General features: G+C 45.7%; 6 long non-coding RNA genes across 6 annotated transcripts; all 6 read left to right on the top strand.

The window, feature by feature from the left end:
• The first annotated feature begins 9,108 nt into the window (after window positions 1-9,108).
• LOC140693403 (uncharacterized) lies at window positions 9,109-14,036 on the top strand. Its single transcript, XR_012069139.1, has 3 exons — window positions 9,109-9,219; window positions 12,409-12,481; window positions 13,854-14,036. It is a non-coding gene; the product is annotated as an uncharacterized lncRNA (long non-coding RNA).
• A 352-nt stretch (window positions 14,037-14,388) lies between these two features.
• LOC140693402 (uncharacterized) lies at window positions 14,389-19,315 on the top strand. Its single transcript, XR_012069138.1, has 3 exons — window positions 14,389-14,499; window positions 17,688-17,760; window positions 19,133-19,315. It is a non-coding gene; the product is annotated as an uncharacterized lncRNA (long non-coding RNA).
• A 352-nt stretch (window positions 19,316-19,667) lies between these two features.
• LOC140693401 (uncharacterized) lies at window positions 19,668-24,595 on the top strand. The gene is made up of 3 exons (XR_012069137.1): window positions 19,668-19,778; window positions 22,968-23,040; window positions 24,413-24,595. It is a non-coding gene; the product is annotated as an uncharacterized lncRNA (long non-coding RNA).
• A 352-nt stretch (window positions 24,596-24,947) lies between these two features.
• Window positions 24,948-29,872, top strand: LOC140693404 (uncharacterized). The gene is made up of 3 exons (XR_012069140.1): window positions 24,948-25,058; window positions 28,246-28,318; window positions 29,690-29,872. It is a non-coding gene; the product is annotated as an uncharacterized lncRNA (long non-coding RNA).
• Window positions 29,873-30,212: 340 nt separating this feature from the next.
• LOC140693395 (uncharacterized) lies at window positions 30,213-35,223 on the top strand. The gene is made up of 3 exons (XR_012069131.1): window positions 30,213-30,335; window positions 33,525-33,597; window positions 34,970-35,223. It is a non-coding gene; the product is annotated as an uncharacterized lncRNA (long non-coding RNA).
• A 252-nt stretch (window positions 35,224-35,475) lies between these two features.
• Window positions 35,476-40,503, top strand: LOC140693394 (uncharacterized). The gene is made up of 3 exons (XR_012069130.1): window positions 35,476-35,615; window positions 38,805-38,877; window positions 40,250-40,503. It is a non-coding gene; the product is annotated as an uncharacterized lncRNA (long non-coding RNA).
• The last annotated feature ends 10,877 nt before the right edge of the window (window positions 40,504-51,380 follow it).

Here is a 51,380-nt window from a genome sequence, read left to right as displayed (position 1 = left end):
TATCTTGGCTTTCAGCAAGTTTCAGTCTGATTTTTGTAAACATAACTTTTCAAACATTGTTTGTTTCTTTATCTCTTGCTTTTCCATCTGGGACTCTTTCGAATTTTAGTCTTTCATGCCTTGTCTTCAACCAGGATTCAACAGCAATGTTTTCATTGGTTTGCACTTGCTTTCCTATGTGTGCTTCTGACCGAGGGATTTCTGTTTCCCTGTCTTTAAAGTGTTTCACGCGTCCCTCTGCAATATCTCGTCTGCTTAGGACGGAATGTTAGCCCTGATATTTTCTCATCCACTGAGTTTTCTGAGATTATTTGGCTCATCTTTAGGCTTTCTCTACCCCTTTTCTGGTATTCTGCCTTTTGTGATTCTGAGACACTGTTGTTCTTCAGTGTTTCCCTCACCTCCATTTTCAATACTTGCTCTGGAGAGCGTTTTGCAGTCTAGTTGTCTGAAAGCTTATCTTTAGGGCCTTCAATCTCTTTGGAACTGAAAATGGTACTTCCTTTTCCTTTTACTGTATTTCTTCATCTCTACTGGTCAGGTAATTTCAGGTATCTAATGTAGACTTCTAGGGCTTGGTTAAGTGAAAACTTTAGACTCTTGGCTCTACACAATTGCATGGGATTTCTGTGAGGACAAATTTTCCTAGACTTTGATGCCATGTCCTGTTCCTGTGTGTGCTGTCTGGTCTATCTCCAATTGCTGGTGTTGCCTTTGTTGTGATGAACACCCCATACTATTTCGATTTAGATAACCTCACTTTGATTACGCTTATCTCACAAATCTGAAAGAGCACAGGACACTTCCTCTGGTGGAAATGGAGCTTCTAAAGGTTCTCAGCTCTGCATTCTACTCTATGTTATTTTGGAGTGTTTCCAGAAGAGCAGAGTGTGAGTGCGCTTGTGCTTTGTAGTGCCACGGGAATGTCCCACTGAAACCAGTTCTTCCAAGAGCTTCTCTGTCTACAGAAACACCAGTGGAAGCATATCTATGGATGTCACACATCAGGGCCTGCTGGAATGATCCCGCAGCCCGAACTTGGTGTCCTCGCTGCCGAACAGTGCCGGTGCCATCCAAAATGTAGCATCCGCTTTTGAGAGATAAACTGAAGGAAATCCTTCCTCTTCTCACGCTGTGGTCTTGGACCACACTTCCTTGTCCTCTCATCCTTGTGGCACGGGTGCACGAAGCCAACCACAGAGCTGTTGCACATCCTGTGCCTCAAACCAAACCATAATCACAGCCCAGGTTATGAATGTAGCAGATCCTAAGGCTTTTCATTCTGAATTCAAACCCAAGGCCCCCTGGATCCCTCAGACCCGATGCACAATATCTCTGATTCAGCCCCACACATGCTCTATTGGCAAAATGCCAAAATGGTCTATGGTCTTGCAGATGCACTGGGTGTGGCCATGGGACATATCGATAATTTCAACTGCGCGCACCAGGGTGGTTGCTTGTTCATTGGGGTCCCAGGTCGGTTTGCTCTCTTGATAGGACCCACCACATCCCACAACGCACTTCAGATCCCTGAGACTCAGCGTCTGCCACCATCCGTAGCCCTATCCCTCCCTGAACGCTGCCTCTGCTACCTCAAATTTGGCAGCTCGGATCTTGGTCTCAGAATCAACTCTGGGGATATTTTGCACTGGATTCTTTGAGTTCTGTCAGCCAAGCATCTGCTGTGCACTCTTCTAACACACAGCGCATCACCTTCAATCCCATGTCTCCTGTCCGCTTGAGAGTGTGCGTCCAAGTTAAAGAGAGTTTCACCTTTACTGCTCCATCAACAGGGCTCAGACCATGCACTGGTATCCATTCCCTGCTTTTCCTTCTCCTGCTTCCAGGTGTTCTGAGGCCTCATCCTGTCTTTGGAAGTAACAGACCTCTCTTCGGAAAGTGTCCTGTGCCAAGGGCTGGGTGAGTGGATGTTTCCATTGCTGTGTTCATGGGAGCGAGTGAGCACAGGTTGCACTGCTTCTCTGTCAACTGGGCATCGATGAATCAACACTTTCCAGATACATTTCACAGAAATGTGATTTTTTTTTATCTCTTTGTTTCTATACAGCCGTGGTGGGAGGGATTGTCCGAAGACTCCAGTTTTGACATTGTGTTGATATCTCATTTGCAGTCTTTAAAAATTTAATAGAATTTATAGAAATGTTTTGGGAGTTATACCAAAATGAAGTTAGTTTCTGAAACATACTAAATCGACCTAGAAGCCAGACTTGTCAATTTCGGTAACATTTTGTCAGCTCTAAGGGAAACATAGACAGATAGAATGCAAACTAGCAGTCCGAACTGTTAAAGGGGTCCTGTCAGCTCTTTACTGTTGAAGCCTCCGAAACCAAGAGGAACCATGAAATAACTAATGGAAACATGAAATAACCCCCAAGCTTGGATTCACTTGTGCATGTGGTGCCCTTTACTCCCGATGACACCTACTGGTCAATGTTGGCATTTCAAGGTGTAACATCCCTCTCAAGGAAAATACAAGAGAAAACGAACTAAATATATACATTTAGCTTTGAATCCAAAGAACCTAGAGGCATTATAGCTATGAGAATCCTGCTGCAGCTATGCTAGGCTACTGAGAACCAGGTGTTCTTCTATCAGTGATGAGAACGCTTAATCATCCGATCATGTTGGGTAAAGCACTTGAATGCAACCAAGTCTGCACCCCCATGATAGATTGCCCCCGGGGGATTGACTCAATTGAAAGACGGTCCACATAAGCTGTGTCTTTCATGTCATTGGCGACTTTTACAGTTCCGTTCACTATCTGACTTCGAATATTTACCTAGACTGTTTTGAAAAACGGAGGCCTAATACAGATTCAAGTTCAGTCAAAGATTCCCCTCACTTACCACACTCCCTTCACCCCAGAGAAGACATAAACCCAGCATTTGCTGAATCTAGCGGAAGGCCATCGTTTCTTTGTGGGAGCTAAGTATTCAATGCCTATCTATTTCATACGAGAGTATTTGACCTTTATGGGGTTCCCTGTTGTTCACAGAGAATGAAGCTAGAGGAACTCTGATTCTAGGAGAGGCTTGCTCTTCTCTTACTGGCTTCATTGCAGCTCAGGTACTGATCCCTCAAAATGGATGCCTGAGTGGAGGGGAGGGAAGAGCAAGTGCTTGATAGCTAGGCCCAAACCTGGGAAAAGGCTTACCTGGGCTTGGTGCACTTTGATCTGAATGGCTTGGAATTGCCCCTTGGGTCGTGTGGATTATCTGACCTCTTTCAAGAACATGAGCGTTTTTATCATCTCTGCCATCTCTTCTCTTTAGACGTCAGGGATCTTGGACCCGTTCTTGGATCAGAGAATTGAGGAACTTCCTCCAGTCCACGGTGGCCCTCCGTAGGTTTCTGCTAGTATGAGCGAGGTTCAATATGTCTCATGAATGCCTTTCGAGCCTGCTATCCTCTACAGCTGTCTCGAGGCCAGTATTCTCTATTGTAGCAGAACATCTCTCATCAATGTGTTCGCATCTCTCCTCAATCCGTGCAGCCATGTTTTCGGCCAGCTTCTCTTCGTGTCTCCCATAAAGTCGACTTCAACAGGACTGGGCAAGTCTGAAAGGACCTCGGAGCCTCTCCAGTAAGCTGAAGACAGGCAGATCTTCCACTGTCTGCCCTTTCAGGTTCTGGAAACTGACCCGTGAACTCAGGTCTTTGGGCAGCAGCAGTATCTCGAACTGACACAGCTTCCCGGACCAAAGACCTAAGCCAAGCTCCACAGAGGGCGGCAGCCCCTCCATCGCACTGATCCACCCACAGAACTCTGCCCGGTTACCTAGGATCCACCAGCCACAACAAGCCTCGCGGTACACACCAACATTCCACCTGGAATCCAACCGCTAACTGCCATCCCCAATGGCTGCTGCATCTTGTCAGTGTTGGGGGAGGGGCTGCATCCGGCGAGAGGTTCCTAAGGTAAATGTGATTCTACCCACTAGCGTCCCATGGGCCTTTGTTCTTCCCTCTTTCCTTTTGTTCAGATCTGTATGCACTGTAGCAACGGAGGGAAGTGTGTCCATTTTCAGTTGAATGTTTCACACGTCTTTAAACTTTCTAACAGTTCACAGTACACAGAGACCCACTAAGGGAAACTATTGTTCCTGTAATATGGGCACACCCGCAATACATAGCCGTCGGTTGATTTCTGCTGAAACACCCGCATTCACGGGACAACTATCCATTTGATTCAAGGGGGCTGAAATTCCTAGGACTGATACAATCCCCAATGTGCACTTTACTGCCTGTCTCTTTTGATCTTAGTACACTTTTGCGGAGCTACTTTTCCTTGTTATAGGCTTGTGCCATTTCTTCTCGACGTAGTGTAGAAGATGGCATTCATTCATTCTGTTGGAAGACTTGCAAGGCTATATCACGGACTAGGAATCCATTGGATTCCAAATCGGCATTTGGGTTAGGTCACGATATGCTCATATGAATCAATATTTACGAATATAAATGCACGCCTCTGATTTCCGAATACAGGTGTGCTGAGTACATTCAAGCCGCGATACTGGGTCGATGCGTACTGAATGATCCTTGACATCACCTTGAGTAATTTCTTTTGAATATTCATGTAACCCTACCCTTTTTGTGTTGTTTGTTTGTTTGATTCTTTCTTGGTCTGCTTCTCGTTTGCTTTGCAAACACGTCAGGCCATGCATCTCTCCGTTTGCTTCCAACAGAGAGTCATATAAGCTGACTCCCTTAAGATAGTGCTTCCAATCCCCTATGATTTCCTGCTTCCCTCTCCCATCTTTAGGGTTTTGATGTCCTCCTTGCTTTCTTCTTGTTTCTTCTTTTCCACTCATGCTCTTCTTGCATTTCCAATAAGGGTTTTCTTCTTTCCATTTCATCTTGCTGCTTATCCCTTCAGGGGAGAATTCTCAACCTTTCTCTTAGGATAAGTTTCGAACTGCTGAATTCTTTTAAGATTTGCAGGTCTGTGGCATTCTCTAGCTCTGCTGTTATTAGAAATGGTGGTCATGTGGCATAGGCTACCCTAGATGGCAGCATTTTGCCATTCAAGCTATGGTCTATGTCCTGGCACTCCTCCCTGTCCTGCAATATTGCTGCTGAGATAGCAGCTGAAACCCCTCTGGAGGTTCTCTTGTGACTATGTTGCTTTCCCCCAGGCGCATTTTAAATCACTGGGATGCTCATGAACTCTGTTGATTTGGATCATACAGCTGCTGCTAAGTCTATTGGGATTCCACCTCTTTTGGACGCTGTGTACTTCCTGAATTCGCCTAGATGATTCTATCTTGGCTTTCAGCAAGTTTCAGTCTGATTTTTCTACACATAACTTTTCAAACATTGTTTGTTTCTTTATCTCTTGCTTTTCCATCTGGGACTCTTTCGAATTTTAGTCTTTCATGCCTTGTCTTCAACCAGGATTCAACAGCAATGTTTTCATTGGTTTGCACTTGCTTTGCTATGTGTGCTTCTGACCGAGGGATTTGTGTTCCCCTGTCTTCAAAGTCATTCACGCGTCCCTCTGCAATATCTCGTCTGCTTAGGACGGAATGTTAGCCCTGATATTTTCTCATCCACTGAGTTTTCTGAGATTATTTGGCTCGTCTTTAGGCTTTCTCTTCCCCTTTTCTGGTATTCTGCCTTTTGTGATTCTGAGACACTGTTGTTTTTCAGTGTTTCCCTCACCTCCATTTTCAATACTTGCTCTGGAGAGCGTTTTGCAGTCTAGTTGTCTGAAAGCTTATCTTTAGGGCCTTCAATCTCTTTGGAACTGAAAATGGTACTTCCTTTTCTTTTTACTGTATTTCTTCATCTCTACTGGTCAGGTAATTTCAGGTATCTAATGTAGACTTCTAGGGCTTGGTTAAGTGAAAACTTTAGACTCTTGGCTCTACACAATTGCATGGGATTTCTGTGAGGACAAATTTTCCTAGACTTTGATGCCATGTCCTGTTCCTGTGTGTGCTGTCTGGTCTATCTCCAATTGCTGGTGTTGCCTTTGTTGTGATGAACACCCCATACTATTTCGATTTAGATAACCTCACATTGATTACGCTTATCTCACAAATCTGAAAGAGCACAGGACACTTCCTCTGGTGGAAATGGAGCTTCTAAAGGTTCTCAGCTCTGCATTCTACTCTATGTTATTTTGGAGTGTTTCCAGAAGAGCAGAGTGTGAGTGCGCTTGTGCTTTGTAGTGCCACGGGAATGTCCCACTGAAACCAGTTCTTCCAAGAGCTTCTCTGTCTACAGAAACACCAGTGGAAGCATATCTATGGATGTCACACATCAGGGCCTGCTGGAATGATCCCGCAGCCCGAACTTGGTGTCCTCGCTGCCGAACAGTGCTGGTGCCATCCAAAATGTAGCATCCGCTTTTGAGAGATAAACTGAAGGAAATCCTTCCTCTTCTCATGCTGTGGTCTTGGACCACACTTCCTTGTCCTCTCATCCTTGTGGCACGGGTGCACGAAGACAACCACAGAGCTGTTGAACATCCTGTGCCTCAAACCAAACCATAATCACAGCCCAGGTTATGAATGTAGTAGATCCTAAGGCTTTTCATTCTGAATTCAAACCCAAGGCCCCCTGGATCCCTCAGACCCGATGCACAATATCTCTGATTCAGCCCCACACATGCTCTATTGGCAAAATGCCAAATTGGTCTCTGGTCCTGCAGATGCACTGGCTGTGGCCATGGGACATATCGATAATTTCAACTGCGCGCGCCAGGGTGGTTGCTTGCTCATTGGGGTCCCAGGTCGGTTTGCTCTCTTGATAGGACCCACCACATCCCACAACGCACTCCAGATCCCTGAGACTCAGCGTGTGCCATCATCCGTATCCCTATCCCCACCTGAACGCTGCCTCTGCTACCTCAAATTTGGCAGCTCGGATCTTGGTCTCAGAATCAACTCTGGGGATATTTTGCACTGGATTCTTTGAGTTCTGTCAGCCAAGCATCTGCTGTGCACTCTTCTAACACTCAGCGCATCACCTTCAATCCCATGTCTCCTGTCCGCTTGAGAGTGTGCGTCCAAGTTAAAGAGAGTTTCACCTTTACTGCTCCATCAACAGGGCTCAGACCATGCACTGGTATCCATTCCCTGCTTTTCCTTCTCCTGCTTCCAGGTGTTCTGAGGCCTCATCCTGTCTTTGGAAGTAACAGACCTCTCTTCGGCAAGTGTCCTGTGCCAAGGGCTGGGTGAGTGGATGTTTCCATTGCTGTGTTCATGGGAGCGAGTGAGCACAGGTTGCACTGCTTCTCTGTCAACTGGGCATCGATGAATCAACACTTTCCAGATACATTTCACAGAAATGTGATTTTTTTTTATCTCTTTGTTTCTATACAGCCGTGGTGGGAGGGATTGTCCAAAGACTCCAGTTTTGACATTGTGTTAATGTCTCATTTGCAGTCTTTAAAAATTTAATAGAATTTATATAAATGTTTTGGGAGTTATACGAAAATGAAGTTAGTTTCTGAAACATACTAAATCAACCTAGAAGCCAGACTTGTAATTTCGGTAACATTTTGTCAGCTCTAAGGAAAACATAGACAGATAAAATGCAAAGTAGCAGTCCGAACTGTTAAAGGGGTCATGTCAACTCTTTACTGTTGAAGCCTCCGAAACCAACAGGAACCATGAAATAACTAATGGAAACATGAAATAACCCCCAAGCTTGGATTCACTTGTGCATGTGGTGCCCTTTACTCCCGATGACACCTACTGGTCAATGTTGGCATTTCAAGGTGTAACATCCCTCTCAAGGAAAATACAAGAGAAAACGAACTAAATATATACATTTAGATTTGAATCCAAAGAACCTAGAGGCATTATAGCTATGAGAACCCTGCTGCAGCTATGCTAGGCTACTGAGAACCAGGTGTTCTTCTATCAGTGATGAGAACGCTTAATCATCCGATCATGTTGGGTAAAGCACTTGAATGCAACCAAGTCTGCACCCCCATGATAGATTGCCCCCGGGGGCTTGACTCAATTGAAAGACGGTCCACATAAGCTGTGTCTTTCATGTCATTGGCGACCTTTACCGTTCAGCTCACTATCTGACTTCTAATATTTACCTAGACTGTCTTGAAAAAGGGAGGCCTAATACAGATTCAAGTTCAGTCAAAGATTCCCCTCACTTACCACACTCCCTTCACCCCAGAGAAGACATAAACCCAGCATTTGCTGAATCTAGCGGAAGGCCATCGTTTCTTTGTGGGAGCTAAGTATTCAATTCCTATCTATTTCATACGAGAGTATTTGACCTTTATGGGGTTCCCTGTTGTTCACAGAGGATGAAGCTAGAGGAACTCTGATTCTAGGAGGGGCTTGCTCTTCTCTTACTGGCTTCATTGCAGCTCAGGTACTGATCCCTCAAAATGGATGCCTGAGTGGAGGGGAGGGAAGAGCAAGTGCTTGATAGCTAGGCCCAAACCTGGGAAAAGGCTTACCTGGGCTTGGTGCACTTTGATCTGAATGGCTTGGAATTGCCCCTTGGGTCGTGTGGATTATCTGACCTCTTTCAAGAACATGAGCGTTTTTATCATCTCTGCCATCTCTTCTCTTTAGACGTCAGGGATCTTGGACCCGTTCTTGGAGCAGAGAATTGAGGAACTTCCTCCAGTCCACGGTGGCCCTCCGTAGGTTTCTGCTAGTATGAGCGAGGTTCAATATGTCTCATGAATGCCTTTCGAGCCTGCTATCCTCTACAGCTGTCTCCAGGCCAGTATTCTCTATTGTAGCAGAACATCTCTCATCAATGTGTTCGCATCTCTCCTCAATCCGTGCAGCCATGTTTTCGGCCAGCTTCTCTTCGTGTCTCCCATAAAGTCGACTTCAACAGGACTGGGCAAGTCTGAAAGGACCTCGGAGCCTCTCCAGTAAGCTGAAGACAGGCAGATCTTCCACTGTCTGCCCTTTCAGGTTCTGGAAACTGACCCGTGAACTCAGGTCTTTGGGCAGCAGCAGTATCTCGAACTGACACAGCTTCCCGGACCAAAGACCTAAGCCAAGCTCCACAGAGGGCGGCAGCCCCTCCATCGCACTGATCCACCCACAGAACTCTGCCCGGTTACCTAGGATCCACCAGCCACAACAAGCCTCGCGGTACACACCAACATTCCACCTGGAATCCAACCGCTAACTGCCATCCCCAATGGCTGCTGCATCTTGTCAGTGTTGGGGGAGGGGCTGCATCCGGCGAGAGGTTCCTAAGGTAAATGTGATTCTACCCACTAGCGTCCCATGGGCCTTTGTTCTTCCCTCTTTCCTTTTGTTCAGATCTGTATGCACTGTAGCAACGGAGGGAAGTGTGTCCATTTTCAGTTGAATGTTTCACACGTCTTTAAACTTTCTAACAGTTCACAGTACACAGAGACCCACTAAGGGAAACTATTGTTCCTGTAATATGGGCACACCCGCAATACATAGCCGTCGGTTGATTTCTGCTGAAACACCCGCATTCACGGGACATCTATCCATTTGTTTCAAGGGGGCTGAAATTCCTAGGACTGATACAATCCCCAATGTGCACTTTACTGCCTGTCTCTTCTGATCTTAGTACACTTTTGCGGAGCTACTTTTCCTTGTTATAGGCTTGTGCCATTTCGTCTCGACGTAGTGTAGAAGATGGCATTCATTCATCCTGTTGGAAGACTTGCAAGGCTATATCACGGACTAGGAATCCATTGGATTCCAAATCGGCATTTGGGTTAGGTCACGATATGCTCATATGAATCAATATTTACGAATATAAATGCACGCCTCTGATTTCCGAATACAGGTGTGCTGAGTACATTCAAGCCGCGATACTGGGTCGATGCGTACTGAATGATCTTTGACATCACCTTGAGTAATTTCTTTTGAATATTCTTGTTACCCTACACTTTTTGTGTTGTTTGTTTGTTTGATTCTTTCTTGGTCTGCTTCTCGTTTGCTTTGCAAACACGTCAGGCCATGCATCTCTCCGTTTGCTTCCAACAGAGAGTCATATAAGCTGACTCCCTTAAGATAGTGCTTCCAATCCCCTATGATTTCCTGCTTCCCTCTCCCATCTTTAGGGTTTTGATGTCCTCCTTGCCTTCTTCTTGTTTCTTCTTTTCCACTCATGCTCTTCTTGCATTTCCAATAAGGGTTTTCTTCTTTCCATATCATCTTGCTGCTTATCCCTTCAGGGGAGAATTCTCAACCTTTCTTTTAGGATAAGTTTCGAACTGCTGAATTCTTTTAAGATTTGCAGGTCTGTGGCATTCTCTAGCTCTGCTGTTATTAGAAATGGTGGTCATGTGGCATAGGCTACCCTAGATGGCAGCATTTTGCCATTCAACCTATGGTCTATGTCCTGGCACTCCTCCCTGTCCTGCAATATTGCTGCTGAGATAGCAGCTGAAACCCCTCTGGAGGTTCTCTTGTGACTATGTTGCTTTCCTCCGGGCGCATTTTAAATCACTGGGATGCTCATGAACTTTGTTGATTTGGATCATACAGCTGCTGCTAAGTCTATTGGGATTCCACCTCTTTTGGACGCTGTGTACTTCCTGAATTCGCCTAGATGATTCTATCTTGGCTTTCAGCAAGTTTCAGTCCGATTTTTCTACACATAACTTTTCAAACATTGTTTGTTTCTTTATCTCTTGCTTTTCCATCTTGGACTCTTTCGAATTTTAGTCTTTCATGCCTTGTCTTCAACCAGGATTCAACAGCAATGTTTTCATTGGTTTGCACTTGCTTTCCTATGTGTGCTTCTGACCGAGGGATTTCTGTTCCCTTGTCTTTAAAGTGTTTCACGCATCCCTCTGCAATATCTCGTCTGCTTAGGACGGAATGTTAGCCCTGATATTTTCTCATCCACTGAGTTTTCTGAGATTATTTGGCTCATCTTTAGGCTTTCTCTACCCCTTTTCTGGTATTCTGCCTTTTGTGATTCTGAGACACTGTTGTTCTTCAGTGTTTCCCTCACCTCCATTTTCAATACTTGCTCTGGAGAGCGTTTTGCAGTCTAGTTGTCTGAAAGCTTATCTTTAGGGCCTTCAATCTCTTTGGAACTGAAAATGGTACTTCCTTTTCCTTTTACTGTATTTCTTCATCTCTACTGGTCAGGTAATTTCAGGTATCTAATGTAGACTTCTAGGGCTTGGTTAAGTGAAAACTTTAGACTCTTGGCTCTACACAATTGCATGGGATTTCTGTGAGGACAAATTTTCCTAGACTTTGATGCCATGTCCTGTTCCTGTGTGTGCTGTCTGGTCTATCTCCAGTTGCTGGTGTTGCCTTTGTTGTGATGAACACCCCATACTATTTCGATTTAGATAACCTCACTTTGATTACGCTTATCTCACAAATCTGAAAGAGCACAGGACACTTCCTCTGGTGGAAATGGAGCTTCTAAAGGTTCTCAGCTCTGCATTCTACTCTATGTTATTTTGGAGTGTTTCCAGAAGAGCAGAGTGTGAGTGCGCTTGTGCTTTGCAGTGCCACAGGAATGTCCCACTGAAACCAGTTCTTCCAAGAGCTTCTCTGTCTACAGAAACACCAGTGGAAGCATATCTATGGATGTCACACATCAGGGCCTGCTGGAATGATCCCGCAGCCCGAACTTGGTGTCCTCGCTGCCGAACAGTGCCGGTGCCATCCAAAATGTAGCATCCGCTTTTGAGAGATAAACTGAAGGAAATCCTTCCTCTTCTCACGCTGTGGTCTTGGACCACACTTCCTTGTCCTCTCATCCTTGTGGCACGGGTGCACGAAGGCAACCACAGAGCTGTTGCACATCCTGTGCCTCAAACCAAACCATAATCACAGCCCAGGTTATGAATGTAGCAGATCCTAAGGCTTTTCATTCTGAATTCAAACCCAAGGCCCCCTGGATCCCTCAGACCCGATGCACAATAACTCTGAATCAGCCCCACACATGCTCTATTGGCAAAATGCCAAATTGGTCTCTGGTCCTGCAGATGCACTGGCTGTGGCCATGGGACATATCGATAATTTCAACTGCGCGCGCCAGGGTGGTTGCTTGCTCATTGGGGTCCCAGGTCGGTTTGCTCTCTTGATAGGACCCACCACATCCCACAACGCACTCCAGATCCCTGAGACTCAGCGTGTGCCATCATCCGTATCCCTATCCCCACCTGAACGCTGCCTCTGCTACCTCAAATTTGGCAGCTCGGATCTTGGTCTCAGAATCAACTCTGGGGATATTTTGCACTGGATTCTTTGAGTTCTGTCAGCCAAGCATCTGCTGTGCACTCTTCTAACACTCAGCGCATCACCTTCAATCCCATGTCTCCTGTCCGCTTGAGAGTGTGCGTCCAAGTTAAAGAGAGTTTCACCTTTACTGCTCCATCAACAGGGCTCAGACCATGCACTGGTATCCATTCCCTGCTTTTCCTTCTCCTGCTTCCAGGTGTTCTGAGGCCTCATCCTGTCTTTGGAAGTAACAGACCTCTCTTCGGCAAGTGTCCTGTGCCAAGGGCTGGGTGAGTGGATGTTTCCATTGCTGTGTTCATGGGAGCGAGTGAGCGCAGGTTGCACTGCTTCTCTGTCAACTGGGCATCGATGAATCAACACTTTCCAGATACATTTCACAGAAATGTGATTTTTTTTTATCTCTTTGTTTCTATACAGCCGTGGTGGGAGGGATTGTCCAAAGACTCCAGTTTTGACATTGTGTTAATGTCTCATTTGCAGTCTTTAAAAATTTAATAGAATTTATATAAATGTTTTGGGAGTTATACGAAAATGAAGTTAGTTTCTGAAACATACTAAATCGACCTAGAAGCCAGACTTGTAATTTCGGTAACATTTTGTCAGCTCTAAGGAAAACATAGACAGATAAAATGCAAAGTAGCAGTCCGAACTGTTAAAGGGGTCATGTCAACTCTTTACTGTTGAAGCCTCCGAAACCAACAGGAACCATGAAATAACTAATGGAAACATGAAATAACCCCCAAGCTTGGATTCACTTGTGCATGTGGTGCCCTTTACTCCCGATGACACCTACTGGTCAATGTTGGCATTTCAAGGTGTAACATCCCTCTCAAGGAAAATACAAGAGAAAACGAACAAAATATATACATTTAGCTTTGAATCCAAAGAACCTAGAGGCATTATAGCTATGAGAATCCTGCTGCAGCTATGCTACGCTACTGAGAACCAGGTGTTCTTCTATCAGTGATGAGAACGCTTAATCATCCGATCATGTTGGGTAAAGCACTTGAATGCAACCAAGTCTGCACCCCCATGATAGATTGCCCCCGGGGGCTTGACTCAATTGAAAGACGGTCCACATAAGCTGTGTCTTTCATGTCATTGGCGACCTTTACCGTTCAGCTCACTATCTGACTTCTAATATTTACCTAGACTGTCTTGAAAAAGGGAGGCCTAATACAGATTCAAGTTCAGTCAAAGATTCCCCTCACTTACCACACTCCCTTCACCCCAGAGAAGACATAAACCCAGCATTTGCTGAATCTAGCGGAAGGCCATCGTTTCTTTGTGGGAGCTAAGTATTCAATTCCTATCTATTTCATATGAGAGTATTTGACCTTTATGGGGTTCCCTGTTGTTCACAGAGGATGAAGCTAGAGGAACTCTGATTCTAGGAGGGGCTTGCTCTTCTCTTACTGGCTTCATTGCAGCTCAGGTTCTGATCCCTCAAAATGGATGCCTGAGTGGAGGGGAGGGAAGAGCAAGTGCTTGATAGCTAGGCCCAAACCTGGGAAAAGGCTTACCTGGGCTTGGTGCACTTTGATCTGAATGGCTTGGAATTGCCCCTTGGGTCGTGTGGATTATCTGACCTCTTTCAAGAACATGAGCGTTTTTATCATCTCTGCCATCTCTTCTCTTTAGACGTCAGGGATCTTGGACCCGTTCTTGGAGCAGAGAATTGAGGAACTTCCTCCAGTCCACGGTGGCCCTCCGTAGGTTTCTGCTAGTATCAGCGAGGTTCAATATGTCTCATGAATGCCTTTCGAGCCTGCTATCCTCTACAGCTGTCTCCAGGCCAGTATTCTCTATTGTAGCAGAACATCTCTCATCAATGTGTTCGCATCTCTCCTCAATCCGTGCAGCCATGTTTTCGGCCAGCTTCTCTTCATGTCTCCCATAAAGTCGACTTCAACAGGACTGGGCAAGTCTGAAAGGACCTCGGAGCCTCTCCAGTAAGCTGAACACAGGCAGATCTTCCACTGTCTGCCCTTTCAGGTTCTGGAAACTGACCCGTGAACTCAGGTCTTTGGGCAGCAGCAGTATCTCGAACTGACACAGCTTCCCGGACCAAAGACCTAAGCCAAGCTCCCCAGAGGGCGGCAGCCCCTCCATCGCACTGATCCACCCACAGAACTCTGCCCGGTTACCTAGGATCCACCAGCCACAACAAGCCTCGCGGTACACACCAACATTCCACCTGGAATCCAACCGCTAACTGCCATCCCCAATGGCTGCTGCATCTTGTCAGTGTTGGGGGAGGGGCTGCATCCGGCGAGAGGTTCCTAAGGTAAATGTGATTCTACCCACTAGCGTCCCATGGGCCTTTGTTCTTCCCTCTTTCCTTTTGTTCAGATCTGTATGCACTGTAGCAACGGAGGGAAGTGTGTCCATTTTCAGTTGAATGTTTCACACGTCTTTAAACTTTCTAACAGTTCACAGTACACAGAGACCCACTAAGGGAAACTATTGTTCCTGTAATATGGGCACACCCGCAATACATAGCCGTCGGTTGATTTCTGCTGAAACACCCGCATTCACGGGACAACTATCCATTTGTTTCAAGGGGGCTGAAATTCCTAGGACTGATACAATCCCCAATGTGCACTTTACTGCCTGTCTCTTTTGATCTTAGTACACTTTTGCGGAGCTACTTTTCCTTGTTATAGGCTTGTGCCATTTCTTCTCGACGTAGTGTAGAAGATGGCATTCATTCATCCTGTTGGAAGACTTGCAAGGCTATATCACGGACTAGGAATCCATTGGATTCCAAATCGGCATTTGGGTTAGGTCACGATATGCTCATATGAATCAGTATTTACGAATATAAATGCACCCCTCGGATTTCCGAATACAGGTGTGCTGAGTACATTCAAGCCGCGATACTGGGTCGATGCGTACTGATGATCTTTGACATCACCTTGAGTAATTTCTTTTGAATATTCATGTTACCCTACCCTTTTTGTGTTGTTTGTTTGTTTGATTCTTTCTTGGTCTGCTTCTCGTTTGCTTTGCAAACACGTCAGGCCATGCATCTCTCCGTTTGCTTCCAACAGAGAGTCATATAAGCTGACTCCCTTAAGATAGTGCTTCCAATCCCCTATGATTTCCTGCTTCCCTCTCCCATCTTTAGGGTTTTGATGTCCTCCTTGCCTTCTTCTTGTTTCTTCTTTTCCACTCATGCTCTTCTTGCATTTCCAATAAGGGTTTTCTTCTTTCCATTTCATCTTGCTGCTTATCCCTTCAGGGGAGAATTCTCAACCTTTCTTTTAGGATAAGTTTCGAACTGCTGAATTCTTTTAAGATTTGCAGGTCTGTGGCATTCTCTAGCTCTGCTGTTATTAGAAATGGTGGTCATGTGGCATAGGCTACCCTAGATGGCAGCATTTTGCCATTCAAGCTATGGTCTATGTCCTGGCACTCCTCCCTGTCCTGCAATATTGCTGCTGAGATAGCAGCTGAAACCCCTCTGGAGGTTCTCTTGTGACTATGTTGCTTTCCTCCAGGCGCATTTTAAATCACTGGGATGCTCATGAACTTTGTTGATTTGGATCATACAGCTGCTGCTAAGTCTATTGGGATTCCACCTCTTTTGGACGCTGTGTACTTCCTGAATTCGCCTAGATGATTCTATCTTGGCTTTCAGCAAGTTTCAGTCTGATTTTTCTACACATAACTTTTCAAACATTGTTTGTTTCTTTATCTCTTGCTTTTCCATCTGGGACTCTTTCGAATTTTAGTCTTTCATGCCTTGTCTTCAACCAGGATTCAACAGCAATGTTTTCATTGGTTTGCACTTGCTTTCCTATGTGTGCTTCTGACCGAGGGATTTCTGTTCCCCTGTCTTTAAATTGTTTCACGCGTCCCTCTGCAATATCTCGTCTGCTTAGGACGGAATGTTAGCCCTGATATTTTCTCATCCACTGAGTTTTCTGAGATTATTTGGCTCATCTATAGGCTTTCTCTACCCCTTTTCTGGTATTCTGCCTTTTGTGATTCTGAGACACTGTTGTTCTTCAGTGTTTCCCTCACCTCCATTTTCAATACTTGCTCTGGAGAGCGTTTTGCAGTCTAGTTGTCTGAAAGCTTATCTTTAGGGCCTTCAATCTCTTTGGAACTGAAAATGGTACTTCCGTTTCCTTTTACTGTATTTCTTCATCTCTACTGGTCAGGTAATTTCAGGTATCTAATGTAGACTTCTAGGGCTTGGTTAAGTGAAAACTTTAGACTCTTGGCTCTACACAATTGCATGGGATTTCTGTGAGGACAAATTTTCCTAGACTTTGATGCCATGTCCTGTTCCTGTGTGTGCTGTCTGGTCTATCTCCAATTGCTGGTGTTGCCTTTGTTGTGATGAACACCCCATACTATTTCGATTTAGATAACCTCACTTTGATTACGCTTATCTCACAAATCTGAAAGAGCACAGGACACTTCCTCTGGTGGAAATGGAGCTTCTAAAGGTTCTCAGCTCTGCATTCTACTCTATGTTATTTTGGAGTGTTTCCAGAAGAGCAGAGTGTGAGTGCGCTTGTGCTTTGTAGTGCCACGGGAATGTCCCACTGAAACCAGTTCTTCCAAGAGCTTCTCTGTCTACAGAAACACCAGTGGAAGCATATCTATGGATGTCACACATCAGGGCCTGCTGGAATGATCCCGCAGCCCGAACTTGGTGTCCTCGCTGCCGAACAGTGCCGGTGCCATCCAAAATGTAGCATCCGCTTTTGAGAGATAAACTGAAGGAAATCCTTCCTCTTCTCACGCTGTGGTCTTGGACCACACTTCCTTGTCCTCTCATCCTTGTGGCACGGGTGCACGAAGGCAACCACAGAGCTGTTGCACATCCTGTGCCTCAAACCAAACCATAATCACAGCCCAGGTTATGAATGTAGCAGATCCTAAGGCTTTTCATTCTGAATTCAAACCCAAGGCCCCCTGGATCCCTCAGACCCGATCCACAATATCTCTGATTCAGCCCCACACATGCTCTATTGGCAAAATGCCAAAATGGTCTATGGTCCTGCAGATGCACTGGGTGTGGCCATGGGACATATCGATAATTTCAACTGCGCGCACCAGGGTGGTTGCTTGTTCATTGGGGTCCCAGGTCGGTTTGCTCTCTTGATAGGACCCACCACATCCCACAACGCACTCCAGATCCCTGAGACTCAGCCTCTGCCACCATCCGTAGCCCTATCCCTCCCTGAACGCTGCCTCTGCTACCTCAAATTTGGCAGCTCAGATCTTGGTCTCAGAATCAACTGTGGGGATATTTTGCACTGGATTCTTTGAGTTCTGTCAGCCAAGCATCTGCTGTGCACTCTTCTAACACTCAGCGCATCACCTTCAATCCCATGTCTCCTGTCCGCTTGAGAGTGTGCGTCCAAGTTAAAGAGAGTTTCACCTTTACTGCTCCATCAACAGGGCTCAGACCATGCACTGGTATCCATTCCCTGCTTTTCCTTCTCCTGCTTCCAGGTGTTCTGAGGCCTCATCCTGTCTTTGGAAGTAACAGACCTCTCTTCGGCAAGTGTCCTGTGCCAAGGGCTGGGTGAGTGGATGTTTCCATTGCTGTGTTCATGGGAGCGAGTGAGCGCAGGTTGCACTGCTTCTCTGTCAACTGGGCATCGATGAATCAACACTTTCCAGATACATTTCACAGAAATGTGATTTTTTTTTATCTCTTTGTTTCTATACAGCCGTGGTGGGAGGGATTGTCCAAAGACTCCAGTTTTGACATTGTGTTAATGTCTCATTTGCAGTCTTTAAAAATTTAATAGAATTTATATAAATGTTTTGGGAGTTATACGAAAATGAAGTTAGTTTCTGAAACATACTAAATCGACCTAGAAGCCAGACTTGTAATTTCGGTAACATTTTGTCAGCTCTAAGGAAAACATAGACAGATAAAATGCAAAGTAGCAGTCCGAACTGTTAAAGGGGTCATGTCAACTCTTTACTGTTGAAGCCTCCGAAACCAACAGGAACCATGAAATAACTAATGGAAACATGAAATAACCCCCAAGCTTGGATTCACTTGTGCATGTGGTGCCCTTTACTCCCGATGACACCTACTGGTCAATGTTGGCATTTCAAGGTGTAACATCCCTCTCAAGGAAAATACAAGAGAAAACGAACAAAATATATACATTTAGCTTTGAATCCAAAGAACCTAGAGGCATTATAGCTATGAGAACCCTGCTGCAGCTATGCTACGCTACTGAGAACCAGGTGTTCTTCTATCAGTGATGAGAACGCTTAATCATCCGATCATGTTGGGTAAAGCACTTGAATGCAACCAAGTCTGCACCCCCATGATAGATTGCCCCCGGGGGCTTGACTCAATTGAAAGACGGTCCACATAAGCTGTGTCTTTCATGTCATTGGCGACCTTTACCGTTCAGCTCACTATCTGACTTCTAATATTTACCTAGACTGTCTTGAAAAAGGGAGGCCTAATACAGATTCAAGTTCAGTCAAAGATTCCCCTCACTTACCACACTCCCTTCACCCCAGAGAAGACATAAACCCAGCATTTGCTGAATCTAGCGGAAGGCCATCGTTTCTTTGTGGGAGCTAAGTATTCAATTCCTATCTATTTCATATGAGAGTATTTGACCTTTATGGGGTTCCCTGTTGTTCACAGAGGATGAAGCTAGAGGAACTCTGATTCTAGGAGGGGCTTGCTCTTCTCTTACTGGCTTCATTGCAGCTCAGGTTCTGATCCCTCAAAATGGATGCCTGAGTGAAGGGGAGGGAAGAGCAAGTGCTTGATAGCTAGGCCCAAACCTGGGAAAAGGCTTACCTGGGCTTGGTGCACTTTGATCTGAATGGCTTGGAATTGCCCCTTGGGTCGTGTGGATTATCTGACCTCTTTCAAGAACATGAGCGTTTTTATCATCTCTGCCATCTCTTCTCTTTAGACGTCAGGGATCTTGGACCCGTTCTTGGAGCAGAGAATTGAGGAACTTCCTCCAGTCCACGGTGGCCCTCCGTAGGTTTCTGCTAGTATCAGCGAGGTTCAATATGTCTCATGAATGCCTTTCGAGCCTGCTATCCTCTACAGCTGTCTCCAGGCCAGTATTCTCTATTGTAGCAGAACATCTCTCATCAATGTGTTCGCATCTCTCCTCAATCCGTGCAGCCATGTTTTCGGCCAGCTTCTCTTCGTGTCTCCCATAAAGTCGACTTCAACAGGACTGGGCAAGTCTGAAAGGACCTCGGAGCCTCTCCAGTAAGCTGAAGACAGGCAGATCTTCCACTGTCTGCCCTTTCAGGTTCTGGAAACTGACCCGTGAACTCAGGTCTTTGGGCAGCAGCAGTATCTCGAACTGACACAGCTTCCCGGACCAAAGACCTAAGCCAAGCTCCACAGAGGGCGGCAGCCCCTCCATCGCACTGATCCACCCACAGAACTCTGCCCGGTTACCTAGGATCCACCAGCCACAACAAGCCTCGCGGTACACACCAACATTCCACCTGGAATCCAACCGCTAACTGCCATCCCCAATGGCTGCTGCATCTTGTCAGTGTTGGGGGAGGGGCTGCATCCGGCGAGAGGTTCCTAAGGTAAATGTGATTCTACCCACTAGCGTCCCATGGGCCTTTGTTCTTCCCTCTTTCCTTTTGTTCAGATCTGTATGCACTGTAGCAACGGAGGGAAGTGTGTCCATTTTCAGTTGAATGTTTCACACGTCTTTAAACTTTCTAACAGTTCACAGTACACAGAGACCCACTAAGGGAAACTATTGTTCCTGTAATATGGGCACACCCGCAATACATAGCCGTCGGTTGATTTCTGCTGAAACACCCGCATTCACGGGACAACTATCCATTTGTTTCAAGGGGGCTGAAATTCCTAGGACTGATACAATCCCCAATGTGCACTTTACTGCCTGTCTCTTCTGATCTTAGTACACTTTTGCGGAGCTACTTTTCCTTGTTATAGGCTTGTGCCATTTCGTCTCGACGTAGTGTAGAAGATGGCATTCATTCATCCTGTTGGAAGACTTGCAAGGCTATATCACGGACTAGGAATCCATTGGATTCCAAATCGGCATTTGGGTTAGGTCACGATATGCTCAAATGAATCAATATTTACGAATATAAATGCACGCCTCTGATTTCCGAATACAGGTGTGCTGAGTACATTCAAGCCGCGATACTGGGTCGATGCGTACTGAATGATCCTTGACATCACCTTGAGTAATTTCTTTTGAATATTCATGTTACCCTACCCTTTTTGTGTTGTTTGTTTGTTTGATTCTTTCTTGGTCTGCTTCTCGTTTGCTTTGCAAACACGTCAGGCCATGCATCTCTCCGTTTGCTTCCAACAGAGAGTCATATAAGCTGACTCCCTTAAGATAGTGCTTCCAATCCCCTATGATTTCCTGCTTCCCTCTCCCATCTTAAGGGTTTTGATGTCCTCCTTGCTTTCTTCTTGTTTCTTCTTTTCCACTCATGCTCTTCTTGCATTTCCAATAAGGGTTTTCTTCTTTCCATTTCATCTTGCTGCTAATCCCTTCAGGGGAGAATTCTCAACCTTTCTCTTAGGATAAGTTTCGAACTGCTGAATTCTTTTAAGATTTGCAGGTCTCTGGCATTCTCTAGCTCTGCTGTTATTAGAAATGGTGGTCATGTGGCATAGGCTACCCTAGATGGCAGCATTTTGCCATTCAAGCTATGGTCTATGTCCTGGCACTCCTCCCTGTCCTGCAATATTGCTGCTGAGATAGCAGCTGAAACCCCTCTGGAGGTTCTCTTGTGACTATGTTGCTTTCCTCCAGGCGCATTTTAAATCACTGGGATGCTCATGAACTCTGTTGATTTGGATCATACAGCTGCTGCTAAGTCTATTCGGATTCCACCTCTTTTGGACGCTGTGTACTTCCTGAATTCGCCTAGATGATTCTATCTTGGCTTTCAGCAAGTTTCAGTCTGATTTTTCTACACATAACTTTTCAAACATTGTTTGTTTCTTTATCTCTTGCTTTTCCATCTGGGACTCTTTCGAATTTTAGTCTTTCATGCCTTGTCTTCAACCATGATTCAACAGCAATGTTTTCATTGGTTTGCACTTGCTTTGCTATGTGTGCTTCTGACCCAGGGATTTGTGTTCCCCTGTCTTCAAAGTCATTCACGCGTCCCTCTGCAATATCTCGTCTGCTTAGGACGGAATGTTAGCCCTGATATTTTCTCATCCACTGAGTTTTCTGAGATTATTTGGCTCGTCTTTAGGCTTTCTCTTCCCCTTTTCTGGTATTCTGCCTTTTGTGATTCTGAGACACTGTTGTTCTTCAGTGTTTCCCTCACCTCCATTTTCAATACTTGCTCTGGAGAGCGTTTTGCAGTCTAGTTGTCTGAAAGCTTATCTTTAGGGCCTTCAATCTCTTTGGAACTGAAAATGGTACTTCCTTTTCCTTTTACTGTATTTCTTCATCTCTACTGGTCAGGTAATTTCAGGTATCTAATGTAGACTTCTAGGGCTTGGTTAAGTGAAAACTTTAGACTCTTGGCTCTACACAATTGCATGGGATTTCTGTGAGGACAAATTTTCCTAGACTTTGATGCCATGTCCTGTTCCTGTGTGTGCTGTCTGGTCTATCTCCAATTGCTGGTGTTGCCTTTGTTGTGATGAACACCCCATACTATTTCGATTTAGATAACCTCACTTTGATTACGCTTATCTCACAAATCTGAAAGAGCACAGGACACTTCCTCTGGTGGAAATGGAGCTTCTAAAGGTTCTCAGCTCTGCATTCTACTCTATGTTATTTTGGAGTGTTTCCAGAAGAGCAGAGTGTGAGTGCGCTTGTGCTTTGTAGTGCCACGGGAATGTCCCACTGAAACCAGTTCTTCCAAGAGCTTCTCTGTCTACAGAAACACCAGTGGAAGCATATCTATGGATGTCACACATCAGGGCCTGCTGGAATGATCCCGCAGCCCGAACTTGGTGTCCTCGCTGCCGAACAGTGCCGGTGCCATCCAAAATGTAGCATCCGCTTTTGAGAGATAAACTGAAGGAAATCCTTCCTCTTCTCATGCTGTGGTCTTGGACCACACTTCCTTGTCCTCTCATCCTTGTGGCACGGGTACACGAAGACAACCACAGAGCTGTTGAACATCCTGTGCCTCAAACCAAACCATAATCACAGCCCAGGTTATGAATGTAGTAGATCCTAAGGCTTTTCATTCTGAATTCAAACCCAAGGCCCCCTGGATCCCTCAGACCCGATGCACAATATCTCTGATTCAGCCCCACACATGCTCTATTGGCAAAATGCCAAATTGGTCTCTGGTCCTGCAGATGCACTGGCTGTGGCCATGGGACATATCGATAATTTCAACTGCGCGCGCCAGGGTGGTTGCTTGCTCATTGGGGTCCCAGGTCGGTTTGCTCTCTTGATAGGACCCACCACATCCCACAACGCACTCCAGATCCCTGAGACTCAGCGTGTGCCATCATCCGTATCCCTATCCCCACCTGAACGCTGCCTCTGCTACCTCAAATTTGGCAGCTCGGATCTTGGTCTCAGAATCAACTCTGGGGATATTTTGCACTGGATTCTTTGAGTTCTGTCAGCCAAGCATCTGCTGTGCACTCTTCTAACACTCAGCGCATCACCTTCAATCCCATGTCTCCTGTCCGCTTGAGAGTGTGCGTCCAAGTTAAAGAGAGTTTCACCTTTACTGCTCCATCAACAGGGCTCAGACCATGCACTGGTATCCATTCCCTGCTTTTCCTTCTCCTGCTTCCAGGTGTTCTGAGGCCTCATCCTGTCTTTGGAAGTAACAGACCTCTCTTCGGCAAGTGTCCTGTGCCAAGGGCTGGGTGAGTGGATGTTTCCATTGCTGTGTTCATGGGAGCGAGTGAGCGCAGGTTGCACTGCTTCTCTGTCAACTGGGCATCGATGAATCAACACTTTCCAGATACATTTCACAGAAATGTGATTTTTTTTTATCTCTTTGTTTCTATACAGCCGTGGTGGGAGGGATTGTCCAAAGACTCCAGTTTTGACATTGTGTTAATGTCTCATTTGCAGTCTTTAAAAATTTAATAGAATTTATATAAATGTTTTGGGAGTTATACAAAAATGAAGTTAGTTTCTGAAACATACTAAATCGACCTAGAAGCCAGACTTGTAATTTCGGTAACATTTTGTCAGCTCTAAGGAAAACATAGACAGATAAAATGCAAAGTAGCAGTCCGAACTGTTAAAGGGGTCATGTCAACTCTTTACTGTTGAAGCCTCCGAAACCAACAGGAACCATGAAATAACTAATGGAAACATGAAATAACCCCCAAGCTTGGATTCACTTGTGCATGTGGTGCCCTTTACTCCCGATGACACCTACTGGTCAATGTTGGCATTTCAAGGTGTAACATCCCTCTCAAGGAAAATACAAGAGAAAACGAACAAAATATATACATTTAGCTTTGAATCCAAAGAACCTAGAGGCATTATAGCTATGAGAACCCTGCTGCAGCTATGCTACGCTACTGAGAACCAGGTGTTCTTCTATCAGTGATGAGAACGCTTAATCATCCGATCATGTTGGGTAAAGCACTTGAATGCAACCAAGTCTGCACCCCCATGATAGATTGCCCCCGGGGGCTTGACTCAATTGAAAGACGGTCCACATAAGCTGTGTCTTTCATGTCATTGGCGACCTTTACCGTTCAGCTCACTATCTGACTTCTAATATTTACCTAGACTGTCTTGAAAAAGGGAGGCCTAATACAGATTCAAGTTCAGTCAAAGATTCCCCTCACTTACCACACTCCCTTCACCCCAGAGAAGACATAAACCCAGCATTTGCTGAATCTAGCGGAAGGCCATCGTTTCTTTGTGGGAGCTAAGTATTCAATTCCTATCTATTTCATATGAGAGTATTTGACCTTTATGGGGTTCCCTGTTGTTCACAGAGGATGAAGCTAGAGGAACTCTGATTCTAGGAGGGGCTTGCTCTTCTCTTACTGGCTTCATTGCAGCTCAGGTTCTGATCCCTCAAAATGGATGCCTGAGTGGAGGGGAGGGAAGAGCAAGTGCTTGATAGCTAGGCCCAAACCTGGGAAAAGGCTTACCTGGGCTTGGTGCACTTTGATCTGAATGGCTTGGAATTGCCCCTTGGGTCGTGTGGATTATCTGACCTCTTTCAAGAACATGAGCGTTTTTATCATCTCTGCCATCTCTTCTCTTTAGACGTCAGGGATCTTGGACCCGTTCTTGGAGCAGAGAATTGAGGAACTTCCTCCAGTCCACGGTGGCCCTCCGTAGGTTTCTGCTAGTATCAGCGAGGTTCAATATGTCTCATGAATGCCTTTCGAGCCTGCTATCCTCTACAGCTGTCTCCAGGCCAGTATTCTCTATTGTAGCAGAACATCTCTCATCAATGTGTTCGCATCTCTCCTCAATCCGTGCAGCCATGTTTTCGGCCAGCTTCTCTTCATGTCTCCCATAAAGTCGACTTCAACAGGACTGGGCAAGTCTGAAAGGACCTCGGAGCCTCTCCAGTAAGCTGAACACAGGCAGATCTTCCACTGTCTGCCCTTTCAGGTTCTGGAAACTGACCCGTGAACTCAGGTCTTTGGGCAGCAGCAGTATCTCGAACTGACACAGCTTCCCGGACCAAAGACCTAAGCCAAGCTCCACAGAGGGCGGCAGCCCCTCCATCGCACTGATCCACCCACAGAACTCTGCCCGGTTACCTAGGATCCACCAGCCACAACAAGCCTCGCGGTACACACCAACATTCCACCTGGAATCCAACCGCTAACTGCCATCCCCAATGGCTGCTGCATCTTGTCAGTGTTGGGGGAGGGGCTGCATCCGGCGAGAGGTTCCTAAGGTAAATGTGATTCTACCCACTAGCGTCCCATGGGCCTTTGTTCTTCCCTCTTTCCTTTTGTTCAGATCTGTATGCACTGTAGCAACGGAGGGAAGTGTGTCCATTTTCAGTTGAATGTTTCACACGTCTTTAAACTTTCTAACAGTTCACAGTACACAGAGACCCACTAAGGGAAACTATTGTTCCTGTAATATGGGCACACCCGCAATACATAGCCGTCGGTTGATTTCTGCTGAAACACCCGCATTCACGGGACAACTATCCATTTGTTTCAAGGGGGCTGAAATTCCTAGGACTGATACAATCCCCAATGTGCACTTTACTGCCTGTCTCTTTTGATCTTAGTACACTTTTGCGGAGCTACTTTTCCTTGTTATAGGCTTGTGCCATTTCTTCTCGACGTAGTGTAGAAGATGGCATTCATTCATCCTGTTGGAAGACTTGCAAGGCTATATCACGGACTAGGAATCCATTGGATTCCAAATCGGCATTTGGGTTAGGTCACGATATGCTCATATGAATCAGTATTTACGAATATAAATGCACCCCTCGGATTTCCGAATACAGGTGTGCTGAGTACATTCAAGCCGCGATACTGGGTCGATGCGTACTGATGATCTTTGACATCACCTTGAGTAATTTCTTTTGAATATTCATGTTACCCTACCCTTTTTGTGTTGTTTGTTTGTTTGATTCTTTCTTGGTCTGCTTCTCGTTTGCTTTGCAAACACGTCAGGCCATGCATCTCTCCGTTTGATTCCAACAGAGAGTCATATAAGCTGACTCCCTTAAGATAGTGCTTCCAATCCCCTATGATTTCCTGCTTCCCTCTCCCATCTTAAGGGTTTTGATGTCCTCCTTGCCTTCTTCTTGTTTCTTCTTTTCCACTCATGCTCTTCTTGCATTTCCAATAAGGGTTTTCTTCTTTCCATTTCATCTTGCTGCTTATCCCTTCAGGGGAGAATTCTCAACCTTTCTTTTAGGATAAGTTTCGAACTGCTGAATTCTTTTAAGATTTGCAGGTCTGTGGCATTCTCTAGCTCTGCTGTTATTAGAAATGGTGGTCATGTGGCATAGGCTACCCTAGATGGCAGCATTTTGCCATTCAAGCTATGGTCTATGTCCTGGCACTCCTCCCTGTCCTGCAATATTGCTGCTGAGATAGCAGCTGAAACCCCTCTGGAGGTTCTCTTGTGACTATGTTGCTTTCCTCCGGGCGCATTTTAAATCACTGGGATGCTCATGAACTTTGTTGATTTGGATCATACAGCTGCTGCTAAGTCTATTGGGATTCCACCTCTTTTGGACGCTGTGTACTTCCTGAATTCGCCTAGATGATTCTATCTTGGCTTTCAGCAAGTTTCAGTCCGATTTTTCTACACATAACTTTTCAAACATTGTTTGTTTCTTTATCTCTTGCTTTTCCATCTGGGACTCTTTCGAATTTTAGTCTTTCATGCCTTGTCTTCAACCAGGATTCAACAGCAATGATTTCATTGGTTTGCACTTGTTTCCTATGTGTGCTTCTGACCGAGGGATTTCTGTTCCCCTGTCTTTAAAGTGTTTCACGCGTCCCTCTGCAATATCTCGTCTGCTTAGGACGGAATGTTAGCCCTGATATTTTCTCATCCACTGAGTTTTCTGAGATTATTTGGCTCATCTTTAGGCTTTCTCTACCCCTTTTCTGGTATTCTGCCTTTTGTGATTCTGAGACACTGTTGTTCTTCAGTGTTTCCCTCACCTCCATTTTCAATACTTGCTCTGGAGAGCGTTTTGCAGTCTAGTTGTCTGAAAGCTTATCTTTAGGGCCTTCAATCTCTTTGGAACTGAAAATGGTACTTCCTTTTCCTTTTACTGTATTTCTTCATCTCTACTGGTCAGGTAATTTCAGGTATCTAATGTAGACTTCTAGGGCTTGGTTAAGTGAAAATTTTAGACTCTTGGCTCTACACAATTGCATGGGATTTCTGTGAGGACAAATTTTCCTAGACTTTGATGCCATGTCCTGTTCCTGTGTGTGCTGTCTGGTCTATCTCCAGTTGCTGGTGTTGCCTTTGTTGTGATGAACACCCCATACTATTTCGATTTAGATAACCTCACTTTGATTACGCTTATCTCACAAATCTGAAAGAGCACAGGACACTTCCTCTGGTGGAAATGGAGCTTCTAAAGGTTCTCAGCTCTGCATTCTACTCTATGTTATTTTGGAGTGTTTCCAGAAGAGCAGAGTGTGAGTGCGCTTGTGCTTTGTAGTGCCACAGGAATGTCCCACTGAAACCAGTTCTTCCAAGAGCTTCTCTGTCTACAGAAACACCAGTGGAAGCATATCTATGGATGTCACACATCAGGGCCTGCTGGAATGATCCCGCAGCCCGAACTTGGTGTCCTCGCTGCCGAACAGTGCCGGTGCCATCCAAAATGTAGCATCCGCTTTTGAGAGATAAACTGAAGGAAATCCTTCCTCTTCTCACGCTGTGGTCTTGGACCACACTTCCTTGTCCTCTCATCCTTGTGGCACGGGTGCACGAAGGCAACCACAGAGCTGTTGCACATCCTGTGCCTCAAACCAAACCATAATCACAGCCCAGGTTATGAATGTAGCAGATCCTAAGGCTTTTCATTCTGAATTCAAACCCAAGGCCCCCTGGATCCCTCAGACCCGATGCACAATATCTCTGATTCAGCCCCACACATGCTCTATTGGCAAAATGCCAAATTGGTCTCTGGTCCTGCAGATGCACTGGCTGTGGCCATGGGACATATCGATAATTTCAACTGCGCGCGCCAGGGTGGTTGCTTGCTCATTGGGGTCCCAGGTCGGTTTGCTCTCTTGATAGGACCCACCACATCCCACAACGCACTCCAGATCCCTGAGACTCAGCGTGTGCCATCATCCGTATCCCTATCCCCACCTGAACGCTGCCTCTGCTACCTCAAATTTGGCAGCTCGGATCTTGGTCTCAGAATCAACTCTGGGGATATTTTGCACTGGATTCTTTGAGTTCTGTCAGCCAAGCATCTGCTGTGCACTCTTCTAACACTCAGCGCATCACCTTCAATCCCATGTCTCCTGTCCGCTTGAGAGTGTGCGTCCAAGTTAAAGAGAGTTTCACCTTTACTGCTCCATCAACAGGGCTCAGACCATGCACTGGTATCCATTCCCTGCTTTTCCTTCTCCTGCTTCCAGGTGTTCTGAGGCCTCATCCTGTCTTTGGAAGTAACAGACCTCTCTTCGGCAAGTGTCCTGTGCCAAGGGCTGGGTGAGTGGATGTTTCCATTGCTGTGTTCATGGGAGCGAGTGAGCGCAGGTTGCACTGCTTCTCTGTCAACTGGGCATCGATGAATCAACACTTTCCAGATACATTTCACAGAAATGTGATTTTTTTTATCTCTTTGTTTCTATACAGCCGTGGTGGGAGGGATTGTCCAAAGACTCCAGTTTTGACATTGTGTTAATGTCTCATTTGCAGTCTTTAAAAATTTAATAGAATTTATATAAATGTTTTGGGAGTTATACGAAAATGAAGTTAGTTTCTGAAACATACTAAATCGACCTAGAAGCCAGACTTGTAATTTCGGTAACATTTTGTCAGCTCTAAGGAAAACATAGACAGATAAAATGCAAAGTAGCAGTCCGAACTGTTAAAGGGGTCATGTCAACTCTTTACTGTTGAAGCCTCCGAAACCAACAGGAACCATGAAATAACTAATGGAAACATGAAATAACCCCCAAGCTTGGATTCACTTGTGCATGTGGTGCCCTTTACTCCCGATGACACCTACTGGTCAATGTTGGCATTTCAAGGTGTAACATCCCTCTCAAGGAAAATACAAGAGAAAACGAACAAAATATATACATTTAGCTTTGAATCCAAAGAACCTAGAGGCATTATAGCTATGAGAACCCTGCTGCAGCTATGCTACGCTACTGAGAACCAGGTGTTCTTCTATCAGTGATGAGAACGCTTAATCATCCGATCATGTTGGGTAAAGCACTTGAATGCAACCAAGTCTGCACCCCCATGATAGATTGCCCCCGGGGGCTTGACTCAATTGAAAGACGGTCCACATAAGCTGTGTCTTTCATGTCATTGGCGACCTTTACCGTTCAGCTCACTATCTGACTTCTAATATTTACCTAGACTGTCTTGAAAAAGGGAGGCCTAATACAGATTCAAGTTCAGTCAAAGATTCCCCTCACTTACCACACTCCCTTCACCCCAGAGAAGACATAAACCCAGCATTTGCTGAATCTAGCGGAAGGCCATCGTTTCTTTGTGGGAGCTAAGTATTCAATTCCTATCTATTTCATATGAGAGTATTTGACCTTTATGGGGTTCCCTGTTGTTCACAGAGGATGAAGCTAGAGGAACTCTGATTCTAGGAGGGGCTTGCTCTTCTCTTACTGGCTTCATTGCAGCTCAGGTTCTGATCCCTCAAAATGGATGCCTGAGTGAAGGGGAGGGAAGAGCAAGTGCTTGATAGCTAGGCCCAAACCTGGGAAAAGGCTTACCTGGGCTTGGTGCACTTTGATCTGAATGGCTTGGAATTGCCCCTTGGGTCGTGTGGATTATCTGACCTCTTTCAAGAACATGAGCGTTTTTATCATCTCTGCCATCTCTTCTCTTTAGACGTCAGGGATCTTGGACCCGTTCTTGGAGCAGAGAATTGAGGAACTTCCTCCAGTCCACGGTGGCCCTCCGTAGGTTTCTGCTAGTATCAGCGAGGTTCAATATGTCTCATGAATGCCTTTCGAGCCTGCTATCCTCTACAGCTGTCTCCAGGCCAGTATTCTCTATTGTAGCAGAACATCTCTCATCAATGTGTTCGCATCTCTCCTCAATCCGTGCAGCCATGTTTTCGGCCAGCTTCTCTTCGTGTCTCCCATAAAGTCGACTTCAACAGGACTGGGCAAGTCTGAAAGGACCTCGGAGCCTCTCCAGTAAGCTGAAGACAGGCAGATCTTCCACTGTCTGCCCTTTCAGGTTATGGAAACTGACCCGTGAACTCAGGTCTTTGGGCAGCAGCAGTATCTCGAACTGACACAGCTTCCCGGACCAAAGACCTAAGCCAAGCTCCACAGAGGGCGGCAGCCCCTCCATCGCACTGATCCACCCACAGAACTCTGCCCGGTTACCTAGGATCCACCAGCCACAACAAGCCTCGCAGTACACACCAACATTCCACCTGGAATCCAACCGCTAACTGCCATCCCCAATGGCTGCTGCATCTTGTCAGTGTTGGGGGAGGGGCTGCATCCGGCGAGAGGTTCCTAAGGTAAATGTGATTCTACCCACTAGCGTCCCATGGGCCTTTGTTCTTCCCTCTTTCCTTTTGTTCAGATCTGTATGCACTGTAGCAACGGAGGGAAGTGTGTCCATTTTCAGTTGAATGTTTCACACGTCTTTAAACTTTCTAACAGTTCACAGTACACAGAGACCCACTAAGGGAAACTATTGTTCCTGTAATATGGGCACACCCGCAATACATAGCCGTCGGTTGATTTCTGCTGAAACACCCGCATTCACGGGACAACTATCCATTTGTTTCAAGGGGGCTGAAATTCCTAGGACTGATACAATCCCCAATGTGCACTTTACTGCCTGTCTCTTTTGATCTTAGTACACTTTTGCGGAGCTACTTTTCCTTGTTATAGGCTTGTGCCATTTCTTCTCGACGTAGTGTAGAAGATGGCATTCATTCATCCTGTTGGAAGACTTGCAAGGCTATATCACGGACTAGGAATCCATTGGATTCCAAATCGGCATTTGGGTTAGGTCACGATATGCTCAAATGAATCAATATTTACGAATATAAATGCACGCCTCTGATTTCCGAATACAGGTGTGCTGAGTACATTCAAGCCGCGATACTGGGTCGATGCGTACTGAATGATCCTTGACATCACCTTGAGTAATTTCTTTTGAATATTCATGTTACCCTACCCTTTTTGTGTTGTTTGTTTGTTTGATTCTTTCTTGGTCTGCTTCTCGTTTGCTTTGCAAACACGTCAGGCCATGCATCTCTCCGTTTGCTTCCAACAGAGAGTCATATAAGCTGACTCCCTTAAGATAGTGCTTCCAATCCCCTATGATTTCCTGCTTCCCTCTCCCATCTTAAGGGTTTTGATGTCCTCCTTGCTTTCTTCTTGTTTCTTCTTTTCCACTCATGCTCTTCTTGCATTTCCAATAAGGGTTTTCTTCTTTCCATTTCATCTTGCTGCTAATCCCTTCAGGGGAGAATTCTCAACCTTTCTCTTAGGATAAGTTTCGAACTGCTGAATTCTTTTAAGATTTGCAGGTCTCTGGCATTCTCTAGCTCTGCTGTTATTAGAAATGGTGGTCATGTGGCATAGGCTACCCTAGATGGCAGCATTTTGCCATTCAAGCTATGGTCTATGTCCTGGCACTCCTCCCTGTCCTGCAATATTGCTGCTGAGATAGCAGCTGAAACCCCTCTGGAGGTTCTCTTGTGACTATGTTGCTTTCCTCCAGGCGCATTTTAAATCACTGGGATGCTCATGAACTCTGTTGATTTGGATCATACAGCTGCTGCTAAGTCTATTCGGATTCCACCTCTTTTGGACGCTGTGTACTTCCTGAATTCGCCTAGATGATTCTATCTTGGCTTTCAGCAAGTTTCAGTCTGATTTTTCTACACATAACTTTTCAAACATTGTTTGTTTCTTTATCTCTTGCTTTTCCATCTGGGACTCTTTCGAATTTTAGTCTTTCATGCCTTGTCTTCAACCAGGATTCAACAGCAATGTTTTCATTGGTTTGCACTTGCTTTGCTATGTGTGCTTCTGACCCAGGGATTTGTGTTCCCCTGTCTTCAAAGTCATTCACGCGTCCCTCTGCAATATCTCGTCTGCTTAGGACGGAATGTTAGCCCTGATATTTTCTCATCCACTGAGTTTTCTGAGATTATTTGGCTCGTCTTTAGGCTTTCTCTTCCCCTTTTCTGGTATTCTGCCTTTTGTGATTCTGAGACACTGTTGTTCTTCAGTGTTTCCCTCACCTCCATTTTCAATACTTGCTCTGGAGAGCGTTTTGCAGTCTAGTTGTCTGAAAGCTTATCTTTAGGGCCTTCAATCTCTTTGGAACTGAAAATGGTACTTCCTTTTCCTTTTACTGTATTTCTTCATCTCTACTGGTCAGGTAATTTCAGGTATCTAATGTAGACTTCTAGGGCTTGGTTAAGTGAAAACTTTAGACTCTTGGCTCTACACAATTGCATGGGATTTCTGTGAGGACAAATTTTCCTAGACTTTGATGCCATGTCCTGTTCCTGTGTGTGCTGTCTGGTCTATCTCCAATTGCTGGTGTTGCCTTTGTTGTGATGAACACCCCATACTATTTCGATTTAGATAACCTCACTTTGATTACGCTTATCTCACAAATCTGAAAGAGCACAGGACACTTCCTCTGGTGGAAATGGAGCTTCTAAAGGTTCTCAGCTCTGCATTCTACTCTATGTTATTTTGGAGTGTTTCCAGAAGAGCAGAGTGTGAGTGCGCTTGTGCTTTGTAGTGCCACGGGAATGTCCCACTGAAACCAGTTCTTCCAAGAGCTTCTCTGTCTACAGAAACACCAGTGGAAGCATATCTATGGATGTCACACATCAGGGCCTGCTGGAATGATCCCGCAGCCCGAACTTGGTGTCCTCGCTGCCGAACAGTGCCGGTGCCATCCAAAATGTAGCATCCGCTTTTGAGAGATAAACTGAAGGAAATCCTTCCTCTTCTCACGCTGTGGTCTTGGACCACACTTCCTTGTCCTCTCATCCTTGTGGCACGGGTGCACGAAGGCAACCACAGAGCTGTTGCACATCCTGTGCCTCAAACCAAACCATAATCACAGCCCAGGTTATGAATGTAGCAGATCCTAAGGCTTTTCATTCTGAATTCAAACCCAAGGCCCCCTGGATCCCTCAGACCCGATCCACAATATCTCTGATTCAGCCCCACACATGCTCTATTGGCAAAATGCCAAATTGGTCTCTGGTCCTGCAGATGCACTGGGTGTGGCCATGGGACATATCGATAATTTCAACTGCGCGCACCAGGGTGGTTGCTTGTTCATTGGGGTCCCAGGTCGGTTTGCTCTCTTGATAGGACCCACCACATCCCACAACGCACTCCAGATCCCTGAGACTCAGCGTCTGCCACCATCCGTAGCCCTATCCCTCCCTGAACGCTGCCTCTGCTACCTCAAATTTGGCAGCTCGGATCTTGGTCTCAGAATCAACTGTGGGGATATTTTGCACTGGATTCTTTGAGTTCTGTCAGCCAAGCATCTGCTGTGCACTCTTCTAACACTCAGCGCATCACCTTCAATCCCATGTCTCCTGTCCGCTTGAGAGTGTGCGTCCAAGTTAAAGAGAGTTTCACCTTTACTGCTCCATCAACAGGGCTCAGACCATGCACTGGTATCCATTCCCTGCTTTTCCTTCTCCTGCTTCCAGGTGTTCTGAGGCCTCATCCTGTCTTTGGAAGTAACAGACCTCTCTTCAGCAAGTGTCCTGTGCCAAGGGCTGGGTGAGTGGATGTTTCCATTGCTGTGTTCATGGGAGCGAGTGAGCGCAGGTTGCACTGCTTCTCTGTCAACTGGGCATCGATGAATCAACACTTTCCAGATACATTTCACAGAAATGTGATTTTTTTTATCTCTTGGTTTCTATACAGCCGTGGTGGGAGGGATTGTCCGAAGACTCCAGTTTTGACATTGTGTGGATATCTCATTTGCAGTCTTTAAAAATTTAATAGAATTTATAGAAATGTTTTGGGAGTTATACGAAAATGAAGTTAGTTTCTGAAACATACTAAATCGACCTAGAAGCCAGACTTGTCAATTTCGGTAACATTTTGTCAGCTCTAAGGGAAACATAGACAGATAGAATGCAAACTAGCAGTCCGAACTGTTAAAGGGGTCCTGTCAGCTCTTTACTGTTGAAGCCTCCGAAACCAAGAGGAACCATGAAATAACTAATGGAAACATGAAATAACCCCCAAGCTTGGATTCACTTGTGCATGTGGTGCCCTTTACTCCCGATGACACCTACTGGTCAATGTTGGCATTTCAAGGTGTAACATCCCTCTCAAGGAAAATACAAGAGAAAACGAACTAAATATATACATTTAGCTTTGAATCCAAAGAAACTAGAGGCATTATAGCTATGAGAATCCTGCTGCAGCTATGCTAGGCTACTGAGAACCAGGTGTTCTTCTATCAGTGATGAGAACGCTTAATCATCCGATCATGTTGGGTAAAGCACTTGAATGCAACCAAGTCTGCACCCCCATGATAGATTGCCCCCGGGGGCTTGACTCAATTGAAAGACGGTCCACATAAGCTGTGTCTTTCATGTCATTGGCGACTTTTACAGTTCCGTTCACTATCTGACTTCGAATATTTACCTAGACTGTCTTGAAAAACGGAGGCCTAATACAGATTCAAGTTCAGTCAAAGATTCCCCTCACTTACCACACTCCCTTCACCCCAGAGAAGACATAAACCCAGCATTTGCTGAATCTAGCGGAAGGCCATCGTTTCTTTGTGGGAGCTAAGTATTCAATACCTATCTATTTCATACGAGAGTATTTGACCTTTATGGGGTTCCCTGTTGTTCACAGAGGATGAAGCTAGTGGAACTCTGATTCTAGGAGGGGCTTGCTCTTCTCTTACTGGCTTCATTGCAGCTCAGGTACTGATCCCTCAAAATGGATGCCTGAGTGGAGGGGAGGGAAGAGCAAGTGCTTGATAGCTAGGCCCAAACCTGGGAAAAGGCTTACCTGGGCTTGGTGCACTTTGATCTGAATGGCTTGGAATTGCCCCTTGGGTCGTGTGGATTATCTGACCTCTTTCAAGAACATGAGCGTTTTTATCATCTCTGCCATCTCTTCTCTTTAGACGTCAGGGATCTTGGACCCGTTCTTGGAGCAGAGAATTGAGGAACTTCCTCCAGTCCACGGTGGCCCTCCGTAGGTTTCTGCTAGTATCAGCGAGGTTCAATATGTCTCATGAATGCCTTTCGAGCCTGCTATCCTCTACAGCTGTCTCCAGGCCAGTATTCTCTATTGTAGCAGAACATCTCTCATCAATGTGTTCGCATCTCTCCTCAATCCGTGCAGCCATGTTTTCGGCCAGCTTCTCTTCGTGTCTCCCATAAAGTCGACTTCAACAGGACTGGGCAAGTCTGAAAGGACCTCGGAGCCTCTCCAGTAAGCTGAAGACAGGCAGTTCTTCCACTGTATGCCCTTTCAGGTTCTGGAAACTGACCCGTGAACTCAGGTCTTTGGGCAGCAGCAGTATCTCGAACTGACACAGCTTCCCGGACCAAAGAACTAAGCCAAGCTCCACAGAGGGCGGCAGCCCCTCCATCGCACTGATCCACCCACAGAACTCTGCCCGGTTACCTAGGATCCACCAGCCACAACAAGCCTCGCGGTACACACCAACATTCCGCCTGGAATCCGACCGCTAACTGCCATCCCCAATGGCTGCTGCATCTTGTCAGTGTTGGGGGAGGGGCTGCATCCGAGGAGAGGTTCCTAAGGTAAATGTGATTCTACCCACTAGCGTCCCATGGGCCTTTGTTCTTCCCTCTTTCCTTTTGTTCAGATCTGTATGCACTGTAGCAACGGAGGGAAGTGTGTCCATTTTCAGTTGAATGTTTCACACGTCTTTAAACTTTCTAACAGTTCACAGTACACAGAGACCCACTAAGGGAAACTATTGTTCCTGTAATATGGGCACACCCGCAATACATAGCCGTCGGTTGATTTCTGCTGAAACACCCGCATTCACGGGACATCTATCCATTTGTTTCAAGGGGGCTGAAATTCCTAGGACTGATACAATCCCCAATGTGCACGTTACTGCCTGTCTCTTTTGATCTTAGTACACTTTTGCGGAGCTACTTTTCCTTGTTATAGGCTTGTGCCATTTCTTCTCGACGTAGTGTAGAAGATGGCATTCATTCATCCTGTTGGAAGACTTGCAAGGCTATATCACGGACTAGGAATCCATTGGATTCCAAATCGGCATTTGGGTTAGGTCACGATATGCTCATATGAATCAATATTTATGAATATAAATTCACGCCTCTGATTTCCGAATACAGGTGTGCTGAATACATTCAAGCCGCGATACTGGGTCGATGCGTACTGAATGATCTTTGACATCACCTTGAGTAATTTCTTTTGAATATTCATGTTACCCTACCCTTTTTGTGTTGTTTGTTTGTTTGATTCTTTCTTGGTCTGCTTCTCGTTTGCTTTGCAAACACGTCAGGCCATGCATCTCTCCGTTTGCTTCCAACAGAGAGTCATATAAGCTGACTCCCTTAAGATAGTGCTTCCAATCCCCTATGATTTCCTGCTTCCCTCTCCCATCTTTAGGGTTTTGATGTCCTCCTTGCCTTCTTCTTGTTTCTTTTTTTCCACTCATGCTCTTCTTGCATTTCCAATAAGGGTTTTCTTCTTTCCATTTCATCTTGCTGCTTATCCCTTCAGGGGAGAATTCTCAACCTTTCTTTTAGGATAAGTTTCGAACTGCTGAATTCTTTTAAGATTTACAGGTCTGTGGCATTCTCTAGCTCTGCTGTTATTAGAAATGGTGGTCATGTGGCTTAGGCTACCCTAGATGGCAGCATTTTGCCATTCAAGCTATGGTCTATGTCCTGGCACTCCTCCCTGTCCTGCAATATTGCTGCTGAGATAGCAGCTGAAACCCCTCTGGAGGTTCTCTTGTGACTATGTTGCTTTCCTCCCGGCGCATCTTAAATCACTGGGATGCTCATGAACTCTGTTGATTTGGATCATACAGCTGCTGCTAAGTCTATTGGGATTCCACCTCTTTTGGACGCTGTGTACTTCCTGAATTCGCCTAGATGATTCTATCTTGGCTTTCAGCAAGTTTCAGTCTTATTTTTCTACACATAACTTTTCAAACATTGTTTGTTTCTTTATCTCTTGCTTTTCCATCTGGGACTCTTTCGAATTTTATTCTTTCATGCCTTGTCTTCAACCAGGATTCAACAGCAATGTTTTCATTGGTTTGCACTTGCTTTCCTATGTGTGCTTCTGACCGAGGGATTTCTGTTCCCCTGTCTTCAAGATCTTTCTCGTGTCCCTCTGCAATATCTCGTCTGCTTAGGACGGAATGTTAGCCCTGATATTTTCTCATCCACTGAGTTTTCTGAGATTATTTGGCTCGTCTTTAGGCTTTCTCTTCCCCTTTTCTGGTATTCTGCCTTTTGTGATTCTGAGACACTGTTGTTCTTCAGTGTTTCCCTCACCTCCATTTTCAATACTTGCTCTGGAGAGCGTTTTGCAGTCTAGTTGTCTGAAAGCTTATCTTTAGGGCCTTCAATCTCTTTGGAACTGAAAATGGTACTTCCTTTTCCTTTTACTGTATTTCTTCATCTCTACTGGTCAGGTAATTTCAGGTATCTAATGTAGACTTCTTGGGCTTGGTTAAGTGAAAACTTTAGACTCTTGGCTCTACACAATTGCATGGGATTTTTGTGAGGACAAATTTTCCTAGACTTTGATGCCATGTCCTGTTCCTGTGTGTGCTGTCTGGTCTATCTCCAATTGCTGGTGTTGCCTTTGTTGTGATGAACACCCCATACTATTTCGATTTAGATAACCTCACTTTGATTACGCTTATCTCACAAATCTGAAAGAGCACAGGACACTTCCTATGGTGGAAATGGAGCTTCTAAAGGTTCTCAGCTCTGCATTCTACTCTATGTTATTTTGGAGTGTTTCCAGAAGAGCAGAGTGTGAGTGCGCTTGTGCTTTGTAGTGCCACGGGAATGTCCCACTGTAACCAGTTTTTCCAAGAGCTTCTCTGTCTACAGAAACACCAGTGGAAGCATATCTATGGATGTCACACATCAGGGCCTGCTGGAATGATCCCGCAGCCCGAACTTGGTGTCCTCGCTGCCGAACAGTGCCGGTGCCATCCAAAATGTAGCATCCGCTTTTGAGAGATAAACTGAAGGAAATCCTTCCTCTTCCCACGCTGTGGTCTTGGACCACACTTCCTTGTCCTCTCATCCTTGTGGCACGGGTGCACGAAGGCAACCACAGAGCTGTTGCATATCCTGTGCCTCAAACCAAACCATAATCACAGCCCAGGTTATGAATGTAGCAGATCCTAAGGCTTTTCATTCTGAATTCAAACCCAAGGCCCCCTGGATCCCTCAGACCCGATCCACAATATCTCTGATTCAGCCCCACACATGCTCTATTGGCAAAATGCCAAATTGGTCTCTGGTCCTGCAGATGCACTTGGTGTGGCCATGGGACATATCGATAAATTCAACTGCGCGCACCAGGGTGGTTGCTTGTTCATTGGGGTCCCAGGTCGGTTTGCTCTCTTGATAGGACCCACCACATCCCACAACGCACTCCAGATCCCTGAGACTCAGCGTCTGCCACCATCCGTAGCCCTATCCCTCCCTGAACGCTGCCTCTGCTACCTCAAATTTGGCAGCTCGGATCTTGGTCTCAGAATCAACTCTGGGGATATTTTGCACTGGATTCTTTGAGTTCTGTCAGTCAAGCATCTGCTGTGCACTCTTCTAACACTCAGCGCATCACCTTCAATCCCATGTCTCCTGTCCGCTTGAGAGTGTGCGTCCAAGTTAAAGAGAGTTTCACCTTTACTGCTCCATCAACAGGGCTCAGACCATGCACTGGTATCCATTCCCTGCTTTTCCTTCTCCTGCTTCCAGGTGTTCTGAGGCCTCATCCTGTCTTTGGAAGTAACAGACCTCTCTTCAGCAAGTGTCCTGTGCCAAGGGCTGGGTGAGTGGATGTTTCCATTGCTGTGTTCATGGGAGCGAGTGAGCGCAGGTTGCACTGCTTCTCTGTCAACTGGGCATCGATGAATCAACACTTTCCAGATACATTTCACAGAAATGTGATTTTTTTTATCTCTTGGTTTCTATACAGCCGTGGTGGGAGGGATTGTCCGAAGACTCCAGTTTTGACATTGTGTGGATATCTCATTTGCAGTCTTTAAAAATTTAATAGAATTTATAGAAATGTTTTGGGAGTTATACGAAAATGAAGTTAGTTTCTGAAACATACTAAATCGACCTAGAAGCCAGACTTGTCAATTTCGGTAACATTTTGTCAGCTCTAAGGGAAACATAGACAGATAAAATGCAAACTAGCAGTCCGAACTGTTAAAGGGGTCCTGTCAGCTCTTTACTGTTGAAGCCTCCGAAACCAACAGGAACCATGAAATAACTAATGGAAACATGAAATAACCCCCAAGCTTGGATTCACTTGTGCATGTGGTGCCCTTTACTCCCGATGACACCTACTGGTCAATGTTGGCATTTCAAAGTGTAACATACCTCTCAAGGAAAATACAAGAGAAAACGAACTAAATATATACATTTAGCTTTGAATCCAAAGAACCTAGAGGCATTATAGCTATGAGAATCCTGCTGCAGCTATGCTAGGCTACTGAGAACCAGGTGTTCTTCTATCAGTGATGAGAACGCTTAATCATCCGATCATGTTGGGTAAAGCACTTGAATGCAACCAAGTCTGCACCCCCATGATAGATTGCCCCCGGGGGCTTGACTCAATTGAAAGACGGTCCACATAAGCTGTGTCTTTCATGTCATTGGCGACTTTTACAGTTCCGTTCACTATCTGACTTCGAATATTTACCTAGACTGTCTTGAAAAACGGAGGCCTAATACAGATTCAAGTTCAGTCAAAGATTCCCCTCACTTACCACACTCCCTTCACCCCAGAGAAGACAGAAACCCAGCATTTGCTGAATCTAGCGGAAGGCCATCGTTTCTTTGTGGGAGCTAAGTATTCAATTCCTATCTATTTCATACGAGAGTATTTGACCTTTATGGGGTTCCCTGTTGTTCACAGAGAATGAAGCTAGAGGAACTCTGATTCTAGGAGAGGCTTGCTCTTCTCTTACTGGCTTCATTGCAGCTCAGGTACTGATCCCTCAAAATGGATGCCTGAGTGGAGGGGAGGGAAGAGCAAGTGCTTGATAGCTAGGCCCAAACCTGGGAAAAGGCTTACCTGGGCTTGGTGCACTTTGATCTGAATGGCTTGGAATTGCCCCTTGGGTCGTGTGGATTATCTGACCTCTTTCAAGAACATGAGCGTTTTTATCATCTCTGCCATCTCTTCTCTTTAGACGTCAGGGATCTTGGACCCGTTCTTGGAGCAGAGAATTGAGGAACTTCCTCCAGTCCACGGTGGCCCTCCGTAGGTTTCTGCTAGTATCAGCGAGGTTCAATATGTCTCATGAATGCCTTTCGAGCCTGCTATCCTCTACAGCTGTCTCCAGGCCAGTATTCTCTATTGTAGCAGAACATCTCTCATCAATGTGTTCGCATCTCTCCTCAATCCGTGCAGCCATGTTTTCGGCCAGCTTCTCTTCGTGTCTCCCATAAAGTCGACTTCAACAGGACTGGGCAAGTCTGAAAGGACCTCGGAGCCTCTCCAGTAAGCTGAAGACAGGCAGATCTTCCACTGTCTGCCCTTTCAGGTTCTGGAAACTGACCCGTGAACTCAGGTCTTTGGGCAGCAGCAGTATCTCGAACTGACACAGCTTCCCGGACCAAAGACCTAAGCCAAGCTCCACAGAGGGCGGCAGCCCCTCCATCGCACTGATCCACCCACAGAACTCTGCCCGGTTACCTAGGATCCACCAGCCACAACAAGCCTCGCGGTACACACCAACATTCCACCTGGAATCCAACCGCTAACTGCCATCCCCAATGGCTGCTGCATCTTGTCAGTGTTGGGGGAGGGGCTGCATCCGGCGAGAGGTTCCTAAGGTAAATGTGATTCTACCCACTAGCGTCCCATGGGCCTTTGTTCTTCCCTCTTTCCTTTTGTTCAGATCTGTATGCACTGTAGCAACGGAGGGAAGTGTGTCCATTTTCAGTTGAATGTTTCACACGTCTTTAAACTTTCTAACAGTTCACAGTACACAGAGACCCACTAAGGGAAACTATTTTTCCTGTAATATGGGCACACCCGCAATACATAGCCGTCGGTTGATTTCTGCTGAAACACCCGCATTCACGGGACATCTATCCATTTGTTTCAAGGGGGCTGAAATTCCTAGGAATGATACAATCCCCAATGTGCACTTTACTGCCTGTCTCTTTTGATCTTAGTACACTTTTGCGGAGCTACTTTTCCTTGTTATAGGCTTGTGCCATTTCTTCTCGACGTAGTGTAGAAGATGGCATTCATTCATCCTGTTGGAAGACTTGCAAGGCTATATCACGGACTAGGAATCCATTGGATTCCAAATCGGCATTTGGGTTAGGTCACGATATGCTCATATGAATCAATATTTACGAATATAAATGCACGCCTCTGATTTCCGAATACAGGTGTGCTGAGTACATTCAAGCCGCGATACTGGGTCGATGCGTACTGAATGATCTTTGACATCACCTTGAGTAATTTCTTTTGAATATTCATGTTACCCTACACTTTTTGTGCTGTTTGTTTGTTTGATTCTTTCTTGGTCTGCTTCTCGTTTGCTTTGCAAACACGTCAGGCCATGCATCTCTCCGTTTGCTTCCAACAGAGAGTCATATAAGCTGACTCCCTTAAGATAGTGCTTCCAATCCCCTATGATTTCCTGCTTCCCTCTCCCATCTTAAGGGTTTTGATGTCCTCCTTGCTTTCTTCTTGTTTCTTCTTTTCCACTCATGCTCTTCTTGCATTTCCAATAAGGGTTTTCTTCTTTCCATTTCATCTTGCTGCTTATCCCTTCAGGGGAGAATTCTCAACCTTTCTTTTAGGATAAGTTTCGAACTGCTGAATTCTTTTAAGATTTGCAGGTCTGTGGCATTCTCTAGCTCTGCTGTTATTAGAAATGGTGGTCATGTGGCATAGGCTACCCTAGATGGCAGCATTTTGCCATTCAACCTATGGTCTATGTCCTGGCACTCCTCCCTGTCCTGCAATATTGCTGCTGAGATAGCAGCTGAAACCCCTCTGGAGGTTCTCTTGTGACTATGTTGCTTTCCTCCAGGCGCATTTTAAATCACTGGGATGCTCATGAACTCTGTTGATTTGGATCATACATCTGCTGCTAAGTCTATTGGGATTCCACCTCTTTTGGACGCTGTGTACTTCCTGAATTCGCCTAGATGATTCTATCTTGGCTTTCAGCAAGTTTCAGTCTGATTTTTCTACACATAACTTTTCAAACATTGTTTGTTTCTTTATCTCTTGCTTTTCCATCTGGGACTCTTTCGAATTTTAGTCTTTCATGCCTTGTCTTCAACCTGGATTCAACAGCAATGTTTTCATTGGTTTGCACTTGCTTTCCTATGTGTGCTTCTGACCGAGGGATTTCTGTTCCCCTGTCTTCAAGGTCTTTCTCGCGTCCCTCTGCAATATCTCGTCTGCTTAGGACGGAATGTTAGCCCTGATATTTTCTCATCCACTGAGTTTTCTGAGATTATTTGGCTCGTCTTTAGGCTTTCTCTTCCCCTTTTCTGGTATTCTGCCTTTTGTGATTCTGAGACACTGTTGATCTTCAGTGTTTCCCTCACCTCCATTTTCAATACTTGCTCTGGAGAGCGTTTTGCAGTCTAGTTGTCTGAAAGCTTATCTTTAGGGCCTTCAATCTCTTTGGAACTGAAAATGGTACTTCCTTTTCCTTTTACTGTATTTCTTCATCTCTACTGGTCAGGTAATTTCAGGTATCTAATGTAGACTTCTAGGGCTTGGTTAAGTGAAAACTTTAGACTCTTGGCTCTACACAATTGCATGGGATTTCTGTGAGGACAAATTTTCCTAGACTTTGATGCCATGTCCTGTTCCTGTGTGTGCTGTCTTGTCTATCTCCAATTGCTGGTGTTGCCTTTGTTGTGATGAACACCCCATACTATTTCGATTTAGATAACCTCACTTTGATTACGCTTATCTCACAAATCTGAAAGAGCACAGGACACTTCCTCTGGTGGAAATGGAGCTTCTAAAGGTTCTCAGCTCTGCATTCTACTCTATGTTATTTTGGAGTGTTTCCAGAAGAGCAGAGTGTGAGTGCGCTTGTGCTTTGTAGTGCCACGGGAATGTCCCACTGAAACCAGTTCTTCCAAGAGCTTCTCTGTCTACAGAAACACCAGTGGAAGCATATCTATGGATGTCACACATCAGGGCCTGCTGGAATGATCCCGCAGCCCGAACTTGGTGTCCTCGCTGCCGAACAGTGCCGGTGCCATCCAAAATGTAGCATCCGCTTTTGAGAGATAAACTGAAGGAAATCCTTCCTCTTCCCACGCTGTGGTCTTGGACCACACTTCCTTGTCCTCTCATCCTTGTGGCACGGGTGCACGAAGGCAACCACAGAGCTGTTGCACATCCTGTGCCTCAAACCAAACCATAATCACAGCCCAGGTTATGAATGTAGCAGATCCTAAGGCTTTTCATTCTGAATTCAAACCCAAGGCCCCCTGGATCCCTCAGACCCGATCCACAATATCTCTGATTCAGCCCCACACATGCTCTATTGGCAAAATGCCAAATTGGTCTCTGGTCCTGCAGATGCACTTGGTGTGGCCATGGGACATATCGATAATTTCAACTGCGCGCACCAGGGTGGTTGCTTGTTCATTGGGGTCCCAGGTCGGTTTGCTCTCTTGATAGGACCCACCACATCCCACAACGCACTCCAGATCCCTGAGACTCAGCGTCTGCCACCATCCGTAGCCCTATCCCTCCCTGAACGCTGCCTCTGCTACCTCAAATTTGGCAGCTCGGATCTTGGTCTCAGAATCAACTGTGGGGATATTTTGCACTGGATTCTTTGAGTTCTGTCAGCCAAGCATCTGCTGTGCACTCTTCTAACACTCAGCGCATCACCTTCAATCCCATGTCTCCTGTCCGCTTGAGAGTGTGCGTCCAAGTTAAAGAGAGTTTCACCTTTACTGCTCCATCAACAGGGCTCAGACCATGCACTGGTATCCATTCCCTGCTTTTCCTTCTCCTGCTTCCAGGTGTTCTGAGGCCTCATCCTGTCTTTGGAAGTAACAGACCTCTCTTCAGCAAGTGTCCTGTGCCAAGGGCTGGGTGAGTGGATGTTTCCATTGCTGTGTTCATGGGAGCGAGTGAGCGCAGGTTGCACTGCTTCTCTGTCAACTGGGCATCGATGAATCAACACTTTCCTGATACATTTCACAGAAATGTGATTTTTTTTATCTCTTGGTTTCTATACAGCCGTGGTGGGAGGGATTGTCCGAAGACTCCAGTTTTGACATTGTGTTGATATCTCATTTGCAGTCTTTAAAAATTTAATAGAATTTATAGAAATGTTTTGGGAGTTATACGAAAATGAAGTTAGTTTCTGAAACATACTAAATCGACCTAGAAGCCAGACTTGTCAATTTCGGTAACATTTTGTCAGCTCTAAGGGAAACATAGACAGATAGAATGCAAACTAGCAGTCCGAACTGTTAAAGGGGTCCTGTCAGCTCTTTACTGTTGAAGCCTCCGAAACCAACAGGAACCATGAAATAACTAATGGAAACATGAAATAACCCCCAAGCTTGGATTCACTTGTGCATGTGGTGCCCTTTACTCCCGATGACACCTACTGGTCAATGTTGGCATTTCAAGGTGTAACATCCCTCTCAAGGAAAATACAAGAGAAAACGAACTAAATATATACATTTAGCTTTGAATCCAAAGAACCTAGAGGCATTATAGCTATGAGAATCCTGCTGCAGCTATGCTAGGCTACTGAGAACCAGGTGTTCTTCTATCAGTGATGAGAACGCTTAATCATCCGATCATGTTGGGTAAAGCACTTGAATGCAACCAAGTCTGCACCCCCATGATAGATTGCCCCCGGGGGCTTGACTCAATTGAAAGACGGTCCACATAAGCTGTGTCTTTCATGTCATTGGCGACTTTTACAGTTCCGTTCACTATCTGACTTCGAATATTTACCTAGACTGTCTTGAAAAACGGAGGCCTAATACAGATTCAAGTTCAGTCAAAGATTCCCCTCACTTACCACACTCCCTTCACCCCAGAGAAGACATAAACCCAGCATTTGCTGAATCTAGCGGAAGGCCATCGTTTCTTTGTGGGAGCTAAGTATTCAATTCCTATCTATTTCATACGAGAGTATTTGACCTTTATGGGGTTCCCTGTTGTTCACAGAGAATGAAGCTAGAGGAACTCCGATTCTAGGAGAGGCTTGCTCTTCTCTTACTGGCTTCATTGCAGCTCAGGTACTGATCCCTCAAAATGGATGCCTGAGTGGAGGGGAGGGAAGAGCAAGTGCTTGATAGCTAGGCCCAAACCTGGGAAAAGGCTTACCTGGGCTTGGTGCACTTTGATCTGAATGGCTTGGAATTGCCCCTTGGGTCGTGTGGATTATCTGACCTCTTTCAAGAACATGAGCGTTTTTATCATCTCTGCCATCTCTTCTCTTTAGACGTCAGGGATCTTGGACCCGTTCTTGGAGCAGAGAATTGAGGAACTTCCTCCAGTCCACGGTGGCCCTCCGTATGTTTCTGCTAGTATCAGTGAGGTTCAATATGTCTCATGAATGCCTTTCGAGCCTGCTATCCTCTAAAGCTGTCTCCAGGCCAGTATTCTCTATTGTAGCAGAACATCTCTCATCAATGTGTTCGCATCTCTCCTCAATCCGTGCAGCCATATTTTCGGCCAGCTTCTCTTCATGTCTCCCATAAAGTCGACTTCAACAGGACTGGGCAAGTCTGAAAGGACCTCGGAGCCTCTCCAGTAAGCTGAAGACAGGCAGATCTTCCACTGTCTGCCCTTTCAGGTTCTGGAAACTGACCCGTGAACTCAGGTCTTTGGGCAGCAGCAGTATCTCGAACTGACACAGCTTCCCGGACCAAAGACCTAAGCCAAGCTCCACAGAGGGTGGCAGCACCTCCATCGCACTGATCCACCCACAGAACTCTGCCCGGTTACCTAGGATCCACCAGCCACAACAAGCCTCGCGGTACACACCAACATTCCACCTGGAATCCAACCGCTAACTGCCATCCCCAATGGCTGCTGCATCTTGTCAGTGTTGGGGGAGGGGCTGCATCCGACGAGAGGTTCCTAAGGTAAATGTGATTCTACCCACTAGCGTCCCATGGGCCTTTGTTCTTCCCTCTTTCCTTTTGTTCAGATCTGTATGCACTGTAGCAACGGAGGGAAGTGTGTCCATTTTCAGTTGAATGTTTCACACGTCTTTAAACTTTCTAACAGTTCACAGTACACAGAGACCCACTAAGGGAAACTATTGTTCCTGTAATATGGGCACACCCGCAATACATAGCCGTCGGTTGATTTCTGCTGAAACACCCGCATTCACGGGACATCTATCCATTTGTTTCAAGGGGGCTGAAATTCCTAGGACTGATACAATCCCCAATGTGCACTTTACTGCCTGTCTCTTTTGATCTTAGTACACTTTTGCGGAGCTACTTTTCCTTGTTATAGGCTTGTGCCATTTCTTCTCGACGTAGTGTAGAAGATGGCATTCATTCATCCTGTTGGAAGAATTGCAAGGCTATATCACGGACTAGGAATCCATTGGATTCCAAATCGGCATTTGGGTTAGGTCACGATATGCTCATATGAATCAATATTTACGAATATAAATGCACGCCTCTGATTTCCGAATACAGGTGTGCTCAGTACATTCAAGCCGCGATACTGGGTCGATGCGTACTGAATGATCTTTGACATCACCTTGAGTAATTTCTTTTGAATATTCATGTTACCCTACCCTTTTTGTGTTGTTTGTTTTTTTGATTCTTTCTTGGTCTGCTTCTCGTTTGCTTTACAAACACGTCAGGCCATGCATCTCTCCGTTTGCCTCCAACAGAGAGTCATATAAGCTGACTCCCTTAAGATAGTGCTTCCAATCCCCTATGATTTCCTGCTTCCCTCTCCCATCTTAAGGGTTTTGATGTCCTCCTTGCTTTCTTCTTGTTTCTTCTTTTCCACTCATGCTCTTCTTGCATTTCCAATAAGGGTTTTCTTCTTTCCATTTCATCTTGCTGCTTATCCCTTCAGGGGAGAATTCTCAACCTTTCTTTTAGGATAAGTTTCGAACTGCTGAATTCTTTTAAGATTTGCAGGTCTGTGGCATTCTCTAGCTCTGCTCTTATTAGAAATGGTGGTCATGTGGCATAGGCTACCCTAGATGGCAGCATTTTGCCATTCAAGCTATGGTCTATGTCCTGGCACTCCTCCCTGTCCTGCAATATTGCTGCTGAGATAGCAGCTGAAACCCCTCTGGAGGTTCTCTTGTGACTATGTTGCTTTCCTCCAGGCGCATTTTAAATCACTGGGATGCTCATGAACTTTGTTGATTTGGATCATACAGCTGCTGCTAAGTCTATTGGGATTCCACCTCTTTTGGACGCTGTGTACTTCCTGAATTCGCCTAGATGATTCTATCTTGGCTTTCAGCAAGTTTCAGTCTGATTTTTGTACACATAACTTTTCAAACATTGTTTGTTTCTTTATCTCTTGCTTTTCCATCTGGGACTCTTTCGAATTTTAGTCTTTCATGCCTTGTCTTCAACCAGGATTCAACAGCAATGTTTTCATTGGTTTGCACTTGCTTTCCTATGTGTGCTTCTGACCGAGGGATTTCTGTTCCCCTGTCTTCAAGGTCTTTCTCGCGTCCCTCTGCAATATCTCGTCTGATTAGGACGGAATGTTAGCCCTGATATTTTCTCATCCACTGAGTTTTCTGAGATTATTTGGCTCGTCTTTAGGCTTTCTCTTCCCCTTTTCTGGTATTCTGCCTTTTGTGATTCTGAGACACTGTTGTTCTTCAGTGTTTCCCTCACCTCCATTTTCAATACTTGCTCTGGAGAGCGTTTTGCAGTCTAGTTGTCTGAAAGCTTATCTTTAGGGCCTTCAATCTCTTTGGAACTGAAAATGGTACTTCCGTTTCCTTTTACTGTATTTCTTCATCTCTACTGGTCAGGTAATTTCAGGTATCTAATGTAGACTTCTAGGGCTTGGTTAAGTGAAAACTTTAGACTCTTGGCTCTACACAATTGCATGGGATTTCTGTGAGGACAAATTTTCCTAGACTTTGATGCCATGTCCTGTTCCTGTGTGTGCTGTCTGGTCTATCTCCAATTGCTGGTGTTGCCTTTGTTGTGATGAACACCCGATACTATTTCGATTTAGATAACCTCACTTTGATTACGCTTATCTCACAAATCTGAAAGAGCACAGGACACTTCCTCTGGTGGAAATGGAGCTTCTAAAGGTTCTCAGCTCTGCATTCTACTCTATGTTATTTTGGAGTGTTTCCAGAAGAGCAGAGTGTGAGTGCGCTTGTGCTTTGTAGTGCCACGGGAATGTCCCACTGAAACCAGTTCTTCCAAGAGCTTCTCTGTCTACAGAAACACCAGTGGAAGCATATCTATGGATGTCACACATCAGGGCCTGCTGGAATGATCCCGCAGCCCGAACTTGGTGTCCTCGCTGCCGAACAGTGCCGGTGCCATTAAAAATGTAGCATCCGCTTTTGAGAGATAAACTGAAGGAAATCCTTCCTCTTCTCACGCTGTGGTCTTGGACCACACTTCCTTGTCCTCTCATCCTTGTGGCACGGGTGCACGAAGGCAACCACAGAGCTGTTGCACATCCTGTGCCTCAAACCAAACCATAATCACAGCCCAGGTTATGAATGTAGCAGATCCTAAGGCTTTTCATTCTGAATTCAAACCCAAGGCCCCCTGGATCCCTCAGACCCGATGCACAATATCTCTGATTCAGCCCCACACATGCTCTATTGGCAAAATGCCAAGTTGGTCTCTGGTCCTGCAGATGCACTGGGTGTGGCCATGGGACATATCGATAAATTCAACTGCGCGCGCCAGGGTGGTTGCTTGCTCATTGGGGTCCCAGGTCGGTTTGCTCTCTTGATAGGACCCACCACATCCCACAACGCACTCCAGATCCTTGAGACTCAGCGTGTGCCATCATCCGTAGCCCTATTCCCACCTGAACGCTGCCTCTGCTACCTCAAATTTGGCAGCTCGGAGCTTGGTCTCAGAATCAACTCTGGGGATATTTTGCACTGGATTCTTTGAGTTCTGTCAGCCAAGCATCTGCTGTGCCCTCTTCTAACACTCAGCGCATCACCTTCAATCCCATGTCTCCTGTCCACTTGAGAGTGTGCGTCCAAGTTAAAGAGAGTTTCACCTTTACTGCTCCATCAACAGGGCTCAGACCATGCACTGGTATCCATTCCCTGCTTTTCCTTCTCCTGCTTCCAGGTGTTCTGAGGCCTCATCCTGTCTTTGGAAGTAACAGACCTCTCTTCAGCAAGTGTCCTGTGCCAAGGGCTGGGTGAGTGGATGTTTCCATTGCTGTGTTCATGGGAGCGAGTGAGCGCAGGTTGCACTGCTTCTCTGTCAACTGGGCATCGATGAATCAACACTTTCCAGATACATTTCACAGAAATGTGATTTTTTTTTTATCTCTTTGTTTCTATACAGCCGTGGTGGGAGGGATTGTCCGAAGACTCCAGTTTTGACATTGTGTTGATATCTCATTTGCAGTCTTTAAAAATTTAATAGAATTTATAGAAATGTTTTGGGAGATATACGAAAATGAAGTTAGTTTCTGAAACATACTAAATCGACCTAGAAGCCAGACTTGTCAATTTCGGTAACATTTTGTCAGCTCTAAGGGAAACATAGACAGATAGAATGCAAACTAGCAGTCCGAACTGTTAAAGGGGTCCTGTCAGCTCTTTACTGTTGAAGCCTCCGAAACCAACAGGAACCATGAAATAACTAATGGAAACATGAAATAACCCCCAAGCTTGGATTCACTTGTGCATGTGGTGCCCTTTACTCCCGATGACACCTACTGGTCAATGTTGGCATTTCAAGGTGTAACATCCCTCTCAAGGAAAATACAAGAGAAAACGAACTAAATATATACATTTAGCTTTGAATCCAAAGAACCTAGAGGCATTATAGCTATGAGAATCCTGTTGCAGCTATGCTAGGCTACTGAGAACCAGGTGTTCTTCTATCAGTGATGAGAACGCTTAATCATCCGATCATGTTGGGTAAAGCACTTGAATGCAACCAAGTCTGCACCCCCATGATAGATTGCCCCCGGGGGCTTGACTCAATTGAAAGACGGTCCACATAAGCTGTGTCTTTCATGTCATTGGCGACTTTTACTGTTCCGTTCACTATCTGACTTCGAATATTTACCTAGACTGTCTTGAAAAACGGAGGCCTAATACAGATTCAAGTTCAGTCAAAGATTCCCCTCACTTACCACACTCCCTTCACCCCAGAGAAGACATAAACCCAGCATTTGCTGAATCTAGCGGAAGGCCATCGTTTCTTTGTGGGAGCTAAGTATTCAATTCCTATCTATTTCATACGAGAGTATTTGACCTTTATGGGGTTCCCTGTTGTTCACAGAGAATGAAGCTAGAGGAACTCCGATTCTAGGAGAGGCTTGCTCTTCTCTTACTGGCTTCATTGCAGCTCAGGTACTGATCCCTCAAAATGGATGCCTGAGTGGAGGGGAGGGAAGAGCAAGTGCTTGATAGCTAGGCCCAAACCTGGGAAAAGGCTTACCTGGGCTTGGTGCACTTTGATCTGAATGGCTTGGAATTGCCCCTTGGGTCGTGTGGATTATCTGACCTCTTTCAAGAACATGAGCGTTTTTATCATCTCTGCCATCTCTTCTCTTTAGACGTCAGGGATCTTGGACCCGTTCTTGGAGCAGAGAATTGAGGAACTTCCTCCAGTCCACGGTGGCCCTCCGTATGTTTCTGCTAGTATCAGTGAGGTTCAATATGTCTCATGAATGCCTTTCGAGCCTGCTATCCTCTAAAGCTGTCTCCAGGCCAGTATTCTCTATTGTAGCAGAACATCTCTCATCAATGTGTTCGCATCTCTCCTCAATCCGTGCAGCCATATTTTCGGCCAGCTTCTCTTCATGTCTCCCATAAAGTCGACTTCAACAGGACTGGGCAAGTCTGAAAGGACCTCGGAGCCTCTCCAGTAAGCTGAAGACAGGCAGATCTTCCACTGTCTGCCCTTTCAGGTTCTGGAAACTGACCCGTGAACTCAGGTCTTTGGGCAGCAGCAGTATCTCGAACTGACACAGCTTCCCGGACCAAAGACCTAAGCCAAGCTCCACAGAGGGCGGCAGCCCCTCCATCGCACTGATCCACCCACAGAACTCTGCCCGGTTACCTAGGATCCACCAGCCACAACAAGCCTCGCGGTACACACCAACATTCCACCTGGAATCCAACC

The sequence above is a fragment of the Vicugna pacos genome, unplaced genomic scaffold (assembly GCF_048564905.1).
Source record: "Vicugna pacos unplaced genomic scaffold, VicPac4 scaffold_19, whole genome shotgun sequence".
Classification (NCBI taxonomy): Eukaryota; Metazoa; Chordata; class Mammalia; order Artiodactyla; family Camelidae; genus Vicugna; species Vicugna pacos.
This window is presented reverse-complemented; position numbering and strand designations above follow the sequence as displayed.